The sequence below is a fragment of the Dreissena polymorpha genome, chromosome 1 (assembly GCF_020536995.1).
Source record: "Dreissena polymorpha isolate Duluth1 chromosome 1, UMN_Dpol_1.0, whole genome shotgun sequence".
NCBI classification, from domain to species: domain Eukaryota; kingdom Metazoa; phylum Mollusca; class Bivalvia; order Myida; family Dreissenidae; genus Dreissena; species Dreissena polymorpha.
In genome coordinates this window covers 195,226,961-195,299,049 of record NC_068355.1, presented here as the reverse complement: position 1 = coordinate 195,299,049, position 72,089 = coordinate 195,226,961, and the positions used below count along the sequence as shown (strand labels likewise).

The following is a 72,089-nucleotide window of genomic DNA, read 5'->3' as shown; positions in this document are numbered from 1 at the left end:
AGTATAAGGTGAATAGTAGTAGCTGGGCAGCTAATTTTGCTGTTGTAGTATTGTTAATCTTAATTGTGTAGTTGTTGATTTAGTACTGGTTTTTATAGTTACTTGTATAAATTGTTCCTTCGTAAAATGTGAGTAATATTCGGAATAGTCTTGTTCTCGCAAAATTACATGGCGCAAAAAGCTTAGATGGTAATGATATGGATCAATTTTAAATTAACATTCAATTTGTCTTTCAAAGTTTTTGTAACGCTAAATATTACGGTTAACTATTGAAACGGTATCGATTTTATTTCGTTAATCGATACGAATGGTATCTGTATGACACTTTGAATCCATTCGTCATAGCTTCCGATGCCAGTCCTTTCCCTATTGAAACGTTTAAATCTTTGCTCAACTCACTGTCTAATCAATTTTTTGTAAGTGACATGAATGTCGTCGTGACAAAAACTAAATGAAATCATATCAACAAACATTAACTGTCAGTAAATTGTTTTTGCATCATTCTTTTCCTTATCTTTTGCAGAGGATCTAGTTGTTTTCTAGAAAAAAACGAAAATGGTTATTCTTAAAGACCTATTAAATACTATTATTTCCAATGCAGGAGATTTTCATTAAACACTGTGGTCCTTCGTTATTTTTACCTCGAAATAAAGACAAACATGTGACGTTACATGGTATTTTTTTGATACTATGGGATTAATGCGTACACTTATTATAATTGTAGTTTTTGGATAAAGTGTATGCATTATCTACGCTCAATATATACAACCACGTAAAACGACACATTTTCACATCACTAGGCCCTATATGTAGCTCCGGATATATTTTTCATCGTCGAACTAAGAAGAGCGTCAATTAAACATATGATAAGACACCGTATCCGCAAAACCGTTAACATATTGCATAAAGATTGTTACTGGTTAAATAAAAAAGAGTAACCAGACGTCATTTGAGACAAACACGATACTTACATTTGCAATATCTTTTTTCTTTAAACGCACTCATAATATTTTACAGTCTGACTTTTCGCGAAACAGTGTGTGTGATGGTTTCCTAGTGTAATACCGTGAATACGTCTAGTTAATAAAATGCATATAGTTGAATTTCATTTTCAATCCCTTGTTTAACAAAGAAAAGAGTGCCATGGTATCTTAAAATAGTGACATAGTATTTAGAGAAATTCACATTCAGAATTAAGAAATACGTTCACAACACAATTAACAAGCAGCCATCATATTCAAGGCCTTCATGTGCCAGTTACCAACCCGTTGTCATAATAAATACACGCACACGTTGATTAGTTATGAACTAAAAGCTTTTTCCAGTGTATAAACTATTTTATGTAAACAAAAAATGAATTATAATGGTTTAAATATAATTATCGATATCACTCCCATTATATTGTATTACAATAGAAATTGACGTTTCGTCTTAAACTCTCCCCATTCCGAACAAAATCATAAATTATCATAGATACAAGTTTATGAACCTGTATACAGACGTGAAACTCCATGAGCTGGAGCAGTATTGCATTCTTATTATATCCAAGTTCGTGGTCCTTTATTTAAGGCACGTGACCAATTGCCCAAATAGTACGACTCAGCACATTATGAAACAACATACACCGCCTTGTAACGGTCAATGCAAGGCACTGGGGGTTTAAACCAGTTTAAGAGCGTTCAACCTCACACTTGGCCCAGCAATATTCATGATACATATTCGTGTAAATATAATTTAGGATTGCAATTCAAATTGAACAATAATAAAAGGGAATTAAAACGCATTCCATTTAATAACGAGTTAATTACGCAATAATAGGCAGAAGACCAGAGCAACAGATATACAACTTTTTGAGGAACGAAATTAGGAACAAATTGTCAACTACATCCCTTTTTTGCATAAATATTTAAAAACATAGCATAATATAGATAATATATCAGATCATCATCGTGCAAATACAGGAAGAAACAGCAATATTGGTTGTACAAGATCCATATTACATCGTTTTTTTGTTTATGTGACTGCTTAAAAATAAATCAATCGAAAAATACCTGTCAGAGAGAAAAAATTAATAAAGTTGAACGATATAAACCCGATAACCTATGCATATAGCTGAGATAGCGACGGTATATCGATGATACGATTGTTAATAGCTAATAGTTCTTTTTTTCTAATTTATTTTTCCATGTTTGATATATATATTGACACCAGTAACATTTGCAAATATAAAAACATGGATTTTATAAAATAAAAGTCACATTCATTCAAATTATTTTGAGCTGTACATAAGTATATAGAAATATAGAAATATGCTACAGTGTAAACATTCATAAAAGTCTTTACACAAACAACATATATTGTTACACAAAACACGCACACAGACATACACACACACACACACACACATAAGCACACACACGCATTCACACACAACAAACAATGTGTTTAGACAGTTCTTGAAAAAACAAATATAATCATAATATTTTCAAACATGTTCAAATCATAATAAAAAAGCTCTCAATTCTAGCTTGGGTTAAAGTTATACGTTAGGTTGACGTTTAATAAAAACATAAAACATACTAGTGTTAAGATTATGGGCACATATGTATTCAAAGAAGTTATCTAAGTAGTATTGGTTGAAAAATATCTAATAAAGTGGATCCATTTTTGATTATGTTTTTCATGTGTGTTTTTAATGAGGGCAAGTTCTGCTTCTGTCTGTATTTTTAGCTTAAGATAATTCTTAAAAATATTGAAGTTTGGGATGCATTTTTTAATTTTCATGTTAAATATAAATGTTTTTATTAAAATTAATATAAAATTCATAACATCGCTGTAAACGTTTTTGTCGATAATGCCAAAAAAAGGCCATTTCTCTGTTTAATTTTACTTCAATATTCACTTGTTTTAGAAAGTACTGCAGTTTTGTCCATAATTCTTGAATGTGAGCGCATTCCCAAAATAAGTGGTCAATTGTTTCAATGTCTGATTGGCAAAACTCGCACTCTTTCAGTCCGCATTTTGTTAAAAATGTATGTGTTGGTATTATTCGAGATAAGAATTTATATTGGAAGTTACGCAGATATGTATCAATTGTTGACTTAAAAGGAATTATATATATAATTCTCCAGTCGGTATTTTCGTTTAGATTCAATTGTTTTTTTTTCCATTTCATTTCAGTACTGTTGTCGTTTGTAATTTGTAATTTTTGTTGTATACTATAAAGTGTTTTGTTTGTTTGTTTGGTATACTCTATTACATTACGAAAAGTATGTTCTGGCAATGTTAATGTGTTCATCCCTTGTGTATGTAATGTGTTTAATATTCGTTTGAAATCGCGGATAATAGTGAATAATAATTTAAACATTATTGTGTATTCATGTTATGTAAGTATTGAATTTCATTAAATGTATAATATGTATTTCTTCGATAATTGTATATCTGTCCAATTGTTTTTACACCCTTATTATACCAGTTAACTAGAAAGATGGATTTGTTATTGATTTTTATATCTTTGTTATTCCATAACACATGATGATATACAGGGATACTTGTTTGTAAACTATTATATTGGTTTTTGATGCCTTGGCATGCGGTTATATCTTGGCATATCTTTCAAGAATACATTTTCTTTACTTACGTTTTTTTATTATAGCTTCATCTAGGTTACATTCAAATATAAGACTTGTTGCAAAGTTTTTCGTGCAACAGTAGTTTCCATGTGCCATGATTATTTGTATCGAAAAATCTTTTTACCCAGCCCGCTTTTATAACGTTCAAAAAATAGTGAATGTCTGTAAGCTTTAGGCCTCCACTTTCATAAGGTTTAGTCAATCGGTTTCTTTTAATTGTATCGGGCTTATCAACCCAAATAAATTTAAACATAGTTGTTGTTAATCCATCTAATACTTCCTTTGTTGATAAGTTGAGGATTAGCCCTGATATTTTGCTAAAGTTGTGAAGGGTTTCCACTAGTGCTTCAAATGACTTTTCTGATCCATCAGTGAAAAAGGATGCATCGTCCGCAAAAAAAGTTTGCTTAATTTCCTCGTCGTTAATTTTTATTCCTTTGATAATTTTATTGGCATTTATATAATTTGATAGTATTTCAATACATAAAATAAACAAGGATTATGATAGTGGACAACCATGCCGAACGCCTTTTTCTATCTGAACACTTTTAGAAAGGTGACCATTGTTTATAATGATGCTATTTATATCTTTGTAAAATACCTTTATCCACTGAATAAGCTGTGGTCCAAACTTGAGGTGTTCAAGACAATGTGTGATAAAAGAGTGATTTAAACTATCAAATGCTTTTTCGAAGTCTGCAAAGAATAAAAGTCCAGGTTTATTGTTAATTTCAAGATATTCAATTACATCGAATATTAGTCTTACATTTTCACCTATTTATCGGTCTTTCATGAAACCAGTTTGGTCATAACTTATAATTTGGTTTAATACTTGTTTCAGGCGGTTAGCTATAGACTTAGTTGCAATTTTGTAATCGATATTTAGAAAACTAATAGGTCGCCAATTTGCTATGTAGTCCAGGTTTTTATCAGGTTTTGGAAGAACTGTTATGATACCTGTTTCTGTAGAGCAGTTAGTTCACCATTTTAAAAAGAATGAATTATTGATCTGGTATAGTATTCTTTTAATGTGGGCCAAAATATTTTATAAATTTCAACAGTTAGTCCGTCGGAGCCAGGACTTTTATTATTCGCCATTCCTAGTAGTGCACACCCACATTCATACTCCGTAGGTTTTCCTTCACATTTTGATTTGTTTTCTTCACTTAGTTTATTAATGGGAACTGCGAAGAAATCCGAAGCATTTTCTTCAATGTGATTTTGTTTATAAAGGGATTCGTAATATTTTACTTCTGCTTCTAATATTATGTCTTTTTCTGTTAATGCTTTGTTATACACAATCAGTTAATGAATAGTTTTCGTTTCGGCTTTTCTTTTTTCTAGGTTGGCAAAGTATGCTGAGTTTTTTTTATTTCCTCCGACTTGAATAGCTTTTGATCTTAAAATATATCCACTAATCTTTTTGTCATATATTTGTTCTAATTCTTGTTGTTTAGTTTTTATTTGCTGTGTTATATTTTTTGTTAAGTTGGCAGGATTACAATTTATTACATTTTGTTCTAGTGTTTTAATTTCTGCAATTAAGATTTCTTCCTCCTTTTTGAGTGTTTCTTTTGTATTGAACAGTATCTAATTGTTTCATTACGGATTGTACTTTTAATTAGTTCCCACATTGTATTTGGATTACATTCTTTTTTTTTTAAATTTGGTATGTCGTTGATACTTTGTTTGATTTTGTTTTGGTATTCGACATCTAGTAAAATAGAGTTGTTAATTTTAAAGTATCCACTTCCTTTTCCTAAGAGTAAATTATCTATATTTAACTGTACATAAGAGTGATCCGATTTATATCCAGGTTAATTTATTGTTTAATCAAATACCCAGTTCAGTTTTTTTCCTCTGAGGAGCGAAGAGCCAGATGTTTTTTTTTGTATTCAAGAAAATTACTATTACGTCGTGTAAAAATAATTGTAAAAACGGTGCGTTGCTATGTGTCGGCTTGTCTGAAATAGGGCTTAATACGTGCCAGTTGACATGCGTCAACAATAAATTGCATTAATCGCATTGAAAGCAAACATGGCTGCATCGAATTCTAACTAATAAATTCGACCTAAAACTGTGTTTACTAATAATTCCATTTGTTTAAAGACATGCTCTCTCAGTGTAATACATTAGTTGCTTAATATAATAATTATGATCACTACAAAATATTATCAGAAATGTGAGATCAATCACATTATTGCCGAACAGAAAAACGAAATTTGTCGCCATATTCAACCAATACATAGTCAGATATACAAAGGAATACCAGAAAAGTTTGCATTTAATACTAAACAATTCAACTTTCGAAAAACTCTTCGGAGCGGATTTTACTGTATAACATACAAAACTACTGCATAAGAGGGAAAACGTCTGATTGTATACCACAACCATATAAATGAAACAAACTTAAATAGTAATATTTACTGTCATTACAATGTAAACATGGTCAATAGCATGTACCTTTCACATTACCGCGTTCCTCAAATCCAAGCCAAATCAATAATATGTCGATAAATAGATTTATAGGATATTCAAGATATTATCCTGAGATAATCAAATTTCTACGAAATAAATAAGATTTCAAAACAAAATTTTCACTTAACGGTACCATACTATTCATTCAGAATGACAGAAATGTTAAAGAAAAAACAAAAAATGTCAAAACAGCCCGTATACACGGATTTCTTGCAACTTATTATTCGACGTTTCGCAGTCATAGCGACGAAATATTGAATGCATGTAAATGGTTCGCAATTCTCAATTGATAGTATGTCCGTCAAGTTTCATGACATGTTGATCATACGTTCAAAGCCATGAGATCTAATGCAGAAACAAACAAAATCTATGCAAGTGTATAATACGTATCAGACTTTTAATATATATTGTGTTCACACTGCATGTGCAAGTAGAAACATGAATTCCGAAATATATCTTATCTTTCCTATCTTTATGGAAATTGGTATTCTGAACCGCTGGTTAACATATTTAAATGAGCTTTAATAAATGTTTTATACAATATTGTTACCAGTTCTATTGGTTATGTCTGAACAAAATAGACAATTACAAAATCATAATTTAATTTAAAGTAAAACATATAGCTGGACATACACCCAGTGTCATGCGGTGTAAAAATCTAGGACGGGGTTGAGAAGGCCAATCTGCGGTGTGCGTAATTCAATATTCAGGAAATTTCTACCCAAACAATTTTGTTTCTTCACAAACTTCAAATTGAGTACACAGAAAACACAAAACCATTTAAATTTATTTAGGAAGAACGAAACAGATGATTATCTTTCGTTATTACCAAACAGTAGAACTAAATGTAAAAATTGTATAACTCAAGCTAAACTCAAATATGATAATACTCATACCAAAAGAATTGTTAGATGCAATGTTTAAAAATGCAAAATTGTATTCGAAAATTGTAAATTGTCTGCTGTCTTACGAAAATCAAACATAACCATGATAGAGTTTGCGAATTACTTCAAAATTGTTAATACTCCGGATAGCTTGTTTTTACTCCTGATGAAGATGTCGTACACTTTGTAGAAAGGTATAAATAAAAGGAGTTTAATATTATGTTTAAAAAATTAACTTCCCATATATCACTTCAGGAAATTAACAAAGCTATAACCAAAAAAAGCCCAAGCAAGAGCACAGGCCATGATTAATATTTAAATTAATTTTTTATACACGGTACAAGTCAAATCACGCCGTATTTGCATGCTCTATTTAATAAAATATTTACGTTAGGGTATTTTCCAATACCATGGTTTGATGGTCTGATAAAAGGCAATAATTAGCGAGGTATTATATTGTTAAGCGCTCTCTTAAAATATTTACCAAAATATTAAACAATATATTGTCTGTTTGAACAAACAATTAGTGTGTATATATAGAGGAACAGGCGGGATTCAGGCCTCACCGGCGCACAGTGGATGCTATTTTTGAATTACATTTTGAATTTTTCGGGATAATTTATTTTATAAATTGATACAATTAGGTATTCGAGGTCACATAGTACAAATTCAAATCCTGTAAGTTAAGTGAAAGCATGCTTGCTTGGAGTGAGGCAGGGTGAATGTTTGTCTTCATTTTATTTTCCATGTATTTATATTAGTCAGCGTTTTATACTAAAGAAATATAAGGTATTGACGTAGTTGATTTTAAAATGATTCTTTTTGCTAATGATATGATTGTTTTCGGCAGCACGGCAGAATAATTATAAAGATGATTACATTGGCTTCAAAACTTATTTTTAATACTGATATAACTAAAATTATGATTTTCAGAAAAGGTTGGCGAACAATTTCTAAACATTTTAATATAGCGGTAAACTGATTGATATCGGACTCGTTTTTACTTCTGGATGTTTCTTTTCGGAAGCACATACTACGCTTTCAGAACAGTCATTAAAAGTCATTTTAAAAACGAATAAATTTACTGTAAATTTACTGATATTTATGTGAGCCACAAATTAACTCTCTTTTATAGACTTATAACTCCAATATTGAATTTTGGCTGTGAAGTTTGGTATGTGTTAATGGTATGTCCGGTGGGCGCGCTCGTATACTATTTTGTAAACAAATCCTCTGCGGATGACTTTGTATGAGGCAATCTTTGTCGTCTTAATTATCAATCTGTCCGATATATTAGCATTATTAAATATTGGATTACATTGATAAGAACATCAGACAACAAATGTACTTAAACATTTTATTTAATGCTGGCTAATGTTTGCCATAACCAGACTTGCTTTGTAACTTAGGGTTTTACGCGTTATGGCTCTTTCAAGATCTCGGAAATAAAAAGGCGTTTATCAGAAATCTTAGACAAAGATCAAATGCCAATGTTATTCAAAATTAGAATAAGAGATTGTGCAACTCAAACACATCACCACTTTAAAATGAAATTCTTATTTAGATGTGTGCACAATCGTATACGTTTTTTCTAAATTAAGATGATCTTCACATAGATTGTATTTAGAAAGTGGGAGATGGACGAAACCGTCTCCCGTTCCTATAAGCGAAACCATGTGCAATGTGTGTAATATAGTCAAAGATGAATTTCACTTTGTCTTAGAGTATAGAATGTTTCCAGAATTAATATCTCAGTAAATATCATATTATTAAAGAAAACGACCTAACATCCACACGTTTATTTAAATTGTAACAACTGAAAATAAAACGTTGCTTCACAAACGATGCTGTAACATATTCAACTCATTTTATTAAGGGATATAAATACATATGTTCCTAGTTGACATATGTATGTGAAGAAAAATCGCTTTTAATTTAAACAATTTTAATTGTTGTTGTTTTTATCAATTGTGTATCAATTATATTTTCAGTAAAGACATTGATATAGGATCGTGCCTGTTCTTAAATACTTCTACGACATTATGGTTGTATTATTACATACTTTAAATTGGATTCAACTATTAGACTCAGAACTGATGTATTTGTATTTATTTATTTTTGATGGCGTATTACATGACGTTTTGACCATGTTGTGTGTTTGTTTATTTATCGACACCGCGTTATATTATCAGTTTTATTACATCTTGTAATTTGACCGAGCCTAATGCTAATGCTAGTGGTACATGCATGAGCTATTTTTGACATCAATTGTAATACAGCTAACTGTAAGATAACTTAATGTACGAATGCAATTGTATTATTGTCATATAACTCTCAACATGTACTATAACATATTAACGAAAGTTGGTTATTGTGGTTAATACACAGGATTACTATATTATTTCGCATGAAGACCTAACATATGTACGTACTTATATATTTCTTATGTGGTTGCAATATATAAGCTGCATTAGAATCTGAAAATATCACATATATCTTATTGCATATATGCCATCGATAGCTGTTAATATAAGAAACTGGTATGAAATTATTCATTAATGTATTGTTTTAATGAAATATATTATTGCTTTTTTATATCATAAACTAGTTTTGCAAACACTGAATGCTTACTATGTCAACTTGGGCTTTTTGCCTCCTGAATACCTTGTTCAATATACGTGTTATAAGTAAAGTGTACTTAATTTCCAGTCTTAAAACGCTTACAGTGCGGTTAGGTTCGGCACTCCTTCTAATACACCGGCGTCCATGGATTCGATACCGTTTGACGATAAACTCCTTAAACAAAAACAACGTTGACTTAAACGATACCTACACTAATAAGAAACACTTAATCAAGTTATTTTAAATAAGCTATGTATTGTTTAAAATGCATTTGTATGCCTTTATATGTGAAAGACTAACAGGTATCTTTATTCAAATATGACAAGTAGCAACATCGCATGATGTTATAGTTTCATGGATAAAAAACATTCTTACCAGAAAGCAATGATATAACAAAGGAACAACAATAAATAAAGGTATATCATTCGTTCAAGCATACATTGGTCTTGCACAGATATACATGGCCAGCTGAGCGGTATGTATTTAATTACAAATCATGCGTCTAGTTAAACTCACAGTTCTTTTAGTTGAGTCAAGCCTCGTAACGCTGCCCGAGGAATATTGCCTAATCTGTTTTCTCCCAGCCACCTGAAGTAAAACCAAACATCGCCATGTGACTTAACATTCAAACAATACAGGCAAATCATTTTAAATGTTTCCGGTGTTGATTTGAATTATACGAAAACTTATGAAATTTACTTATAATACAAACAAAACATAAATACTGTAAGTGGTAAGACATCAGAATTATCTTCAACGAGCCCCTGCTTAATAACAGGTATACCTGCCTGATGTTCGCTATGTGAAAGTACTGCCATTGTGTATTGATCTTTTTAGATGGGATATGTTTATAAATAAAGGAAATGTATTTTGTAAAACAAAATATGTACATGTGACTTTACTTTATTTATTTAAGAAACGTCGGATGAGTGTGTGTGTGTGTTCCCATTTAGTTTAGTTTATTTGCATAAAACACATTCGGATCTTTAGAATTATTGTACTTTATGTAACCATAAATAATCGGTAACTTAAACAAGTGTATTAACATTCGTTAAACCATTTAAACTATTTTTAACTTTTTTCTTTAATTGTCGTGCAAACGGTTTAATATGTATATATGACTACGGTTATCACTGTAGAAAATAAAAGCATGCGTATTGAATATATCAGTACATCATGAATAAACTGTTAAGATTTAAGCACTGTACTAAATCATGTTGTTGTTGTTTGCATATTCGCAATATCTATAGTACTCTTCATCCAAAAAAAATGATGATGTAGGATGTATTGGCGATAATAGTACTGAAGCTGATACAGATAATGGCGATTATTGTTTTAATAGTTGTAGTCATGGTGTGCAATATAACAATGATCACTATGCTGATCAATATGCTCCCAAGCTGAGCGAGATAAGGATGCGGATAATGATCAATGTGATAATGCCAGGTAAAACTCAGATAAATAAAATAGCTGATAAACGAAAGCCTTTGATAAAGTTACAGTATTGATAACCGTGATCAGGCTGAAGGGCTTCTTTTAACACTGATCAGATTGTTGTTACCATAGAAAACAATGGTATATCCGAATATTAATTGAAAACAAAAGGTTGTTGTGTTTTAAATTGTCGATACAATATCTACTCAATAAAGCAATCTTTATTTGTTTAATATGTTGCATCAAAGTAAATCCACACGTTTTAAAGTGATCCCATTCAACCAATTAACTAATAATTCCGTTACTTTCCCGAATCTAGACAATCAACAATTTTAATTTGTAACTGCGATCATAAAATATATAAATCAGTGTTTGAATGCAATTTAAAACGTCATCCATTATGGAAGCTCGTGCAATTGTTATTAATGAACGGTTGATATAAAACATATTAACATACACATTCATATGAATATTAAAATATATATAATGTACGCACTGATAATTATATTTGAATAGAAAATAGCAACAATCATTGTGATTTAGTATTTGATATAGCGATCAAGCTACCCTTATAATCTCTCTCCACAAATAATTTGAGATCAATAAATGTTCATTAGACAACGACACGAAGTGATAGGACCAAAGTGGTTCCATGATGTGCTGTATTGTGAAAGTCCTTTATATGAAGAATAAATTAAAGTCGTTTATACACATTTTCCAGGAACCTGTATTTGTTTACTTTCATTTGCTATTTTCACCCTGAACTAAAACATATAATAGAAGTACACGTACTAATAAAATAAAACATCTAATTTGTACTATTCTTTGCGAAACATTGAACAATATTTTAGCATGTTATTAATATTGCCTTAACCATACCACAACAAAGAGAGACAATTTAATAACTAATCCCACCTTATAACGAATAAGAACGGACTGCTTAAATTTCTCAATAAACATATATGTAGAATAAATAATTCATATTTTTTTTTTGGCGTTCATACTAGCGAGTATCGGTACATCACATGTTGGTCAAAGTACAACCTTGTAGTTACTTTCTGTCAAATAAAATAAGCATTTAAAATTAATTAAAATGCAGTACATACATATATAACTAAAATTTATGCTATACGGCATGGTATTTTACAAGCGCGTGCTATTACCGGTAGTTTTTGATACAATGTACGCTATTTTCTGACACTTCAATTTTCGACTCTAAGTTTTCGGACATCTGTATTTTGTGAATATTTTTTGTTTCTAAGTTTTCGGACAAGAATTTTTTTTATTATTTTTAAGTGGCCGAAAACATAGATTAATTACGGTATGGTATACGTTCTTGTTGTATTTTTTTTTCGAACATAATTGTTTAAGTTATACTCCCGTTCCTGTTCTTCGAATAAATACCAAAATGATTTCCAGCATACTTCGGGTTAAATGTAGTTACACAGTTCCTATTTTCATGACCACATTTCGACATAAAAAATGGAACTGGTTCCGTATTTCATCCTTTAACCGAATAAGCAATAGTAGTACAAAATCCGTTCACATTGACAAAACTGTGCCACATAACTCTGAACACAAATATACGTGTAGATAACCTATACAATATACATTCCAACATATTCCTACGCAAGTCTATATCTCGTCACTTTGCGCGGCTGAATAAAATAATGAACCGGTCACATTCTGTATTGAAGAAAATTTGAACGAAGTTTTATATTTTAAATAATATGTGTAACATAGACCGTTATATATAAGCTAAACAGTGTGTTCACTTTAACTTTGATACTCATGTTGTTTTGAAATTTATTTACCGTAACGGGTAATTAATATACGCCCTGCCCCCCCCCCTGCCAAGCCTCACAATATTTAATTTCCGAGGAACTTTCAATAAATGGAAAACACATTCAGTTTCAATTTGACACGGTTGCATAATGTAATGTACTGTCATAACGAAACCTTGAAAAGCTGTCAATAACAAACATAAAAGAAAACTAACTCTGCTTTGCGTTCATTTTACGGACTCACAATTAGACCGTTGGATATAACACTTCCATTAAAGCTTAAGGGTAAAAGACAATTCGTTCCATTTAATATGGTCAAAACCAGATCACAGTCGGTGTTTTCGGGCCAGACGTTGGAAAAGATAGACTATATGGATGTTTTTAATGGTTTATGTTGTTTACCAGGTTCATGTCACATAAAAAACATACAAAACAGTAAACCCTGTTGTTCAGAAACGATTTCCATGAAAAAAAAAGTCAAAGATGAGCTTTAAAGAATAGAGTCACTAGCCGTTACAACACGACACATTGAACAAACAGAATGCTTGAAAGCGTTCGTAAGAGTGAAATACTACTTTGTTGATGCAAGAATATGCATCAAACCGCGACTTCTGAATGAAGCAATATTAAGAGAACATTCTCCGATGTAAACAGTGTAGGATACAGTTTCAGAGATGCCTTACGCGAAGTTATTTAACACTCCAGATGCAAAACGTGGATTCTGGACTTAAGAAAACTAGATAAAGAAAGTTAAAAACATAAAAGGTTTCAAACACCATTTGGGTGATACACATTTTTAAAAGTGCCGTTTTGAATTAAGTCCATTCAGAAAATGCATCAATGTGTCATGACGCTGATGATATATAATCTGGAAGGAACGAAGGTGATAAAACTTGACATCACAGTCTGGGGAAAAACATCCAAGCCCAGGAAAACATGACAAAAGCAAGCATTATACAGAGTGTAGCAACACAACTTAAAACTGCTTTTAATTAAATACCAGTTCAAGAATGAAGACGTTCATCGTGTGGGTCATACAATCAGCTAATATGGACTTGAGGCCGACTCTGAAAAGGTCAGAAATGTTCAAGGATATACCTCAGAATAGGAAATACGTATCTACATGTCGAAGCATCATCACATACCTGCAGAAATGTTTTCAAAATATGTCAGGAATAAGTGCGCCATTTCGAAAATTGTTGGAAAAGGCAATAAACTGGCAGTGGGAAAATTCAATAAGACAGCTTTAAACAAATTAAGGAAATGACATCGACAACACATTGTTTTATAATCCAAGTTAGGGTCCTACGTTGAATGTAGATGCTAAATTATTCGGACTTGGAACAGCCCTTTTGCAAAACGAAAAACAAATTGCATATGCATCCCGCTCATTGGTTCCAGCACAGCGGAGATGCTCCCAATTTGAAAAAGGGACTCTTGCAATTGTGTTTGGTTGTCAATAATGTTACCATTATTTGTATGGACAGGGGGTTTACAGCAGAGACAGTTAACAAACCTCTTGAGAATATTCCGTGCATCGATAGTGGAGTCTCCATTGCGTATTTCAAGATATATTTTGCAATTACCCAAGTATAACTTCAAGGTGAACTATAAAGCTGGTAAAACTATGAATGTTGCAAGAAAGAACGTAATACCATATATTGATATCAATCAAATACAGTTGAATGCTCATTTACCAATGTCTGAGGAGAAATGTAGGTCATTGAAAAAAGCTTTTGAAGAAGATGAGGACATGCAATGTATCAAACAACTTGATTGGGAAAATATGCACAGAAAAGGAGTTTCAAAATCAATTAAACGCTACAGAGAATTGGTCTTTCAGACACAATCTCACATGACTGTGTTGATGGAGTTTTATAAAAAGTGTTAAACGTTATAATCCTAAAACGGCTACAGCGAGCAATGTTGCATATTGTGCATCGATCACGTCAAGGTATAGTAGCACAAAACAAGAGATCACGCGCATTTATGTTCTGGCTCGAAATGATGAAAAACGTACATGTTGAAGTAGAGGAATGTAAAATGTGTGCAATGAACGATATACAAATAAATCATTAAGAGCCAGTGTTGAAAAGTGAAAAGTCTGTTAGGCCGTTATCAAGATAGATACAGATTTGTTTACATATCAAAGCAGACATTATGTGTTGACTGGACTAAAGCTCAAAATGACCAGAAGTTGAAATGCTGGTTTGTTTAAGTTTAGGAAATATAAACTCGTATCTGAAGAAGCGAATTTCTTGATTTGGCTACATTGATGAAAGTGTTACTGATAATTGACCGCGTTCACGTGTTATCAATTTAAGAAAATGGTCGCAAAGCATCATTTCAGACATACATCATTGAGAACGAGTAAAAGGTCAAAGTATGGGACAAACTGAAATATATGTTCAAACAATCAATCAAATGCTTTAGACAAGTGAAGATCCCAACAAGGCGTTACGAGAATACATGAATACCCCATTGGATGGAAGAAATAAGTCACCAGCTCAGCTGCACATAGGTTTAAATATAGTATACCGGTAAGAGCAGAACTGTTAAAAGTCCAAAAACAATCCTTTGCATTAATCAGACGAAAATAAGACGAAAATATGATTTCAAGGCCAAACAAAATTGTACTACAATAAGAATAGTGGAAGGCCTTACAAAGAGCTGAATGGGAAAAACATGATGATCGATCATGGAAATGACTTTATTGCTGGAAAAGTGGTGAAAAAACACCAACAACCGAAATCATATGTTGTCGAAACTGAGAAAGCGCAGAAGTTGCAAAGAAACCGTCGCCGATTAAAAGCAACTTAGGCTATTTTTTAGCCAAATATATCAACAGATTGCAGAATCAGATCCAATCAGACCAAACATGACTTATCTAAGTCTGAACCAGAGATATATAATCCGACATCCGGCCAGGAAGATCGTATACCAGATATGCAGACAACTACGTAAACGTCACAGTGTTAAACTCGTTCTGGTAGACATGTGAAGATGCCTGCAAAGTTCAACCTTTATAAGTGTATTTCAATCACAGAAGTGTATGCGCAAATACAATCAAAAGTCAATACAAACCAGTGCATTCAGTGAGTTAAAATAGTTAAATCAAAGTCAGTTACATAAGTGTATTTTAATTCAGTTAACCAAATTATTGAAAATCAGTGTTATGCCAGTAAATTGTTTAAAGTACGTGATAGTGCTAACTGAAGAGTTATGAAAAAGAGTTTTATTCAGGAATGAGAAGAAGAAAGGAAATAAGACAGTGCAATGAACAGACGAAAACGTTGAAACATGTTTCAATCTTTTTGTCATAATATGTTTTAATTGGCACACACTTAGTGTTAGATTTTATTTAGTTACTTATTCAAGTTATAAGTTAAAATGAGCAAATGTATACATAGATTGTGAGATTGACTTTAAAATATTTAGTCAAAAGTAAAAGTGAACGTATAAAAGGTTGTTCGTTTTAGTAAGAAAAGTCGTATGGCTATGTACTATACTATCCAAACATTTGGAAACATTGTATCATTTCTTGAATCTCTGAAATAAAGGGAATGTTAAATTGAGATTTATCTGGTAACCAGTCTATATAGTGTTGTTCAAAATTTATTTCCCTTGGCTACTCTTCTGAATAAAGATATTATTAGCTTAACATGTCATTGTTCTATACGTTACAGACCATTATCAAAGTTGTTTCATTTTGAGTTTGTTTGTTTCGTTTAACAGTGTAGTTCAGCAGAAAGTTCGTATTTTATTAAAATGTAACGTCATCATTATATAACACAATAACACAAACTAAATTATCATCACCACCATCATCATCTATGATTTGTCCGCAGCTTGTGTACTCACTAAAGACAAATGTCAAAAATGCACTCAAATACCCAGGTGCATAACTTAACTTGATTATTCATTTGAGTAAATAATGTGCATGACTTGAGCGGACATACGTTAAAGTTAATTGCGTAGCAAGTTCAAAATTGTGTTTTTACTTAAAAGGCTCCAAATCTCCGAGTATTTGAAAACATTATTAACTATATCCAGGTACACAGTTTCACTTGCTAAAAATTAGTTTCACCACGCATAATCAGTATGATTGTTTACTGTTTAATAATAATAATATCAGTTAATATGAACTGTAAATTGTTATACATTGAATAATACGTATACAACTTAATTAAGTTAACTTCGGGATACAATAAAACTTTTTCCAATTAGGAAATGTATCCTTATTCAAAACTGAATATCCGTCAATATCTTTCAAAGGATACAACAAGTACATCAATACTTCTTAAAATGGACAACACTAAACAAAAACGAGTACTAAAATCAAATAACCATATTTAAATATTAGTTCAGCGCATTAAATGGCTAAATATACAATAGGTAATTCATACACTCACATTGGAAAATGAAAATCCCATTAGAAAAGGTAACAATCTAATGGAAAGGCTATTTTGCACACAACTTCCATTATTAAGAAAAACTTTTAAAGCGACGATAATCAGTTATTGATTACAAAAAGCATATATCCACTAATTGTTCCGTATAAAGGCCATATAAACAGATACAGGATACTTAATTTGGCAAAATTATGGTTTCGCAAAGTTTTCCTGGTGACCGTTTTTATAAAATGAAATTTTATTAGATGTAAAAACGTGTTACTTTTCTAATCAAGTTTTATCAAATAACACCTAAAAATTTCTTCAAATACTGTATGTTAAATTTGAGAACGATATACAGTGATGTATATGTCTGAAGCAACTAGAGACATATACCAAGTTATAATTTCTCATGCATAATATGTACTGCGTTTAAATTCTAAAAACAACTAACAGTCTCTGTAAGTTTGGCAGTCCAATAAAGGCATGTTCGGGAAGGGATGCGAGCCTGTTTTCGGATAAAATACTGGAATTAAAACAAAATAAACTGAATAAATTAAATAACACTATTCTGCAACGAAACAAATACTCATATATTTTGAATAAGCTAAGAACTGGTTAATGTGCATCTTATTATGCCTATAAGCTGGGAAGAATATATTCAAAATGCACGTACCAACAACAATAACATTGCATAGTTTCATTATTAATCATCACACCTTCAAGAAATGACACACATAAGACAAAAACACACATCAGAGACGAATCAACCCCAAAGTAGCATTATCATCATCATCATCATCATCATCATTAAAACATTTCGCGATAATTTGATTATTTCACATTCTACTCACAATTTTCTAAGCAACAATGTATAATTACTAACATTTCTTCAACAACCAATTTAGCATCCGTCCTACTGTTATTTACCATATTAACAGATTAACCTTCAGTCTTTTACAAATTACATTTTTGAAAAGAATCACCATTTAAGTTGAATATCGTTTGGTGCTTTGTAATAAATTATCAATGGCAACCACATCAATCAAACAAAAATATTTGAATGACGGTATGTGAACATTCAAATTAAATGATTTCGATTCACATGAACTGAATGAAATTTCATCACGATAATACAGTTTAAACGAATTACACGGAGAAAATAATCTTATTATTTTATATAAAGTATTAAAGGAAAGTAATTTCATTTATACAAATTATTGATCTGTATACCACTCGTTTATTTCAACACAAAATGTAACACAGACTGTTTTTAGATTTAAGCCCACTGTTTTTCAGAAAAATATTGAAAACATTTTTTCTATTATACAGACTGATTTTATACGATGACTTGTGTCCCACACATACTCTTATTCTACTTTTTTATTAATGATCACTAATTGTATCGTTAAAATACTTTCTTAACCAAAATAAGAACATTTTGTCCTTTAAAGATGGCTTTGCAGCGCGTCGTAATGACAAGTAAGCGTTTATGTAATGTGTTTTTAACACAATGCTCAAACATTTATATTTACCTACCGACCTTCTTAAGTTTTTATTAATGGTTTAAAACAATATTTTTATTATTTTTGTTATGTTGACAATTGTATTACTCAACAGCAAACGATATTGAAACTATTCGCTTTTTTTCAAAAAATGAAATACAACAATACTTTAGGTTAAATCTGAATTAACAGTAACGCTTTTTTTATTAAGTATTAGGTGAATAGTAGTAGCTGGGCAGCTGATTTTGCTGTTGTAGTATTGTTAAACTTAATTGTGTAGTTGTTGATTCAGTACTGGTATTTATATTTACTTGTATAAATTTATCCTTCGTAAAATGTGAGTGATATGCGGAATACTCTTGTTCTCGCAAAATTACATTGCGTAAAAAGCTTACATGGTAATGATATGGACCAATTTTAAATTAACATTCAATTTGTCTTTCAAAGTATTTGTAACGCTAAATATTACGGTAAAATATTGATACGGTATTGATTTTATTTCGTAAATCGATACGAATGGTATCTTTTTGACACTTTGAATCCATTCGTAACTTACGATGCCAGTCCTTTCACTATAGAAACGTTTGAATCTTTGCTCAACTCACTGTCTAATCCAAATTTTGTTAGCGACATGAATGTCATCGTGACAAAAACTAAATTAAATCATATCAACAAACATTTACTGTCAGTTAATTGTTTTTGCATCATTATTTTCTTTATCTTTTGCAGAGGATCTAGTTGTTTTCTAGAAAAAAAACAATAAGGGTTATTATTAAAGACCTATTAAGTACTATTATTACCAATGCAGGAGATTTTCATTAAACACTGTGGGCCTTCGTTATTTTTACTTCGAAATAAAGACAAACATGTGCCGTTACATGGTATTTTTTGATACTAGGGGATTAATGCGTACACTTATTATAATTGTAGTTTTTGGATAAAGTGTATGCATTATCTACGCTCAATATATACAACCACGTAAAACGACACATTTTCACATCACTAGGCCCTATATGTAGCTACGGATATATTTTTGTATCGTTGATCTAAGAAGAGCGTCAATTAAACATATGTTAAGACACCGTATCCACAGTACCGTTAACATATTGCCAAAATATTATTTCTGGTTAAATTAACAAGAGTAACCAGACGTCATTTGAGACAAACACGATACTTACTTTTGGCATAATGTTTTTCTTTAAACGCACTCATCATATTTTACCGTCTGCCTTTCGCGAAACAGTGCGTGTGATGGTTTCCTAGTGTAATACCGTGAATATATCTAGTTAATAAAAACATATAGTTGGATTTCATTTTCAATCATGTTTTAACAAAGAAAAAAGTGTCATTGTATCTTGAAATAGTCTCATAGTATTTAGAGAAATTCACATTCAGAAGTAAGAAATACATTCAGAACACAATTAACAAGCAGCCATCATATTCAAGGCATACATGTGCCAGTTACCATAACATACACCGCCTTGTAACGGTCAATGCAAGGCACTGGGAGTTTAAACCGGTTTAAGAGCGTTCAACCTCACAGTTGGCCCAGCAATATTCATGATACATATACATGTAAATATAATTTAACCTCTTAGCATTGCAATTCAAATTGAACAATAATAAAAGGGAATAAAAGCGCATTATATTTAATTACGAGTTATTTACTCAATGGTAGGCAGAAGACTAGAGCAACTGAGTTACAACTTTTTGACGAACAAAATTATGAATAAATTGTCAACTACATCCCTTTTTACAAAAATATTTAAGAGCATAGCATCATATAGATAATATATCAGATCATCATTGTGCACATACAGGAAGAGACAGCAATATTGGTTGTACACGATCCATATTACATCGTTTTTTGTTTATGTGACTGCTTAAAAATAAATCAATCGAGAAATACCTGTCAGAGAGAAAATATTAATAAAGTTGAACGATATAAACCCGATAACCTATGCATATAGCTGAGACAGCGACGGCAGATAGGATGATACAATTGTTAATCGCTTATAGTTATGTTCAATCAGTCGTATCAAAGTTAATCAACACTAACATTTAAAGTCTTGCAGTTCAAATAATATACTGATCATTCCTCATAATTCCAAAATCGAGATAATCAACAGTTAAAATATGTAAATACGATCATACAATATGACAGTATATGTCTGATTGCAATTTGAAAAGTTTCCCAATATGGTTTCTCATGTTATTACTAGTATTGGTATTTTAGGTCAACAATATAATCTACGAACGGACGATATAAAATTAATAAAATACATATTCATATTAACAAGTATCGTTTCTTAAAAAAACACCTCATGGGGTTTCTTTCCTGCCAACCGTTACACCCGATATAGAGGATATAGTGTATACAGTGAGATAAATAATATTATATTAAATTTAAAGAAGTGAAACTCCAGCAGCTGGAGCAGTATTGAATAAATAAATTATCATTATACACAATTGGTTGGTCCTTTATTTAAGGCAAGTGACCAATTGCAAAAACTGCACAATACAAAACAACATAAATAACACGTACATTAATAAAGCTGCGGTCACCGCCTTGGAACGGTCAATGCAAAGCATTGGGGGTTTAAACCGGTTTTAGAGCGCTCAACCTCACACTTGGCCCAGCAATATTGATGATACATTTAAGTGTGAATAAAATTTAACCTCATAGCATTGTAACTCAAATAAAACATTAATAAAAAGGGAATAACAATCCATTCAATTTAATTACCATTGAATTACTCAATGGTAGGAAAGATACCAGAGCAACAGAGCAACAACTTTTTGAGGAACGATGAAATGAAACTACGAACAAGCGTCAACTACATTCCTTCTTTATAGAAAAAAATTAGAAATATAACATCATCAATATTTCAGATCACCATCGTGCAAATACAGGAAGAAGCAGCTAAAATAGGTGTAACAGTTACATATTACATTGCTTGGTTGTCTATGTGACTGCTAAAAAATAAATCAAACAAGAAAATCCTGTCAGAGAAAAAATAAAATGAAAATTGAACGCTTTATTACAACATTTATATTCGTATTTATTGTTTAGTTATTATCTATAATATACGAAAAAAACACCCTGAAAACCCTTTTCCATCAAATTTTACAGAATGATTAATGTAATATATAACCCAATTACTTTAAATCAAAAGAGAAACAAAGTGTTGAGACTAACGTGGTTCCATGATGGGCTGTGTATAACGAAACATCTTAATATTAATAACCAGATCCTCATTATTTATACAAACAAAAATAGGAACAGAGATTTTCTTACATTGTTATAAAATTATGTGAACACATTTGTAACAACTACGCAACGTGTTTCACACACATGTCGTTGTAATACTCATATGGCGCTATTGTATTACAGTTTTGCGCATAGTGCACGTGCTACAGTGTAAAGGAGTCTTAAAGTAGAATGTTCCTTCAATATAGACGAACAACATATTTTAAAATACAGAAGTACCTACCAAGCTAGTAAAGATATGTGACGTCAGGCTTAGCTGTGTTGTTATTTGCAGAGTTGTTCTTGATTAATACTAGACGCGACTATATATTCCAACCCATACATTTTACCGGAGTATGGACTAAATACCGCTTGTTGTTACATTAGATTAATAACTATTTGTAGATGACATTTTACAAACTGAAATAAAAACGTGTCGTCTGAATAATTCACCTGAGCGAGTAATTTAATCAAAAGTTACTGCTGCGACTTTATTTACTTGTAAAATACAGCAGCCATGTTTAAGAATCCAACAGTCAAAATCATTTGGTTTCCAATGATAACAAGTGATTATATTATACATAAGCACCTATCGTGCTGATATAGTCACCCGCCCGCAGCAATTATCAAGTGCGGTTGATTTTTCATCCAATTGTTTGTATAAGCTTTTAAACACTTAGTGACACTATCAGTTGCCAGATACTCAAACAAGAGTTTACCAGGATCTTTGATAAAACGTACGAAAGTGAACATGTTTTAATGTATTGAACGTGCGTCAACACCACTCAACTTATCCATTATTGAAAATGTGTTGGGATCTTTTTCAACATTTTATTTGATATTTATTTGATATTATCAGAAGTAAAACAATTGGTAAAACAGCTTTTCCGAAACATGTAGAAAGCTATTAGATATTAAAGGGATCTTTTCACGGTTTGGTAAATTGACAAAATTGAAAAAAGTTGTTTCAGATTCGCACATTTTCGGTTTAGTTATGATATTTGTGAGGAAACAGTATTACTGAACATTTGTCATGGTCTAATATAGCCATTATATGCATCTTTTGACGATTTAAAAACATAAAAATTATAACGCGTTGCAACGCGAAACGATTGAATAATTTGGAGAGTTCTGTTGTTGTCGTTTAAGTTTGTAAAACTACGAAGATTGCTTATATAACGTATAAAATACGCATCTTATGTATGCTTGGCAGGATAACTCAGTTGGCTAATGCGTTTTTACTTCAGGATTCCGGGGGTAACTGGTTCGAGCCCTGCTGCGGGCTACTTTTTTTCCTTTTTTAAATTTTATTGTTGATTTTTTACTGGAGCTTTTACAATTTAATGTTTACATTTATCAATATAAAGCATTTAATGACAAACTTTAAAACATGCCAAAATCTGTGACAAGGCCCCTTAAAGAGAATTATAAGTAAAGCAATATAAGAAACAAACATAACAGGCAATATATATTTTAAGATTTTAAGTTAGAACGCATTACATCCATTTCTTTATCTATTAAACTGAACAAAAACACACACAAACGCAAACACGTGACACCACGTTACAAAATGTTGCAAAATGAGCGCTTTTCCAGGTTTTCTTGTGTTTAATGATCTAAAGTCATATACGAGAATTAGTAGAATGTATATATAATGCATACTAAACATGAAACGCAATAAATCATGTATTTTTTTCAAACACAGAATACTTTGCTTACAGAAGGGACAGTTTACATTTATTATTCACATATCTGGTTGGACAGTAAAATGTTGTACTAACAAATTGCAAACATTACTCGAATACCTTACAATCAAACAAGAAGATTATGCATGGATTAATCGATTAATAGAAAAAATGTTGTATCATGATAGTGTTATTAAATGCTTAATGTGACGGGTCAGGGCTGAAAGGTACTTGAAGGGCGGTTTAACAGGTCATTTTATAACTTGTTCTGTAGATTTGTTCCATGCTCATCGCATAATTTAAAGGTTTAATCAAAACCCTATTAATGCATGTATATATAAGACAATAAAGTGTAAGATCGTTCCTTTTAATTATTTTACTTTATGTAAACAATTAATGTCTAGAAAACGAATAAACGGTGACGTTGGAATAAATGGTCGGGCAGATCTTCGTCACAGGAACATATGTAAAAATAATTCCAAATAAGTTTATTTAAGTAGGCAAAGTTAAATAAATCAAAAGCAAGAACATCGTTCCATAAGATATGCTTGCTGATTAATTGCTTAACTTACTGCGTTTAATCAATCTTTGAAACTTTATAAACGACCAAACACCATCCCAAGTTTTGAGACATTGCCACTGATCTAAATACTAGAGTTGCATATTGACTTTCGTTAACATAGCTAATAAATAAATATATGCTATCATAAATATGTTTTGTTCAGCCGTACAATTTAAAACAAACTTTTACTTTAAATTAGTGTGGTTGTAAAATAATGATTGTGTATTAAAAAATAAGTTTAAAGCGATTTATTTGTGTTCGATAACATCGAAGCCCAAACATCATTGAAACGCTGTCGAGTCCGTTTTGGTAGAACCAGTAATCAGTGTATTTTTGGGAAGATACAAAGAACGCTCCCGCTCTGGGGATCGAATTGTTGGCCTCCCGGTCGCTAGGCGGACATTATATCCACTACCTATTTTAAATGTTGGGTTAAAGATTCGGCTTTACTGTAAATACTGAATTTGCAGAAACACAGACAAGCGTTATCGTTAGAAAAATATCATAAAAATTTAGAGATCGCCAGAAATAAATTAAGTCACTGGTTTGATGGTCAGTAACGATGATCAGTTAAATTTTACCACAATGATACTAGTAAATATAAACTCTCAGATATTTAGAATATTATTTGTTCCTCTTAATTTTAATTCGTTTCATATAATAATCGAATATTTATATTTAATCATTTACAAAATAAACAATCGTAACTATAAATATGCATACGTTACACGAAGAGGTTATAGTGCATTATTTCCCACTTGTCAACCTGTTAAAATGCAGCATTCAAATTGTGCCGTGTTTGATTGATACAATAGTTATTTCGTTCTGTGAAAGAGACGATCACGACATACACTCAGTAAGCTTATTCTACAAATTATTTCTTAAACAGTTTCGCCGAAAAGGAGTTGACTATAAGCATCAAACAGAAGAACAAGGGAATCGTAAATTACTGTATAATTGTGATAGGTTCTATTGCACGATTTAGTTGCGTGATGTTTTCAAAGAGCACGCGCCGTATCATACGAGTGCGAGATAACCCCTCAACAAAACACATTTATGTAATATTTTATTATGATATGCATACTGTTACACTTAGAAATACTGTATTCCTATCAAGTTTACAAAAGTTAATAGTACAAATGTCAAATTATATTTGCAATAATATGTTAGGGATTATAATACGTATGGATTAATATATTACTTTGATTGTCTGATGGGTTTTATTACGCAATGTAATAATTTGATGTTGAGGCATTCGGAATTTACTTCCAGAATAATGCATATTTAATGAAAGTATTTTTTTTAATTCTCTCTCTCTCTCTCTCCTCTCTCTCTCTCTCTCTCTCTCTCTCTCTCTCTCTCTCTACGCGAGCATCGAGCTCGTCGTGGAGAGAGGCGCTTCTCGCCGGCTCTCTCTTCTAGCTCGCAGCTCTTTATCTCTCTCTCTCGCTCTCTCTCATCTCTCTCTCTCTCTTCTCTCTCTCTCTCTCTCTCTCTCTATCTCTTTCTCTCTCTCTCTCTCTCTCTCTCTCTCTCTCTCTCTCTAGTTGGCTTTCGATTTCCTATTAGATTATCCTCTCAAGAAACCTTTGTAGAGAAATAGACGCGATACACCGAAAAACAATACTTTGTCGTTAAAGAGTGGAAGTGGCGTATGTGTATCGTATTTCATTTCGAAAGGATGAATATATTATGATATGGGAGTTAGAAAGAGAACAAGTATATCATTGACAACGTGCGCATGATGTTTTTCAAAAAGATCAACAATCAACTTTAAACGGCACGTGACTGTATCATAAATAGGTGTCTTGGTACTTATACAACTCTGGAAATCGTGCCCTATATATATATTCTACAACAAACGGTATAATTACGTTGAATTTTATCATAACTCATGGCCACTCGACGCATACACATGCTAAATATTAATCCGCCTGGTATACACAATCGTACACTTAAATAAACGTGTGTTGATGTGTAAAATACACAGGACAATGACACATGAGGACTGAACGTTATTTAGTCATTAACCGCAATATTAACTGTTTGCTTGTGAAGAATTTAGAGACACATGAACGTTTCAGTATTGTAGTTATGCATGTACTCTACTAGAACGTGCAAGTCCGTTGTCCAGAGAAACCTTTCTTTGGGACGTTTGTCACTTAAAACATGCGCAGTTTAGGATAGAAGAAAATGATTGAAACGTTAGATTGCTTGATTTGTCACGTGCACGTAATCAAACACATCTGATTGATGTGCACTTCATTCACCATTAAAATAAGAATAATGAACTGGTTCAAAACTTATCGGAAAAGCATTGTATAATTATGTTAGTGCTTAACCATGTTACACAATGTACCACATAACTTTCTATAACTATCTCTATTTAAGTATTAAATAGCAATATAATCAATATAATTGTTCTAAAATATTTCTGCTTCAAGGTATTGTTGCGGCCGAACTAAACAAAAGTAATTTGATATTTTCATTTGATAAATATGAATAGATACGAAAATGTTCCACATGACATTGGACAATCTTTTTGCATGTTAGTACGCCATAAATATATATATAGAATATTATATGAGTTGCATATAAACATAAAGTTTACCATGAGAGGCTTAGAACCGATGTAGCGCGAGGCTTTCCGCGTGCTAACATGGTTTAAGTCGAGCATGATAAACTTGAACTGTATCCAAAACTCACATAATATTATATTAATCCTATTATTTCCTCCCTATTTTCCATTAATTATTATGCAATATCAAATATATATTTGACGATTTTGTTTTTCCTTATTTGACAAAGACAGATTCTCCAATTTTTGGAAAAATCCCAAATCTGATCTGAAAAAAGTAATAGTTTAAAGCCCAAGTTTATACGATCGTTGTTATACAATCGATTTTCATCTGGTAATAGGATAAATTCAAATATATGTCTACATATACATTAATTCATTTTCTTTTTTGCATTGAATAATTTTCATATTCTTTATTAAAGCCCTATGTAAAACTGATGTTCTAATTTAAACAATGTTGAACATTAATAAAATGTACACGATAACTTTGTGAGCCACAATTAAAATATCTTTGATAGACTTGTATCTCCAATTTGAACTATGTTTGGGGATTTGTTAATGGTATGTCCGCAGAGCGTGTTAACGTGCAATGTTGTAAACAAATCATCGTTGTAAAAAGATGTACACAATGACTTTGTATACGGTGAACTTTGTCGTCTCAATTGTCAATCTGCCAGATAAATTAACCTCATTAAATTTTGAATTGAATTGAAAGACAGAAAACAAGTTTACTTAAAAAGTTACTTATGTTGGTATTGCAATATTCTTCCTAATAGATCATCTGGTGTTCATTACTTATGGACTTGCTTTATAACTTTACTTTAGGGTTTTACGAGGCTCTTTCAAGATGTCGGAAATGATAAGGTATTTATATCAAATGTAAGACAAAGATTAAATGATACTTTTATTTAAAAGTAGAATGAGACATTGTGCAACTCAGGCATATTGCCACTTTAAAATTTAAGCGTTATTCATATATGTGCAACTCAGGCATATTGCCACTTTTAAATTTAAGCGTTATTTAGATATGTGCAACTCAAGCATATTGCCACTTTTAAATTGCAGTGTTATTTAGATATCTGCAACTCAAGCATATTGCCACTTTTAAATTGCAGCGTTATTTAGATATATGCACTATTATGTCACTTTGAAATTGCAGCGTTATTTTTATATGTGTGCTATTAAAATAGTTCGTACATGTTTTTCTAAATTGTGATGCTATTCACATTTTCTGTAGAAAGTGGAAGATAAACCAAACCCTCTCCCGTTCATATAGGAAAAATAAAGTGTAATGTGTGTAATATATTAGAAGATTAATTTCACATTTTCTTAGAGTGCATAATGTTTTCAAAATAAAGATCTCAATATATTCCATTTGATAACATATACTGACCTTACATGCAAAAGTTTATTGAATTAGTAACAAATGAAAATAAAATGTTGCTACACAAACTATTATGTTGACAAATGATGTGTAAAACGGTCGCGTTTAATTTACTGTACAAACTGTATTCGAATATTTGTTTTTTGTAGTGTTTTAGCAATTGCCAGCATTATCATTTTAATAAAGACATTAACACAGGATCGTGCCTGTTCCTAAATAATTCTTAGAAATGATAGTTGTTTAATAAGTATCGGATTGCATTGTATTACAGCTATTGAATAAGATTTAAATATTTAACTCAAATATACTATCATATATACACATGGGCAAGTTTAAGTATATACATATATATATTTAATGATATGGTTTGTGTATAAAAAAGGTGATTCTATAAAACTAAATACGTTAATAGTACCATACATCATTAATTTCTAAAACATCAAATCGGAAGCGTGTTTTCCTTCGAGTTTACACCTTAAAACTAAAACAAGTACACCATGTAATCAAAGTAATAATATATATTGTTTGGACGTTGATGTTGACAATTTAATTAAAGTTCAATTGAACTTCCCCCTTTTCCAAATGGAAATACATTATTCTATAATGCACTCCACTTTGAAGAAAAGCTATTGACTTATTTTGGCGATAAATTTTACTTTTTATTAGAAGAAAAGGAAAAGTCTTTAAATGTCACATTTCATTAGAATTATATTAAAATTTTACATGCTTTGCGTTCATTTTCTTCACAAACAATTTAACCGTTGGATATTATAACACTGCCATTAACGCTTAAAGACAATTCGTTAAATTGTATATGGTCAAAATCAGATCACAGTCGGTGTAAAGTGGTGATATATCGGAAGATTTATAAAGAGATAAAACTCAATATAACAAAACATGGATGCAAAAAAAGGTTTATGTTGTTTTCCCGGCTCATATAACATAATGCTAGACCTAAACGTAAAGCCTTTTGTTCAGCCTCTGCCTAAAGTACCAATTTCCATGAAACAAAAAGTCGAAGATAAGCTTCAGAGAATGGAGTCACTACGCGTTATAATACGACACATTAAACCAACTGAATGCGTGAAAGCGTTCGTAACAGTGACATAAATCCCTTGTGATGTAAGAATATGCATCGACCCGCGAATTCTGAATGAAGCAATACTACGATAATATTATCCGATGAAAACAGTGCAGGATATAGTTTCAGAGATGCCTAACGCACAGGTATTTAGCACTTTAGATGCAACAAGTGGGAGGCTCCGTTTGGAATTAAGTCCATTCAGGAAATGTATCAGCGTTTCATGACAGTGATGATACAGGATCTAGAAGGAACGCAGGTGATAGTACTTGACATCATATTCTTTAGAAAAAACACACAGGAACATAAACAAGAGACTAATGCGAAAATTAGACAAAATGCAGCAAAACAACTTAAAAATGATTTTAATAAAATGCTTGTTCCGGAATAAAGAAGTCCATTATGTGTGTCATAAAATCAGCCAAAAGGGACTTGAGGCAGACCATGAAAAGGTCAAAACTTATCAATACATGGTTAGACCTCAAAATAAGAAAGAAGCACCCGCATGTCTAAGCTTCATTACATACCTGCATAAATATTTGCCAAATATGTCAGAGATAAGTGCGCCAATTAGAAAATTGTTGGAAAAGGACATACAGACTGGCAGTGGGAAACCACAAGAAGAACGCTTTAAAAAAATAAGAAAATGACATCGACAACACATGTTTTAGTTTTTTAGAATCCAAGTTAGAGTCTAACGTTGAACGTAGATTTTAGTTCATTTAGACTTGCAGCAGTCTTTCAGCAAAACGAAAAATTAACTGCATATTCATCCCGCGCATTGAATCCAACACAGTAAAGATCATTTCAAATTGAAAAAGGGACTCTTGCAATTGTGTTTGGTTGAAAAAAATATATCATGATTTGTATGGAGGCCAGTTTACACTAGAGGCGGTTCACAAACCTATTAAGAGTATTTTCAAGGTAAAATCTATATCTGGTAAAACTATGTTTGTGTCAAACAATAAATTACCAGATACTCAGGACAAACTACCGGATATTAATATCAATCAAATACAGTTGCGTACTAATTTACCTATTTCTGAGTTGAAATATAGGGTGTTGAAATGAAGCTTCTGAAGAAGATGAGGACATGCGATATATCAAACCCTTGATTGAGAAAGGATGACCAGAAAATAAGTACCAGACTCCATTAAACGCTTAGACACAACCTCACGAATATGTTGATGGAATTGTAAACAAAGCGTTATAGGTTATAATTCCAAAACGGCTACAACGTGAAATGTTGCACAGTGTGCATCGAACACATCAATGTTAAGTAGCATGACATATGGCAGCATGCGAATTTATTTTCTGGTTTGTATTGATGAGAGACGTAGAGAATAAAGTAGAGAAATCTAAAAATGTGTGCACTGAACACTAGTAAAATGAATCATAAAGAGCCGTTGTAGTCCAGTGAATTTCTGATATGCCGTCATCAAAGATCGGTGAAGATGTGTTTGAATAACAAGGTAGACATTATTCGTACACTGGACTATTTTTCAAAATGAACAGAAGTTGAAAAGCTCGATTGGTTACGTTCAGGAAATGTTATCTAATATCTGAAAAAAAAGCGATTTGGCTACATTGATGAACGTGTTACGGATAATTGATCGCAATTCGCTTGTAGCCAATTTAAGGAATTTGGCGAAGAGTGACAAACATATAACAGCAAGACCGCGTTTTATTCAAAGAATGGGACAAACTGAAAGATATGTTCAAACAATCAAGCACGTGCTTAAGAAAAGTGAAGATCCCATTAAGACATATATTGTGCGATAGACTTTACACTTTGATGTCCAAAGAAAAAAGTGAACATGCGTATTAAAGGTTGAAAAACTGAACATTCAATTAGAAAGTTTATTATTGAATTACTATGCAATATATGTTTTAGTAAGAACAGCCTTATGGCAAAGTACTATGCTTTCAAAACCATTGAAAACATTTTATACTTTCTTGAATCTCACTTAAAGTGGGATGTTACGTTTGTTTTATTGCAGTGTTTATGTTCACCAGTCTTTAACGTGTTTTACTAGATTTAAGTCCCTTGGATACTCTTTGTAATAAAGATATTAATGGTTCAACATATCTTTGTTAAATACGTTACAGACCATTATTAAAGTCATTTAAAAATTATTTGGTTTGTATAGCACTGTAGTTTGGCAGAATGTTCGTATTTTAAAATGTATCGTAATCATAATCTTCATCATAAAACACAACAAAAACTATATCATTATCACCATCGTCATCATCTATGCTTTTACGCAGCATGAGACTATAAAATTTGACGAAAACTTGACTACTTTGAACACTACTAGCATTAATCTAAGCTACACTTTATAAACTATTCATTCAAGTACTATATCAATAACAACACAAGTAAAATACTAGGACGGTTACTAATCTAGCTAAAGTCCTTCTGCTATGAACCTAACAGTATATTGCAAACTGCTAACAGTTTATTCAGATTAACCTTTACACTAAAACAAATTACCTTCATTTAAAAGAAGCGTCATTTAGTTTAAATATTGTTTGATGTTAAGTAATAAATAATCAACGGTAAACACAATCAGACAAAATGTGTTTTACATCATTAAACACATTAGAATGACATACTATGCATATTTAATGATTTTGATGCAATCGTATTACATAAACTGAATATATTTTCATTAGGACTCTTCAAAAATCACTTTTTTTAAATGCATCGACGAAATGTTCTCATTTTGTTAAATACAATATTGCAGGAGAATTTTATTGATACCAATTAATTATTGATATATGTTTAGTTCACATTGTAACACAGTTTGGTTTTTATTTCTCATAAGCCAACTGATTTAAGAGGGAAAACAATGTATTGTTATTTTTTTTAAATACATATATATCTTAAACAATGAATTGAGTTCTTATGTCACACATACACTCCATTCCATTGTTGTACTCACTAAACATGTTTCCAAATATTCAGGTGCGAAAGTATAAGTGATATGAGTAGATAATGTGCAGGGATCTAGCAGGCATACGTTTAAGTTTATTGTGGCGCAATTGTAAAAAAAACTTACTTAAAGGCTTAAAATCTACGAGCATGTGAACAAATTATTCAAACTATCAGGGTTCACAGGTTAACTTGCTCATAATTCATTTCACGACTCTATAGGATTGTTAACTGGTTTCAAAGGCGGGTTACTTCACCATCCTGTGTATTCCCCATTTGTAAGGGCACAAATAATATCTTGAAATATGTTATTTCAATAGTTATAAAAATATAATTAAAAAACAACTATTGAGCAATACTATGTATAATATTTATCAAACTAAATCAAGTTAATTGCTGCATGTATGCAATAAAATAAAACTGTTTCTCATTAAAATGTTTTTACCCATTACAAAATACATTTTTATTAATATATTTCAAACAAAAATTCTCACATGTGTAACAATACTGATTAAATTAACTTACTAATAACTATAAATAAAAAAAATTCTTAAATCAAGTTAACATATATCGAGATTTTTTCCATGCATACAGTGGTTAAATTTACCATAGGACAATAATACAATCACAATGAACAAAGAAAGCCGATGATAAAAGGTAACAATCTAATGGCTAATCGAAAGGCTATGTGTTTACCTTCAACGTCCATAATGAAACAATACAGATATTTTAACGCGATGATAATCAGTTATTGATCACAAAAAGCATATATCCGATAATTGTTTCGTATATAGGCATATTGAAATGATAAACAATACTTAATTTTGCAAAATTTCGGATTAGCAAAGGTTTCCGTTGATCGGTTTAAAAATGAAATTTTAATCAAAATGATTTAATTACACCTAAACATTTCTTTAAATACTGTATTTTTTTTAGAACGATCTGAAGTGATGCATCAATCTGCAGCAACTAGAAAACAATAAGGAAATTATAATTTCACATACATTATATGTACAGCGTTTGAATTTTGAAAACAACTTACAGGTTCTGAAGGTTTGGTAGTCCTTGAAATGTATTCGCAGGAAGGGATGATATCAAGTTGTTTTCTAAATCCCTGGAATAAAGACAATGTAAACTGAAGTTATTAAGTGAAAATATTCTACTGCGAAACAAATAATCATTTATTTCAAATAAGCTAAGAAATGGTTAATGTGCATCTGCTTATGCCTCTAAGCAGGAAAGACTATATTCAAATTTACACGTTCCAACATCAAACAGCACACTGAAACAAATGACACACATAAGACAACGGCACACATCAGAGACAGTTATTCCGTACAATACACCCAGATAAATCATCAGCATCATTATCAATATCTTCATCTGAGCAATATACGAAGCACCATTCCATCAACGGCACAAATCAGAGATAGTTCTTCCGTACAATACACCCCAATAAATCAACATCATCATTATCATCATCGTCATCTGAGCAATATGCGAAGCACCATCCCATTAAATTTGGCGAGGACATGATTTGTTCGCATACAAATCACAGTTTGTGAGGAAGTAATGGTGTTTCACAATGCGCACCCGTATAAAGCTTTTGGTAGAACAATTGATTCATAAATTTTCGTCGTTGTTAACGGATGTATGCATCCGCGTTTGAGGCCGGATTCTACTAAGCTGAAGGAAGTTTTGCGCATATTTGAACAAGCTTAATTGGTGGCTTCATTACAGTCGCCATATTTGTCGCTCAGAACAACTAGGTGAACATAAGTAGTCTACTTTGCCTACTACTTTCTTTCCGAGGTGCCATATGCGCGATAGTGATTTGTAGCGGATCGGAGTTTCATTGTAGACAACGACTTTGCATTTAGATGTTGTGTACAGGTACAAAGAAACAACACTGCATTAGTTCATCGAGACCGTATTTTGTCAACGACCTGAGAACCATATCATCAGCTTAAGTGGGGCAAGAAAAGCTAGTGTAATAATATTAAGACCAGACTCCACTCTGTCGAGGCTTTCCAAAATATTATTTATAAATATAATATACATACAAGTTCTGATGACTTGGCCTTGTCTGGCGCTTTGTAATATATTAAACCATTGAGACGTTATTACGTGCGTTTTAACACTACTGTTTCGAATAATTTTAGGTCGATGTCGGTTTTGAAAAGTTTCAAAAGTAGAAAACTATGGGGTACATAGCCAAATGCCATTTTGACGTCTGCATTGCAACTGTCTAGATACGATTTATTATCACGTGCGTAGTTGATACATTCACCTACCATAAACGCCCTCATAAGACAACTTACATTTTTCTGGAAGCCGCATTGTAACGGACTGAACGATTCACATTTACTTTGTTCTGTTAAATCAAGTAGCACCTTTTTGTAGAGTTTGAGAACGGTCGAGCATAATGATATGGCTCTGTAACTACTAGGGTCTTTCCTGTTTTTTATCGCAACCTTTGTAAATAACTGTTATAATGTCTTTTTAAGATCATCTGGACAATATTCGTGTATTGCCATTGCGTTGAAGTGTTGTTATGACCTTTAACAAAAAGTGCCACCGGTTGTAACATTGGGTCAACAATTTATACATAATTATTGGGCTAAAGCCACAACTATACATTGGGTCTGACCCAGTAAGTTGGTGTTGTGAGGTTTAACCTCTTCTGCAAAGATTTACTGATATATATAGGTATACTTGTTCTATCAAAGCAAAAGTAAGTTAGTTGAAATCCTGTAATTCCTCCCAGCACCACTATTTCTGGTAGATCCCAATTGGTGGGTATAAGACTATAGGCCCAATAAGTGGGCAAGTTTAAGTATACATGCATATACATATTTAATAATACGGTTTGTGTATAAATGAAATAAAGTGAGTTTATAAAACTAAATACGTTAATAGTACCATACATTATTAATTTCTATAACATCAAATCAGAAGCGTGTTTTCCTTCGAGTTTACACCTTAAAAATAAAACAAGTACACCATGTAATCAAAGTTATAATATATACTGTTTGGACGTTGATGTTGACAATTTAATTAAAGTTCCAATTGAACTTCCCCCTTTTCCAAGTTGGAAATACATTATTATATAATGCACTCCACTTTTAAGAAAAGCTATTGACTTATTTTGGCGATACATTTTACTATTTATTAGAAGGAAAGGAAAAGTCTTCAAATGTCATATTTCATTGGAATTATATTAAAATATTACATGCTTTGCGTTCATTTCTTCACACAGCATTTAACCGTTGGATATTATAACACTACCATTACCGCTTAAAGACAATTCGTTTAATTGTATATGGTCAAAATCAGAACACAGTCGTTGTAAAGTGGTGAGACATCGGAAGATTTATAAAGAGGTTAAACTCAATATAACAAAACATGGATGAATAAAAAGGTTTATGTTGTTTACCCGGCTCATATAATATAATACTAGACCCAAACGTAAAGCCTGTTGTTCAGCCTGTGCCTTAATTACCAATTTCCTTGAGATAAAAAGTCAAAGATAAGCTTCTTAGAATGGAGTCACTAGGCGTTATAATACGACACAATAAACCAACTGAATGCGTAAAAGCGTTCGTACCAGTGACATAAATCCCTGGTGATGTAAGAATATGCATCGACCCGCGACTTCTGAATGAAGCAATATTACGATGATATTATCCGATGAAAACAGTGCAGGATATAGTTTCAGAAATACCTAACGCACAGGTATTTAGCACTCTAGATGCAACAAGTGGGAAGCTCCGTTTGGAATTAAGTCCATTAAGGAAATGTATCATCGTGTCATGACAGTGATGATACAGGATCTAGAAGGAACGCAGGTGAAAGTATTTGACATCATATTCTTTGGAAAAAACATCCAAGAACATGAACAAAAGACCAATGCAAGTATTAGACAAAATGCAGCAAAACAACTTAAAACTTATTTTAAGAAAATGCTAGTTCCGGAATAAAGAGGTCCATTATGTGAGGATACAGGATCTAGAAGGAACGGAGGTGATAGTACTTGTCATCATATTTTTTTGAAAAAAATACATCTAACAACATGAACAAAAGACTAAAGCGAGTATTAGACAAAAAGCAGCAAAACAACTATAAACTGATTTTAGGAAAATGCTAGTTCCGGAATAAAGAAGTCCATTATGTGGGTCATAAAATCAGCCAAAAGGGACTTGAGGCAGACCATGAAAAGGTCAGAACTGATCAATACATGGTTAGACCTCAAAATAAGAAAGAAGCACCCGCAGGTCTAAGCTTCATCACATACCTGCAGCAATGTTTGCCAAATATGTCAGAGATAAGTGCGCCAATTCGAAAATTGTTGGAAAAGGACATGACGACTGGCAGTGGGAAACCACAAGAAGAAAACTAAAAATAATAAGAAAATGACATCGACAACACATGTTTTTAAGAATCCATGTTAGAGTCTAACGTTGAACGTAGATTCTAGTTCATTTGGACTTGCAGCAGTCTTTCAGCAAAACGAAAAATGAACTGCATATTCATCCCGCGCATTGAATCCAACACAGCAAAGATCATTTCAAATTGAAAAAGTGACTCTTTTAATTGTGTTTGTTTGAAAAAAATATACCATGAGTTGTATGGAGGCGAGTTTACAGTACAGGCGGATCACAGACCTATTAAGAGTATTTTCAAGGTGAAATATAAATCTGGTAAACTATGTTTGCGTCAAGATATAAATTACCAGATACTCAGGACAAAATACCGGCTATTGATATCAATCAAATACAGTTGCGTGCTTATTCGCCTATGTCTGAGTTGAAATATAGGGTGTTGACATAAAGCTTATGAAGAAGATGAGGACATGCGATGTATCAAACCCTTGATTGACAAAGGATGACCAGAAAATAAGTACCAGACTCCATTAAACGCTTAGACACAACCTCACGAATATGCTGATGGAATTGTAAACAAAGCGTTATAGGTTATAATCCCAAAACGGCTACAACGTGAGTTGTTGCACATTGTGCATCAAACACATCAATGTTTAGTAGCATGACACAAGAGAGCATGCGAATTTATGTTCTGGTTCGTATTGATGAGAGAAACGTAGAGCATAAAGTAGAGAAATCTAAAATGTGTGCACTGAACACTAGTAAAATGAATCATAAAGAGCCGTTGTTGCCCAGTAAAATGTCTGATAGGCCGTCATCAAAGATCGGTGAAGATGTGTTTGAATAACAAGGCAGACATTATTCGTTGACTGGACAATTTTTCAAAATGACCAGAAGTTGAAAAGCTCGATTGGTTACGTTCAGGAAATTAATCGCGTATCTGAAAAAAAAAAAAAAATAGGCGATTTGGCTACATTGATGACCGTGTTTCGGATAATTGACCGCAATTCGCTTGTAGTCAATTTAAGGACTTTGGCGCAGAGTGACAAACATACAACATCGAGACCGCGTTATAATCAAAGAATGGGACAAACTGAAAGATATGTTCAAACAATCAAGCACATGCTTAAGAAAAGTGAAGATCCCAACAAGACACATATTGTGCGATAGACTTTACAATTTGATGTCCAAAGAAAAATTGAACATGCGTTTTAAAGGTTGAAAAACTGAACATTCAATTAGAAAGTTTATTATTGAATTACTATGCAATATATGTTTTAGTAAGAACAGCCTTATGGCTAAGTACTATGCTTTCAAAACCATTGAAAACCATTGAAAACATTGTATACTTTCTTGAATCTCAGAAAAAGGGGGATGTTAAATATGTAATATTGCAATGTTTATGTTTTCCAGTCTATAACGTGTTTTACAAGATTTAAGTCCATTGGATACTCTTTTTAATAAAGATATTAATGGTTCAACATATTTTTGTTAAATACGTTACAGACCATTATTAAAGTTATTTAAAAAATATTTGGTTTTTATAGCACTGTAGTTTGGCAGAACGTTCTTATTTTATTAAAATGTATCGTAATCATAATCTTCATTATTAAACACAACAACAACTATATCATCATCATCACCATCGTCATCATCTATGCTTTTACACAGCATCACACTATCAAATTTTACGAGATCTTGATTATTTTGCACACTATTAGCATTAAACTAAGCTACACTTTATAAACTATACATTCAAGTACTATATCAATTACAACACAAGTATACTACTAGGACGGTTACTAATCTATCTGAAGTCCTTGTGCTATTAACCTAACAGTATATTGCAAAACTGCTTACAGTTTATTCAGATTAACCTTTACACTAAAACAAATGACCTTCATTAAAAAGAGGCGCCATTTAGTTCAAATATTGTTTGATGTTAAGTTATAAATAATCAACGGTAAACACAATCAGACAAAATGTGTTTTACATCATTAAACACATTATAATAACATAATATACATATGTAATGATTTTGGTGCAATCGTATTACATAAACTAAATGGATTTTCATCAGGAAGCTTCACAAATCACTTTTTGTATAATGCATGGACGACATGTTCTTATTTTGTTAAATAAAATATTGCATGAGAGTATTTTATTGATACCAATTTATTATTGAGTTATTTTTATTTCACACTGTAACACAGTTTGGTTGTTATTTCTCATAAGCCTACTGATTTAAGAGGGAAAACAATGTATTGTAATAATTAAATACATATATATCTTAAACAATTAATTGAGTTCTTATGTCACACATACACACCATATCACTGTTGTACTCACTAAACATGTTCCAAAATATTCAGGTGCGAAAGTATAAGTGATATGAGTAGATAATGTGCAGGGCTTTAGCGAGCATACGTTTAAGTTAATTGCGGCGCAAGTGTAAAATAAAAAACTTACTTAAAGGCTTAAAATCTCCGAGTATGTGAAAAAATTATTCAATCTATCAATGTTCACAGGTTCACTTTCTCATAATTCGTTTCACGACTCTAAATTATAGGATTGTTAACTGTTTTAAAAGGCGGGTTACTTTACTATCCTGTGTATTCCCCATTTGTAAGGGGAAAATAATATCTTGAAATATGTTATTTCAATAGTTATGAAAATATATTTAAAAAACAACTATTGAGCACTAATATGTATAATATGTATAAAACTAAATCAAGTTAATTGCTGCATGTATGCAATAATATAAAACTGATTCTCATTATAATGTTTTTACCCATTACAAAAATACATTTTTTATTAATATATTGCAAACAAAAATTGACACATGTGTAACAATACTGATTAAATTAACTAACTTATTACTATAAATACAAAGAATTCTTTAATCAAGTAAACATATATCGAGATTTGTTCCATGCATACAGTGGATAAATTTACCATAGGACAATAATACAATCATAATGAACAAAGACATCCGATGATAAAAGGTAACACTCTAATAACTAATCGAAAGGCTATTTGTTTGCCTACAACGTCCATAATGAAACAATACAGATATTTTAACGCGATGATAATCAGTTCGTGATCACATACAGCATATATCCAAAGATTGTTTCGTATATAGGCATATTAAAATGATAAAGAGTACCTAATTTTTAAAAAAATCGGTTAAGCAAAGTTTTCCGGTAACCGGGTGAAAAATGAAATTGTATTCAAAATAATTAAATAACACCTAAATATTTCTTTAAATACCTTATTTTTTATTTGAGAACGATCTGAAGTGAAGCAAATCTGAAGCAACTAGGAAACAAAAAGAAATTATAATTTTACATACATTATATGTACTGCGTTTGAATTCTGAAAACAACTTACAGTGTCCGTAGGCTCGACAGTCCTATAAATGCATCCGCATGAAGGGATGCGATCCTGTTGACTTGTAAATCCCTGGAATAAAAACAAAGTTAACTGAAGTAATCAAATAATAATATTCTAATGCGAAACAAATAATCATATTTCAAATAAGCTAAGAAATGGTTAATGTGCATCAGCTTATGCCTCTAAGCAGGTAAGACTATATTCAAATTACACGTTCCAACATCAAACAGCACACTTAAACAAATAGCACACATAAGACAACGGCACAAATCAGAGATAGTTCTTCCGTACAATACACCCCGATAAATCAACATCATCATTATCATCATCATCATCTGAGCAATATACGAAGCACCATTCTATCAAATTTGGCGAGGAAATGATTTGTTCGCATACAAATCACATTTAATCATATTTAACTAAGCACCAATTTATAAAATTAACTATAAATATTAGTACTGTATCAACGACAAAACAATTGCGTTAAACGCTGCAACAACTAAATAGCTGCCCATACTACTACTCACCTAACAGTACATATTCAAACCGTTTACAATTAATTCAGATTTAACCTTCAGTTTTTCTTATTATATTTCTTAAAAAGAAGCGCTATTTAGTTTGAATATTGTTTGCTGTTTATTATTTAAATTATTAACGACAAAAATACTGATACAAATAGTGCTTTAAACAAATAAAACACATATGCGAAGATAATTAGTTATTGATCACAAAAAGCATATATGATAATGATGATGACGATGATGATGATGACGATGATGATGATGATGATGATGATGACGATGATGATGATGATGATGATGATGATGATGATGATGATGATGATGATGATGATGATGATGGTGATGATGATGATGATGATGATGATGATGATGATGATGATGATGATGATGATGATGATGATGATGATGATGATGATGATGATGATGATGATGATGATGATGATGATGATGATTGTGATGATGATGATGATGATGATGATAATGATGGTGATGATGGTGATGATGAGGAGGATGCTGCTGCTGCTGATGATGATGGTGATAAAGATGATGATGGTGGTGATAATGATGATGATGATGATGATGATGATGATGATGATGATACATGGACAGTATTCCTAGCTGACATAATTCTCTGAGCGCCTACCGAATAATAACGACCTATGCCATTTGATTAACCCTTCAGGCAACACAAGGAAACACATTGCTTAAGTTTTATATGATAATTACGGTGATGAAGAATATGATGATGATGAAGAAGAACATAATGATGATGACAATGATGATGGTGATGATGATGATAATCATGATGAAGTCAATTTGATGATGCTGATGATGATGATGACTATTATGATGATGGTGATGATGATGATGATGATGATGATGATGATGATGATGATGATGATGATGATGATGATGATGATGATGATGATGATGATGATGATGATGATGATGATGATGAGACATTGAAAGTATTCCTAGTTGACATAATAAAAGGCTTAAAATCTCCGAGTATGTGAACAAATTATTCAAACTATCAAGCTTCACAGGTTCACTTGCTCATAATTAGTTTCACGACCCTTAAGTATAGGATTGTTAACTTTTTTAAAGGGCGGGTTATTTTACCATCATGTGTATTCCCCATTTGTAAGGGGGAAAATAATGTCTTGAAATATGTTATTTTAATAGTTATAAACATACATTTAAAAAACAACTATTGAGCAATAATATGTATAATATGTATACAACTAAATCAAGTTAATCGCTGCATGTATGCAATAAAATAAAACTGTTTCTCATTAGAATGTTTTACCCATTTAAAAAATACATTTTTATTAATATATTTCAAACGATAATTGACACAGGTGTATCACTACTGATTAAAATAACTAAATAATACCAATTATTCTTAAATCAAGTAAACATATATTTAGATTTGTTCCATGCATACAGTGGTTAAATATATTAAAAGGGCAATAATTAAATCACAATGAACAAAGAAATCCCATGATAAAAGGTAACAATCTAATGGCTAAGGGCAAGACTATTTGTTTGCATACAACGTCCATAATGAAACAATGTAGTTATTTTAACGCGATGATAATCAGTTATTGATCACAAAAAGCGTTTATTAAATAATTGTTTCGTATATAGGCATATTAAAATGATAAACAGTACTTAATTTTGCAAAATTTCGGTTAAGCAAAGTTTTTCCGGTGATCGGTTTAAAAATAATATTGTATTCAAAATAATTAAATAACACTCAAATATTTCTTTAAATACTGTATTTTTTTATTTGAGAACGATCTGAAGTGATGCATCAATCTGAAGAAACTAGGAAATAATTAGGAAATTATAATTTCACATACATTATATGTACTGCGTTTGAATTCTGAAAACAACTTACAGTGTCTGTAGGTACGTCAGTCCTTGAAATCCATCCGCAGGAAGGGATGCGATAGAGTTGTTGTATAAATGCCTGGAATAAAAACAAAGTTAACTGAAGTGATCAAATAATAATATTCTAATGCGAAACAAATAATCATATATTTTAAATAAGCTAAGAAATGGTTAATGTGCATCTGCTTATGCCTCTAAGCAGGAAAGACTACATTCAAATTAACGTTCCAACATCAAACAGAACACTTAATCAAATGACATGCATAAGACAACGACACACATCAGAGACAGTTCTTCCGTACAAAACACCCCGATAAATCATCATCATCATTATCATCATCATCATCATCTGAGCAATATACGAAGCACCATCCCGTCAAATTTGGCGAGGACATGGTTTGTTCGCATACAATTAACATTTAACTAAGCACCAATTTATAAAATTAACTATAAATATTAGTACTGTATCAACGACAATACAATTGCGTTGAACGCTACAACAACTAAATAGCTGCCTTTATACTACTACTCAACAGTACATATTCAAACCGTTTACAATAAATTTAGATTTAACCTTAAGTTTTTTTTTTATTGTATTTATTAAAAAGAAGCGCTTTTTAGTTTGAATAGTGTTTGCTGTTAATTAATTAAATTATTAACGGCAAAAATAATGATACAAATAGTGCTTTAAACTAAAAAAACACATAAGCGAATATAATTAGTTATTGATCACAAAAACTATATCTGATGATGATGATGATGATGATGATGATGATGATGATGATGATGATGATGATGATGATGATGATGATGATGATGATGATGATGATGATGATGATGATGGTGGTGGTGACGATGATTATGATGATGATGATGATGATGATGATAATGATGATGATGATGATGATGATGATGATGATGATGATGATGATGATGATGATGATGATGATGATGATGATGATGATGATGATGATGATGATGATGATGATGATGATGATGATGATGATGATGATGATGATGATGATGATGATGATGATGATGATGATGATGCTAATGCTGCTGCTGCTGCTGCTGATGATGATGATGATGATGATACAGACAGACAGACCGACAGACAGGCAGACAGACCGACAGACTGACGGACAGAAAAACAGACAGACAGATAGACCGACAGACAAACAGACAGACAGACAGACAGACAGACAGACAGACATGAAGTTAGACGGATAGACAGCCATTCAGTCAAACAGACAGACAAACAAAAAGACTTATAACACAGACAACAGCTGATACATTGTTCCGGTACTTACAAGGTAGTGGTAGCGTCCGGTAGGGAAAGGGGTATGGTCAACAGCTGTTGTCCATTGCATATTACGTCAGTTCCGTCGCAATGGCACGTCGCTGGACACTGGCACCTCGAGATACCCGTGCACAGCGCAAGAATCACCGCCAACACGACCGCTTTGCACGTGGACATTGTAGTATGTGGTGTTTTCTAAAAAATATGAGCACCCGATTGTATAAACAATTACACCATCACCCGATTTTATAAACGCTGGTTTAAGTTACCGCTCGTTAACATTCAAACCTTGGTAACTTTGCGGATATTCAGGTATAGTAACCTTCAAGGTAACTCGATTGTATAACACGATATACCGCAAAGTAACCTAACCGCGCATAGTGGAATTTAACAACCGGTAACTTTAAGCAAAACATTCCCACAATGCATTTTCTAATGACGTAATTTTCGCGCAAAGTGTCACGCTTATAAACAACGACATGTATTTTTTTATCAAATTCATTTACCAATGAATTCACAATAAAATAAAGTATACACTTTAACAATGAATTCATCAAAATGACCAGGGAGAAATTGATAATGATGTCGGGATTTGCATCATTTAGCGTAATCCCTGGTGCTTCCAAACTGCAAGAGAGTGCTTACAAAAACGTCTATTCTTCTAGTTGTTCTAGATGTAACATAACAATTATACATGGTCGTCGTAACATGCTAGACTATTCCTCTAATTTGGCTTATGTTTACAATAAACTTACTTACTTTCTTGTACAATAAGGGAATTCGCCATAGACAAATAAAACATTGTTCAAGTTTAAATGTATCTTTGTATGCAGAAATCTACAAATGCAACCGAGTTCACCAACGGCTATTATTTGTGTCGTGTTCTGAGAAAAATGGGCATAATGCATGTGCGTAAAGTGTCGTCCCAGATTAGCTTGTAAAGTTTGCACAGGCTAATCAGGGACGACACTTTCCGCAAAAAGTTGATTTTTGCTAAGAAGGGACTTCATTTTAACAAAAAATGTCAAGAGGAAAGTGTCGTCCCTAATTAGCCTGTGCGAACTGCACAGGCTAATGTGGGACGATACTTTAAGCACATGCATTATGCCCATTTTTCTCAGAACACGACATATTTGATAAACTGATCCGGTTCATTTTGACAGCAGTAATGTACATTGAGTACATGACGTAGCGTGCGACAAAGAAGAAAGTTTATTGAGTTCTCATTTGAATAAAATGATATGATGGCATAAGGGTCTTTATTTAACTATGCTAAAATAATTATCAAAGACCCTAAATGCAAACTCGTCAATTAATGAATTAAATGGATTATTTATGGATTATATAGGATTATAAAAGGTAAGATACTAGTTCGAACGTGTTTTGTTTTTTGTGTGTACTTTTGTTGTTCCCTGTTCTCGGAGAAACGATTTTAACATGGGCGCCATTGATGAATCGGGTCACACACGGCATACTCATAACATAATATAAGAAACACGTTCTGTGCGACCTTAAATCCGTCGTCCGAAGTCGGAAATCGGTATGACCCCGTAAATTAAGTCAATTAAAGTGTCAGGCGCTACAATTTGTTGTTTACTCGTCGATATTGTGAAGGTCGTTGATGGTTAGCTTTTATAATGTCGCGCGTCGCGGCCATTTTGTGTAAGTTACCTCTCGGTTACTTGTACTTACCCACCTAGGGAAGCAGGGTATGTTTTAAATGGGTTTTAACCGATCGGTATAACTAACAAATTTTATACAAACGCTTACCAACCAGTAACCAACATGTTACCGACTTTTAACCGCCGGTATGTGGTTAACCGCCGGTTTAACTGTTTATACAATCGGGTGCAGCGGTTAACCACATACCGGCGGTTAAACGTCAGTAACTTGTTGGTTACTGGTCGATAAGCGTTTGTATAAAATTGGGTAAGTTATACCGATTGGTTAAAACCCAGTTAAAACATACCCTGCTTCTATAGGTGGGTATGTTCAAGTAACAGAGAGGTTACTTACACAAAATGGCCGAGTCGCGCGAATTTATAAAAGCTAACCATCGACGACCTTGACAATTTCGACCAGTAAAGAGACAATTGAAGCGACTGACACTTTATTTGACTTAATTTACAGGACAATACGTTTTCCGACTTTGGACGACCAATTTATGGACACAAAGAACGTGTTTGCTTCTATAGGTGGGTAAGTTCAAGTAACAGAGAGGTAATTTACACAAAATGGCCGAGTCGCGCGACATTATAAAAGCTAACCATCGACGACCTTGACAATTTCGACCAGTAAAGAGACAATTGAAGCGACTGACTGACTTATCTGACTTAATTTACAGGACAATACGTTTTCCGACTTCGGACGACCAATTTAAGGACGCACAAAACGTGTTTTTTATATTCTGTTATGAGTGTGCCGTGTGTGATCCGATTCATCAATGGCGCCCATGTTAAAATCATTTCTCCGAGAACAGGGAACGACCAAAGTACAAACAAAAACTAAAACACGTTCGAACCTACCTTTAATCATCATTTTAATCCATACACCCATTCAACTCAATAATTGACGATTTTGCTTATAGGGTCTTTAATAAGTATTTAAGCATAGTTAAATAAAGACCCTTATGCCAACTTTTCGCTAGATATATATTCAAATGAATTTATGAACTCGATAAACTTTCTTCTTCGTCACACGCTACGTCATGCACTCTACGGTACTGATGTTCAAATGAACCGGATCAGTTTATCAAATAATAGCCGTTGGTACACTCGGATATATTTGAAGATTTCTGCAAAAAACATATGTTTAAACTTGCACAAGTTGTATTTGTCTATGGTAATTGCCCTTTTTGTACAAGAACATAATTTAATATATAGCCTACATACACAAAGAATGGAAAACATTGCATTACTCAACAGATAAATGAGAGGATAATACCCCCCTGTACAAAATGGGACATTCCGAATGCAAGTATGGTGCTATTTTTACCATCTTATACTTTACACATCTCTATGCCTTAAGTGAATTAAATCGGAAAGCAAATATTGCAGATTATTTATGAATTGTGCGATATTTGTATGGCTTGTTGTTCATTCTAAAATGTCAAAAGTATATGCATGGATTATAAACAATGCACATTGTACGAAATAAGTAAATTGTGATAAAATGACAATGCAAATATGTCGAAATACAGTACATGTACATGTGAAATAAGTCGTTTTTTAATAAATCGACAAAAAAGACTCGCACTTTTATCAATTGCAATATGCAAGATTGGACTACAAACAGAGTGATTTTCGGATGTAAAATTTTAAGTTAATGATATACTCAGCGTTGTGCTTTGTATGTGTAAAAATCGTTATTTGGCGAAAGATATTATTTTATAACGCAGTCATACAAAAAGAGCTATAAGCCAAATGAGAAGAATAGGCTAGCATGTAACGACGACCATGTATATGTTACATCACTTTAAACAACAAGAAAAGTATGCGTCTTTGCAAGCACTTTCTCGCAGTTGGAAGCACCAGGAATTCCACTAAATGATGCAAATCCCGACAACAATATAATTTTTTCCCTGGTCATATGTTCGTAAACACTTTACATAATTTGATGAACTCATAGTTAAAATGTATACTTTATTTTATTGTAAATGAATTTGTAAATGAATTTGATTAAAAAAATACGTCAAAGATATGTCGCTGTTTATTTTGTGTGTTAACGAAATCGAAGCGTGACACTTTGCGCGAAAATTACGTCATTAGAAAATGCAGTGTGGGAATGTTTTGGTTAAACATACCGGTGGTTAAATTCAACTTTGCGCGGTTAGGTTACTTTGCGGTATATCGTCTTTATACAATCGAGTTACCTTGAACGTTACTAAACCTTAATAACTGCAAACTTACCAAGGTTTGAAAGTTACCGAGCGGTAACTGTAACCAGCGTTTATTCAATCTTCAGGCCCGTAGCCAGAGTTTGAAAAGGGGGGTGCGACATCCCCCCTCCTAAATTTGAGAACTTTGGAGGTCCTCCCCCTAGAAAATTTCAATAATGAAACATCATTTTATATGGTGTTGAACCCGTCACTGGTATGCGCGCACACATTTTGTTTACATATGCAACAACAAATTTATAGAATGTTAAATCAACAATAAGAACGGTATAAAATATCATTATTTATTGGAATCTTGGAATCTAAGATAAAATTGGTGTGTTTTACCATTCCAACATTCTACCATTTTAAATCGAGCAAATCCAATGAAAATGTTTGCTTATTTTACAAAACAATTGTTTGTCTGCTACTGTGGATAGTACCAGAGGCATAGCTTTGCTCTAAACGTGCTAATAGTGTATTGTACAACAAACACTGATTAACAAAACTGGGTATTCTTTAATCTGCATCAATACTTAAAATAAATCAAAATGGTACAACTGGTTACTTTAATTTGTTTTTAACTATTTTTAACAAATTAGTTATCTTTTTTCTAAACGTATTTCAGAAACATATAACACTTAAGGCTTCAGTAAGACCCAATAACCACAAACTACTGGTCTTATGGTCTCAAAGTCCTTAACAATGTATACCAGGACGTTGAAGAAAAAAGATGTACTTATTTGCCCATTATATGCTCAAGATCCGTCACAGTTGATGAACATTTAACGTTGACGTCCACCTGATCATATGTCATAACGTTTTAAATTCATTATAACAACTGTTTAAGGGTAGAACATGCCTTGTGTCAAGTTTGACATTAAGTGTTGGTTAACTACAAAAAAGCTATATTGCTTTGTAGAAATGATTTGTTTTCTTGTCATTCAACAAAAAAATTATCCTGTCTTGACCATAGCTGATATTTTTGTTGCTGGAAACCCCTTTAGGGGATCCGAAAATGGTTGTACGGTGATATAACAAAAAGACAACGCATTTTGTCGGAAATGCTGTGCACCATGTGTAATTGTTATAAATCGTGGTAAAATCAAAGTTATTAACCAGTGACCCATTAGTCTTCGGCAAAAGTCATAGGGTGTCCTTTGATTTCAGTCATTTTCGAAAGCTGACATAACATTCCATTAATAATAAGCTTAAATGTATTTTCATTTTCATAGGATTATTTATTTAAGTAAATCAAATTGTTTTTAGATAATTGTCGAAAAAGGTTATTGGACTGGGATTTCAACCAACAATAAGTAGGCTTCATCATTGTGTTATTATATCTGTCAAAGTTATAGCTTTTATACAGATATTAATAACGATGACAAAAGTTACAAAACAATCATTCAGTATCAAATATCCTTAAATAAATTTCGATTTTATACGGATTAGGGTGCCAGGTTAATATTTTTTCATTATACAGAGAAAAAATATCCATTTATAACAAAGATTCAAATTCCATTTCTCGCGGACCGGCTTCTTAGATCTTCTCAAATTGTACTGTCAAAACTTCTGTTCATTTCAACAATTCTACGTTTAAAAATTGTAAATAAAAATCATGCGCTATATAGGAAATGACTTAATTGAGATATGAATTATATGGTGACCTGTCGGTTGCATAATGAATACATTATTTTAACGCTTAAATACGAAGACTCACTGGGTTCCTGGAAAAATAAATTACCGTTTTTGCGTCAAATAAAATTGTGTGCAACTTAAAGTGCAATTTTTTTTTATTGCCAAAAAAGATTGGGTGCGAACGCACCCAACGCAACCCCCCCCCCTGGCTACGGGTATGATCTTGGTGCTGTTGTGTGGGATTTTAGATAATATTATATTAAACTATCAAAGTAATCAAAATAAAAAGAATGTCAACTGTATAGTGCACACACTTTCTTCTTATTTGACATCAATAACCGTTTAAAGTATTATTGTCAGCGTATTCACATTGCTTCACTCTTGTTGAAACACATTTTATTCTTAGTTAATTTGAACATATATGGCAAATAATTTAACACGTATATGCGTTATTCCCAATTGATTTTCACAGTAGCCTGCAACAGGGTATTCTCGGAATAATCGTTTGCGTGGAAACACCGTATTTATATCAGATACATGATCGTAGTTATATTTATCAGATTTGTTTATGTCGGTATCCAAAGCAGATTAAACGTCAAGGTAATTATTGAGAACTACATTTAACTATTTTGATTATGATGCCACGAGTGCAGTCGGTGTGGAAAATAATTGTCCTCTAAATAGAATAAATAAGTTAATGTAACGTGTCATTAAGGCAGTCGTATTTTAAAGTTTATGTTCACCAATTCTGTATTAAAGAAGCAATTTTACCCGTTCAACCTCGCATTAGGGCTTGCACGGTAAAACATGGACAAGATAATTGATATGTTTATTTAAATGTTCTATGCAGAGATAAGCCTTATAGAAGAAAAAACACTCGTTATAATTATTATGTATGGTGACTAGAAATTGAGGATCATGATTATATTGATAAATGAATAAAAAATTAACAATTGGCTTTTATAAGTATATTGATGGAGAACTGTGATACCTTAAGTACCCCATACATATGGGAATACAAACACAAATGGTGTTTCAAAGTTGCTTTAACATGATGTAAGATTTTTAGTATGCATGTGGGCAATATCGTTTTAAATTTAATATTTTCAAGCATTTTTTTTAATTTCAAGCAAAATCATGTATCATTTATACATCTTACCAATATTTGGCCGTATCAATATGTGGACATCAATAGATACATATCAATAAGATCATATGTATTTGTTTACTTGCAATTAATTATTTAAGCCTCTAACGTTCTCTTAAGAAAACGTCAAATGCTTATTCTTTACATGCGTCTTATAACATCTTTTAAGATACATGTCGTAGCTTACATATTTTTTAGTGTGTTTTATTTTTTCTTTACAACTCCCAGTTTGATACAAAACAGAGGTTAAAAGAAAGTTGAATAATGCGGACTTATAGTTTGCCTCATCGTAATTATATTCGGCGGCATTCAATTTAAATTTTCCCTCAAAATTATGTTTTTTTTAAGAGACCAGTACTGTCGTTTGTATGTGCATTAAACGCGGTTTGTAAATATGTCAAGTAATTATTTCAAAGAATGACAAAAATAAATAATTAAAGAGTATTTTGAAGTGTGTCAGTAATTATATAAGTAGATATTTGGATCATTGGGCAAACGGCTCACGAAACACCGGCTGCCTCCGTTTTAAGCACTGACGATCTACTTTTTATACTACCATCTGATAATTTGCAGCCACGGACATTCGCCCTATACAAAGTCCATTTCAAAACAAAGCCCGTGAACACTTAGTTGCACTTTTTGGACTGATAAGTTTAATTTAGTAATTGGGTTGAAACAAGAAGGCGCTATTTAAGAACCAACTGATTTTTTCAAAGAATACATATACCTATCCGTTTTATATTGTTAAACCACAATTAAACGTACAATTTCTCACAGCATTTCGTCAATTCCTTTAACAAAACTATAACGAAAGTTGGTCAGAATGTACCGAGGAAATTTTGCCATGCATCGCATTCCATCCAAAAATGGGACAACTAGACCAATAATTATAGAACTACTAAACCAGAATGCATAATCGGTGATTCTGAGGTTGCGAAATCCGATGCAGACAAACGGATACAAGTTTGTTGATGTAACGAAGCAAAACCAAGGACTGATCAGAAGGTTATTACTACATCACGGTATCTAAAACGCGTGTGTGTTCAATGGCTCAATTTTCGTACAAACCAACTCAGAAGAAATGATTAAGCTTGACATTTGTGACAACATTAATAACTCAATCAGCGATTATCGGAACCGAGGCAGGCAGTTTCAGACGGGAGCCAGTGTCAAGAGTATTGTCTTGGTTCTAATGGAGTATTCTACAAATTATGGAAATAAACTTTGTATATCTTCTAATCGGAATGTATTGTTCACTTTATATAACGTTGGAACATACTGTCTCGCAAGATGACATTAAACATTGGTTTGTTCCTCATGTAACATAAAAAATGCACCGTCAAAATGTATGTATTAAAACCAAGTTAACGTTGTACACAATTTGTAATGTCATCTCCTCTTTATAAACATAATATTGACAATACAAACATTAATTTGTTCCAAATATTAACTTAAAGTACCACGTGGTTCCCGTGGCTAACTGTACTCAGAACAGTAACAGTACAGTTATGCAATGTTTAAGAGTATAATACTGAACCTTCTTTCACAATCTAAAGATATAAGGTACCAACACGTTTAGAACTTTAAAATATATTATTATTTTAAAGCAAACATTCCGCACACATATAGTTATACAGAATAAAATATATATAAACAAAAAATCGCTTCCTAAACTGTATCTTTCAATTTGTTATAATTGTTTATCTGCAAACAAATTGTACAATTGTATGTGTTGTAGGCGACCCACATAATGGAACTACTCCTGAATGACCGGAATTTAATTTACAATAACGGTACAAACATTATACGTACAATTACGGTACAAACATTATACGGGGGATAACGGTACACACATTATACGGGGAATAACGGTACAAACATTATACGGGGTATAACGGTACACACTTTATACGGGGGATTAGCAGTCTGTGGTTGATCAATAGGTTTATCTGTTTATGTTTGCCACACTGTGTGTTAAGAAAAGTTTTGCGAACTTTTGCATATTTTTATTGCCTTTTTGTTTGTTTTGACAAAGATAAAATGTATTATGTATTGATCGCAATTGTGTATTGTGTACCGACTGCGGTAATTAATAATTGCTTTTGATGTCTATGGTATGCTCATGAAAATGTTATCCTTTGTATTAAGAATGGATAAATTAAAAATTGGATCATGCAACTGTCGTTGTCTTAATGATGTTTCGAAAAGAGCTGATGTTTTTCTTTTATTATTTGAAACGTTTAAATGCCCATATATACTGTTTACATAATTGCTATTTCACTTCTTCAATGATTTTAAAAATAAATATCATGTTTTCAAATTTTGTATGGGATGGGCCAGCAAAAATTAAACACACTATTGCTATTTACTCATATGATATTTGAGAAGTTTCCATGACTGATATATATATATATATATATACATATATATATATATATATATATATATATATATATATATATATATATATATATATATATATATATATATATGCATGCTTAAAAAAAACACGATTAAGGACAATTGTTTCAAGTAACGGACAATTATTCAAGGTGGTATATTATGTGTGTGATGCGAAGAAAATGTTTAATTTAAAAAATGACATAGAACATTTTATGATAAGTTTGAAACAATGTCTTTGGAGAGATGCCCTTATGATATGTTAAATATAGTATATCAATAAACAAAATCTCAGTTAGTGTGAAGATATTTTTGATATTCCTTTATATAGTAAAAATATGTATGATATTGGAAATATATATGTAAGCTATATATTGTGCACTTCTGGAGGCCTTTTAAAAACACTCTGTATTAGAAAATCTCATTGGTGTTAAAATTAACTTCCTTTTTTATGAAGGTTTAATCAGACTTGTGAAGGCATGTATTAGATTATAAGGACCTTTATTTATAAAAAAAGCCAAATTGACAATGTGCATTTATATAATATTACTTGAATAATGCGGTTATAAGGAATACAAACTTGGTTGTTATACATGTTTAAGCTATAATACAGACATACCCACTTGCCACTCAAAATGGAATACCTTAGTAGTAGTTCCTTTTTTTCCAAACAGAATTGAAAATAATGGTTGTTTAAGCATTTACATGATTGATATTAATATTGTAATCCCATAAATTAAAATCTATATATTTGAATGCAAGAGAAAGGGTCTCTTACCTTCAATAAGGGGGTTAAATAATAATTATTGCTTAGCATTTGAAATTCAAGCAAACGCAAAATATCAAGTAACGAACTACTAAACTGGGCAGTTGTAAAACTTGTTGTAGATCAATAGTATTATATCATTGTAAATTGTGTTGTTTGCTCATAATATTTAATGCCATGGTCGTTTGGTTAACGTGTATATTTGTCTGAAGTCAACAAATGTGTTTAAAGTTTAGAATATGCTGAAGTCCAAACATTTTCCTTTTTTTGGATCAAAACATGGCATGTGTGTATGTCTCTGTGTGTTTGAATTGTATGATTGTGTCTATATAATGGAATGCGAGGATTGCATTTACCTCTATTATAGCAAGTTTATATACTAACAAACTAACATGTTAACTAACGATATAATTTGTAACGTATTGAGGTAAAAAACGCTATAAATTGTAACACAAATTAAGGCCTGTATCCCTTTCATCAAAGATTAAGGGTCTCAAGTATTGTTACTGTTCTTTTAATAAAACACAAATCAATCACTTAAACAGCTCATCAAATATTATCTTAATATGTGTTAAATGCATAAACGTGTATGCGTGCAATATGTCTTTCTGGCATATTATCATCTTAAGAAGATTATGTCTATTCGCGAAATGAAAATAACTAAACATGCATCAGATTAAACTTGTTATTCCTCTTTTCCAGTAAAACAATACTACGTTTATGAAAATGTATTAATGTATAGGGTAATGTGAGCATTATACAAGATCTTTCTTTTCTAAAACATAGTTCGAAGGTCTTGTCACGTCGACATAACACATTGTTTTCATCTTCAGTACTCGGACAGAACAAAAAATATTCTCATAAAACTTCGATTATATATTTGGTTACTCATTTTGTTGTAATATGTCAACATTTTCTGTTAACCTGTATATCGTCAAACAAAAGAAACAAGATGGTCTAAAGGCCCTCGGTCGATCACATGAGACATGTCGGTAACCTGTTATGAACAGATCACATGAGACATGTCGGTAACCTGTTATGAACAGATCACATGAGACATGTCGGTAACCTGTTATGAACATACTATCTTACGTGTGTGGTATGACTTTGGTTTTTGTCTCGGTTTTATTCTGTATGACAAATATTTAATAAGATCAGATACATTTAGTGGAACACAAATTTAAGTGGTCACTTTGTTTATATTAAACAAATAATACACCCCTATGGTGAAGTCAATTGTCAACCCAGAAGCATGATTCAGATTACCGTAGATGACCATCAAACAAGAAGGCATATGACATATTACACCCCTTGGGATTTAAGGGTATGTATATGCTCTACTAGATAAATCAGTTAAAATATTTGGCCCCTTGTAATTGCTAAGTTTCGACACCAGGGACATGCTTTAAACAAACTCAGTAGAGGTAAATAATCAATTGTCACACACCACATATTGCCACCCTGACCAATGACGTTTCAGAAGAATATATTACCTGTATAAGTCTCTTTCAATAAATTGACCGGTTTTGATCCCAGGGACATGATTTGAACAAACTTAAACCAGTACCACTATCATATGTTAAATGCCACATACCAAACCTTCATGTCTTGTTGTTTCAGAGAAGCACATTTTGAACTTTTTTACAATATTCACATAAGGCAAAAAGTCACCACAAGGCGGGACTAGTTTTCATAACAATGGCATTATTGGAGCAATTTTTTCTTGAGGTATCAAAGAAGATTGTTTTTATACTATATAAGTATGTATAAATCATGAAACCACTCTGGCATGGCTAGTGTTGATACCGGCGATAAAATAGAAAAGGGAATTCATACAAGATGACACTCCAAATAAAGAAACCTTGACACGAATTGTTCAGAGAAGTCGATTTATTGTACATAGCAAGTGTTGTACACTGAGACTTAAGTTGAACAACGTAAGCATATATGCGTTCGACATGCCAAATACAAAATCTCTGGGCCTATAGCGTCCTAAATAAGTTTTCACCAAATAAGCATATTGAAAATAAAAAATTTCCCGTTCATGGCATACTGTGAACTCAGGAGCATGATTTGAACAAACCTGGATGAGGACTTCAATATAATATTATTGACTATATATTAACAGACTTGTGGTTTCTGATAAGATAATTTTGAAAGTTGTTTACTATATAACTATGTAGCTAACATGTACATGTGTCGTTATTATATGCAACTTGGTCATGTGTTTGTATACAGTTATAAAAAACAAAACAAAAACAAGTTGGCCACAACCCCTACAGTGCTCATATGAGACCCTTTTGCACTTAATTATTGTGCAGTAATGTTAGAAGGTGTAACAAGGACATTTCTGATGAATACAACTAGTATATGAAACAAACCTATTTAATTCATAGCACATTATTATGGCATACTTTTGATAATTGATAACATATCCAACATATATATGAATTAGATTATTGTATGGGAAATAAATCCGTTAGCCAATAGTGTTTGCATTTCCTGCAAAACGACTCTATGTACAGTGTGCAATAGGTCTCTTGTAAATTATTCATTGAACTAATAAGGAGATTTTAATTAAAGCTACCGACACAACATTCGTACTGGAGGAACGGTCAAATGAGTTTCATGTGAAACAGTTTTTCAAGTTTGAGTTTATATTTGTGCAATTTTCTTGAACAAAAATTACCATGTGAAACAATTGCACTTTTTAATCAGACTGTTTCAATACATTTAGAAAAAGGAGTTGTCGTATGTTTCAGAAGACATAAAAAGAATCATCCTCGTTATCATTAACATCATTATCATCATCATCGTAACCCATACAAGTCATAAAAATAAAATTTCAAAATGACACGATTAAAATATTTATTTCATGGTCGTAAATAAGGTAACTTCGACCTACGTTTAAACGTTGCGCTTTAGCCAAACTGCAAGGCTTAACTTAAACATATCGTGGCAGCCAAATTGTTCAACAGACCGGAATCAGTTTCAAAATTAATTTAAATATTATAAGGCCAACATTGTGAGAAAGTTTCATGAATATTACTTTATTTCAAGAGTGTTAACAAGGGAGTTTCATTTAAGCCATATACGTAAAACCGACCCGAACCCTGGCGGCCATGTTTTCTTACAAACTGTGACCATTTATTTTCAATATCGGCCATGGTGATTGAACAAAAATATGACTTATAAACTGTTCACGAGATTTCACTTCATCCATATATGAACATGTTTCCTGTCCGTTGGTAGCTATATTTTTGTCCAACGGTTTTGCAACAATGTCTAACTCGCCCGAGATATAATTAGGACAATTTTTCCGATCAGGAATAATGGAGATTGAACTAAACATGTTACTTATGACGTGTAAACAATGTTTTACAATATATGTATAACGATGTTTTTTAAGGACCGGAACCATTTCCGATATAAACCGGGATATCTTCATAACAATTTTAGTCAAAGTGTCATACATTGTGGTATTGTATCAAATGAGATAATGATTGTGTACACATTAAAATCTGTGATAAAACATAACTACAATATGTTTGTGTAGCACGGCCTGTTTGATAGACGATAACACCAATGTTTTAAAAGCTATGTTTATTGCCAAAACTTATCCGACGCTCAACCTCCATTGTCATTGCTCTGTATGTCATAAATTAGGTAAACTTCAATGAAATACGACAAGATAATTTTATTTTGAAAAACCTAAGAATGATCCAAAACGACGTGTGTAAATGAAACAAAATCACGTCCATTAAAGTTGCCTTAATTAGCTAGTAAACGATCGTTTAGAATATTTTGTCTAATAAAGTAAGAATGTGGATATCAAAGTAAACGCAATTCAGTTACTTAAACTGTAAAACGTCTAATGACAAACTAAATTAATATCATATAAAAAGTCACTAAATCATTTACTTAAAAAACTATAGACAATAATTTCAATTTATTATATGCATAATCAAACCTTTTTAAAATCCGTATAAGTCCGCTAAATAAGTGGTGTAATTGACGCATTATTCTAAATCAGGATTGCTCAGCGAAACATATAGCATTCCAATACATACGCATGTTTAAGTCTAACGGTCAATTTCCTCTTGAATGACACCCATAGTTGTTTACCTAAATACATATGTAAAGGTAGTTTGCATTCGGTTTTTATAACGTACTTGAACAAGTATACCGATTATAGGAGTGGCATGATTTCTAAAGAGCGTCGCCTTATTATCAGAGTAGAGGAGTATGGATCAAACAGGGACTTGCCACTTACATTGAATCCGAAATCAGCAGACACACACGAGTAAGATGATATGATTCAACGCCCAGAGGACCTAGAAAAAAGGAATAATATATAGCTACAGTATAATGCAATTGATTCAAGAAGAAAAAGAGGTGGACTGCGAAAGATGTTAAGAGGTCAAAGTTGTTTAATATATCTTCTGAGAGGCTGTTTCTTAAGTACAAGACGTGTAGACCAATCGGTAGAAAATGCACATGATAACAAAGGATTACAACCTGACACTGGCGATCCAAAATATTCAAACTCGTAAATGTCATAATTAAAGTTATATTATGTGACAATAGTATGAAAGACCCTACGCGAATAACATAGTTTTTTGATAGATTATTTGAATTCTCAAATGATTCTGAACTATATTTAAATGGGATGGATCTAATTGGTATCGGAATCATGGTCACAACAGTAAGCCGGGCGTTCTAAGAAAAGGCGAAATCTTAGACATATAAGAAAACACAACCAACGATAGTTACCCCCCCCCCCCCCCCCTGCTGTTTTTGAAGTCGTTAGAGCATAAAACTTACCCCTCTAAGAGAGCCTAAATTTGCGGAACAACAACCCAAAACCTACTGTATACCATTCACTGTGTGCTTTCTAGAGCGTTTAAATGGACTATAATTGTGGTATGTTTTTTTAAACACCAACATGTTCATTTATGCAACAGCAAGCGCATATTTAAACATAGAACTTGTCATTCCGTTCGTTTCGCTGAACATTTTAAGCAAAAACATACACAGTCACCTTCACCCACAATTGTAATACACAACAGACGTGAACGACGTTTTTATACGAAATGTTATATTGTATAAACCATGGGAATATTCGTTGATAAGCTTAATAGTGTCAAGCGTGCATGACGTTTAGCGATATACTGGGTACCAGGTTTGCAATGTCTTTCGCCTTTGTGAACGTCCGAAATTTAAATTCGGACTGTTTTATTTTGGTTTCTATGTGTTTCATTACAAGCGTTCGCAAATTAAACAGTAAGCGAAATCCAGTCTGCACCAGAGTAAGCGGCCTAGAATGACCTTATCGTTCTAGAAGTTCATAAACTAGCTGGGGCAATCAAAATTGAGCGTGCTTCCATGCTATTGAATTTAACAATCGAATGGGGTGAGCTTTCGAGTAAAAAAACAAGCCAAAATAGACACAAATCGAAGCTTTATTGACGGCGGTCCATTTATGCGAAGTATAATTATCTGTATAATTTGAATACATAAATAATGATGTCGTCTGTCTATGAAATATCGTTCGGTTGCAAAAGGCGTTTAAAAATAAACGTGACAATTTAATATTTTTTATACACCTTTCTGTCAATTATCGTACAAAAACCTTATCAAAAGTGAGAGCTGCGTAATTAAATTTAATTAATATGTGCCATGCACCGCGATTCAACTGTTCTCTATAGTTTATAGAGAAAACTAGGTTCGTGTGATTGTGTACTTAAATTTATCCCACGAGTGAAGAAAGGTTAACATGGCGAGCCTTGCCGAGCCTTGTAAGCCTTTCTGAGACGAGTGGGATAAATTTTAGAACACACTAACGCTTACATAGTATTCTATTTATAATACAAAATTAATTAAAACATGTTTTTTCTGTTCAACATACCTTTACGTCCCCAATTTGAGGAAATAATAAAACAAAATCGATAAAAAGCTGCAGTTTTACCGGGAAAGAATACGACTTTTGTCGCTTGACGTGTTAATAATGACGTCATGAGCACGCGCGCTTAATATTTGTAAAACATGTTTTATGCTGTTTGTGTTGCATTTTGTGTTAAAAATATATTACATCTTGGTATCAAATTTTTGTAATTTGATTCGATTTTACTGAAAATTAATAATTTATAGTTGATTCCGAGTAATATGACCTTCCTCCACACATGACTAGGTATGAGATAAACATAGGTGTGGGATAAACTCGATCTTTTCTGTATGGGTCCTACTATGTTCTATAAAATCATTTAGTTGTATGATAAAAGTATTTTCGAATTTGTTAAACACATGAAGAGTGGTTTGTATAGTCTACTATTCCGATTTCACTAACCTACATGTTGTGAAATGGTGGAGCTATCAGGTAATAAGGCGGGATAGACATACTATGTACCAAGCATTATATCTCGTCATTCATGCCACTCACTGAATATGTTGAATACACAGTTAAAACCGTAATTACTATAAGTTTTCTGACGCTTACAAATACACGCAACTAAAAATGTTCATATCTGAACATTAAAATACATAACAAGTTTTCGAACGCTTAAAATAATTAAAATCTGAACATTTCGATCTACCCCACATACATACATAGCGCATTGAAGTTGTATGATACTAGGATATTCCTGTGTAAAACGGCATTTGTTGAATAAATAGCGTGTGTTAGTAGACGCCATATCGTAAAGTATTAAATAATTCAAGTAATGTTTTCACTTAATTAGAACAAAAATCATATTGTTCATATTGTTTTACTTTGATTTATCATCATTATTCTGTAATTCTGAAGTATGATCTTGTAATTGACACTTTGAGAACACGAAATAGTATTATGGGCGCGTCCTTTGTGTACGTTGGAAGTGTGGTGAAAGTATTTACCTAATTCTTGACATATCAATCTCCCTGAACAGTTGATTTCATATATAATAACGACGTCATGCACGATATAGTCAACGTCTAGGTAAATCATTAAGTGGTATTATATAAAAGAAATCGTCTGAAATAGGGAGAACCGGATAATCGGAGCCTGATCAAGATTTTCAAAACCCCAATAAGAATAGTAAACAGACAATATATTATAAAATGATTTTGAACAAGTTTCTCTTTTTTAATTGATAATTGCATATAGTTAGTATGTTCACAATACTATGCATTGGGTATGCATGCATAATTAATTATAGCCATCATGTCAACAATCGTTCGTTATAATAAAACAAGCATATACATATCTAGTAGTAGAAGTATTAGTTGTAGCAGAAGTAGTGGTAGCACAAGTAGTAATAGTAGTAGTAGTAGGAATAGGAGTAGTAGTAGTAGTAGTAGCAGTAGTAGTAGTAGAAGTAGTAGTTGTAGTAGCAGTAGTGGTAGCACAAGTAGTAATAGTAGTAGTAGTAGGAATAGGAGTAGTAGTAGTAGTAGTAGCAGTAGTAGTAGTAGAAGTAGTAGTAGTATTAGTAGTAGTAGTAGTAGTCGTAGTAGTAGAAGCAGCAGCCGTAGTCGTAGTAGTAGTAGTAGTAGTAGTAGTAGAAGTAGTAGTAGTAGAAGTAGTAGTAGTAGAAGTAGTAGTAGTAGAAGTAGTAGTAGTAGTAGTAGTAGTAGTAGTAGTAGTAGTAGTAGTAGTAGTAGTAGTAGTAGTAGTAGTAGTAATAGTAGTAGTCGTAGTAGTAGTAGTAGTAGTAGTAGTAGTAGTAGTAGTAGTAGTAGTAGTAGTAGTAGTAGTAGTAGTAGTAGTAGTAGTAGTAGTAGTAGTAGTAGTAGTAGAAGTAGTAGTAGTAGTAGTAAGTAGTAGTAGTGTAGAAGTAGTAGTAGTAGTAGTAGTAGTAGTAGTAGTAGTAGTAGTAGTCGTAGTAGTAGTAACATGGTCTCCTTAAAGAGAATGCGTTTGCGCCTCTAGTGCAGATGTGTATTCAAAATGTTTATTGTTGTTCTTATATTATTCATTCGTAATAAGTGAAGGAAAAAATAATATATTATTTTCATTTTTTACAGTTTAATCTTACATTTACACTTTATTTAAAAAATAAAGACATATATCAGTTTAGAAATTAAAGAGAACATCGAAGGAACAGTTTAAAATAAATTCATCAAGTTTAGTTCAGCCTATTTTTATATTAACTTTACAATGATACTTGATTAAGAAACATTATAAAAATAACATTCTTTTTACGAAGGCATGTATGAACTGTTCAATACAAAAGTGTGCCACGGCACGTTTTCAAAGTTTCTCTACTAAATACCTCCTGAACTACTTCATGCAAATTGAGTTTCAATTTAAATGAAGTAGTTCAGATGATAGTCAGTATTGAAACAGTACATTTTCAAGGTTGGCGCTAAGGAAAAATAGGTTGTAGCCAACTTCGGCATTACGATGACAAACCACATCATAGGATTATGACCGCTATATATCAGTGTACCTGTCTCTTTATGTATGTGACATATATCAATAATTATGAAAAATGTATTGTTATCACTGAGCATTGTATTAAATTATCATAAAAAAAAAACATTTATAGGCATTAACGGGTAATTCCTCTAGGCCTTCCCCCGCCTCACCAATATTTTTGTATCAACGTACTTGTCAAAAAACGTAATCTGGTGCTCTTTTGCTTTTTTAAAATACATCTACTGCAATGTGTCAATCGTAATTTGATGTTCGTTTTTATAAGTTTCAATGGTTCTATACTTTTCCATTTTATGTATTAATAAAGATTTAAAATATTAATTATAAAATATTACATGTATTTATTTCCGCGTCGCGTCTATGCGTGGAAACAGACGGCAGTACAATTTCGTGCTCTTATTAAAACACGGGTTTTACATGGCGTACATGTATATTGAATTTTATTTTACTCCACAAATTCAGCTTGCACGAACGTCAATATCTTAGATGCAACATTTATCCGAATACTACGACACTATGTGTCGGCCACAATTTCGGCGATAGAGTACCGAATCTAATTATTCGAAATGATTAAGTATCGAAATAATTGAACAATATTTTGAAAACGAATTCTACTTAAACAAATGCTGACATGACATTGTTTTGACTCCGGTCGTGGCATTCTCACTGACAATGTCTGCGCATGTTTCAATTACATATATATAATTGCTGCAAGTTGTTTAAAAGTATTCTTTATAATGTGGAACGAGTTTTCAACAATATATTTAAGTATTTTATGTTTATATACCAATACCTTACTGAAAGGTTTGAACTTCAACGACGCAATCCCCACACGTGTTCATATGTGTGTTTAACTGTATAATTTCACTACTTCTGACCGTATATTATCTTACCTTAATGCAGGCGGGTGTTGATTACTTTCCTGTTTAGTGTTTTACATAAATATATCATTATATTTTGTTTAAATATTGATTCGCATTTTGTTCACTTGAGCAAATGCTACTATTTTGAGAAATTTGTCGAACGCTGTAAGATTAAATTAATTGTCGACTTCGAATTTGCTATTTGCGAATCAAGATAACGTTTATCATGCGATTCTCAAATGACATTTGTAACGAAATCGTATTTGTCGAGATAATATTTATGTACGTGTAAGGGGACAAATAGTCTTAAACGACTGAACTATAACATAAGTGTATTCATTGGTTTCCAAATACTAATTGGAAACAGACAAAAACAAGTTTATAATTAACGAAGAGAAACATTCCATAATTTCAATGTAACACATATCATATAAAAAGACGATATAATTGAGATAATAAGTAGCCAAAATATTGTCTACAATATACCATAACTTATGTAATCATTATTGCACACCATTAAAAAATAATATGCTTATATTCAAAATAAATTATATTATGTCCGTAACGCCATACGCGTAGATATATTGTATACTCTTTATAATTCATATACAAGCATTTGATTGATTGCTCGACTTTCAGTTAAATTAAAATATAAAAATAATCACAAATATAACCTGAACATGCAGATGAGTGATAGCTTACTGATATCATCATGCGCCAACCTTGTTGTACTTAAACTTTAGAAATACCTTGACCGTTATATTTTGCTTTATAAATAACCTTTATATAAAACGACTGCTCACTAAACAAAATTCAGCCGTTTGAACTGTGTTATTTAATTCAATGATTGGTCGGCTATGCTTGTCTTACCTATTTTAGATTTTGTTTGCGTTCACTCTTAAATTATTTAAGTGTCCAGACCGATATAAAGTTTAGCCACAGAAGCACAATGATAATCTGTGTGCCATGAAATGGTATGATTATCAATCGAAAGTGAACATACACACTATCATATTGCAAATTATTTAAGCGTGCGAACTAGCAAGTAATGAATATTAACTCAATAATTTCACTACCACTCACCGTATAATATCTATTATCTTAACTAAATACCTTAAATATTGATTCACATTTTGTTCACCCGAGCAAATGCTACTGTTTTTATCGATAATGTTTATTGTGCGATTCTCAAGTGATATTTGCAACGATATCGTATCGGTCGATATAAGATTAATGTACCGGTGAGGGGACACATCATCTTTAATGTAATGACTGAACTATGACATAATTGTTGCAATTGGTTTATTAATATTATTGACATACTAGCTGGAAAAAGACACACACTATTTTGTAATTAACGTTGAGAATCATTCCACATTTTGATTACACGCGCATCGTATATATTGACGAGATAATTAAGACCGTTTGTAGAAAATATATTGCACTCGATGTACCATAAACATGTGTTTTCAATATTGTTCACCATTTAAAAAGCATATGCTTTTATTCACAGGAAATTATGTCCATGTCCTTAACACCATATGCATAGCTATATTTCATGTTCTATGTTATTCTAAAGTGTTCATGAATTTGCTTGATTGAACTTTTTGTTAAATCGAAATGCTCTAAAATATAATCACAAAAATAACGCGAACCCATTGAATAGCTACGCAGACGGGTGAAAGCTAACTGATATCATCATGCGCCTACCTTGTGATACTTAAATTGTATTAATACCGTGGACGTTATATTTTCCATTGTAAATAACCTTAATATAAAACGACTATTCGATAAACAAAATGTATCCGTTTTAACTTTGTAATTTAATTTAATTATTAGTCGGTTATACGTTTCTTACCTATTTTAGATTTTGTTTGCGTTCCATTTTTATTTTGTTTAAAGTACCCACATTGATTTAAAGTATAGCCAAATAGGTACAATGATAAAATGTTCCCAATGAAAGGTAATTAGAATCAATCAAAAATGAACATACACTAAATTGCAATTTATTAAAACAATAGTAATAGCAGGTATTACATAGTAAACTATGTGCACAATGACACATGCACATTGGGTAAAATTATGCGCACACTTCTAGTGTCATGACATATCTCGTTTCTTTATGAATCGACACATTTAATCTTTAACCGCATTATTAGAAAATCGCAACAGAGCGTCTAGCCCTTTAGATAGATATAGTAAAGTTTTTTAATAGTGCAACAGAAAACACAAGTCGCTAACACACACACACAATAACGCACACACATAAAATAAACAAACACAAACAAATATATATTGGATCCACAGGTTTGGAGCTGTGCAAATAAAAGGCGTTATTAAATTGTTGTTGAGAAGACCCGCGCCTCAGTCCTGGCGCAGTGTCATTCATAAACCATTATGTGAACATTATAATTCACCTCATATAATCGCAGTTCAAATTAATTAGCAGAATCAGAGCTAATTGATTGAAATTTAATTTCCATATACGCTTACAAGGCATACGTTCTCATAGAGGTCGTATCCTCTCTTAAAGGCTAGAGATTCTCATACAAGAGGGATGTTCTTGGACAGGATAAGTCTCATACGGCGGAAGCAGGAAAGTTGTCATGCAGATGAGAGGTTTTCGGCAAGAAGAGATATTACCATTCAATAGGAAGGTTGTCAGACAGGAGGGAAGATTTGCAGCAATAGTAAGGTTCCCAGACAGAAGGAATCTTTCATGCAGGTGAGTGATTATCAGGCTTGAAAAATGTTCTCAAGCAGGATTACAATCTCTTCCGAATGTTTAGTTATTCGCAGCAAATGCGTTGACTACATGACAATTAAATGCTACACTCATATCCGAGATATACGCCCGGTCCTTATATATACGGTGGTATCACGTACATCTTAAATGTACTAATTACACTTATCTCTATTTAATACATTGATCTTGTAATACACTTTGTGAAAACATTCAGTTAAACGAGTTTCCTTTTTCAAATCATACTGTATGTAGTAATGTGTATATCGTTGTAAGATACGATGACTCGGCGATTTTAAAAATGATGTCTTACTGGCGATGTATATGTGATAATCGTAACGGAATTGTTCAGGTCAAGATAGGATATATATAAAGAAGTGAAAATATAGCTCCTGGAGCAGTGTAGCATTATTATCATTTACAATTTGTTGGTACTATATTTAAGGCAAATGACCACTTGCCTAAACAGTACAAAATAATACAATACAAAACAACATAAACACATAAAAGAATAAAGCTGGGGTCACCGCCTTGGAACGGTCAATGCAAAACACTGGGAGTTTAAACCGATTTAAGAGCGTTCAACCTCACTCTTGGCAATACTCATGAAACATATAGGTGTAAATAAAATGTAAACTCATAGCATTGCAACTCAAATTAATAGTACAAGGGAATTAAAACGCATTCAATTTAATTAAAATTTAATTACTCAATGGTAGGAAGGAGACCAACAACATTTTGGAGGAACGATGAAATGAAATTTCGGAAAAGTGTGAACTACAGCCCTTATTTTTACAAAACGATTTAAGAATAGAGCATCATATAGTTAATATTTCAGATCGGCATCGTTCAAATACAGAAAGAAGCAATATTGGGTGTCGAAGATCCATATTAGAAAGATTGGTTGTTTTTATGAATGCTAAAATAATAATAAAAAAGAAACGCCCGTCAGAGACAAAATATTAATAAAGTTTAACGATATAAACACGATGACCTATGCATAGAGCCAAATCAGTCAAAGTGGATCGGATGACGACATATAGAAGCGATAACATGATGACGTCACCAGTAACAAAATTCAATATATTTGAATGGGCAGTACCATAAAATAAAAATAATATTAGAGGGACATTACTGTAAAATCGAATATATAATAAAACAAATGCTAAGTGCATTGAATATTTTAGAATCAAACATATAAAATGGTCATTCTATAAGTAATTCCAAATTTAAAGAGAATAAAGATATAGTGATTCGAAAACCAACACGGATACATATTTAAGTACTTAAACATCATATCCTTTTGATAAAAATGAGTTAATAATATTGAAATGTGTAATATATACATTTGTTTTAAGATATATTTGATTTAAGATAATTAAATTTGCAAACACGCTTCAACACTTCTCCATACAATGATGGGTAGACAAATCCATAAGTTTAATGACATTTAAAAGAAATAATATATTTTGAAATTATATCACAACACTGAGAGTGAAAGTTACCGAATTGACATGGTAGGTTATGATACAAAAATCATTGATTTAGCAATTTCTTCGTTAATTTACGATTACGATCATAAAAATCTTTAAACCATTAAAATGCTCTGGCGTAACGTACCAACTGCGAAATGTAAATACCATATACTGGACCTTCAGGGATGTTACCATCTAGGAAAAGAACATTCACACATTCAAAGTTAAAGTCGTCCCGATTCTTTTATAAACTGGTCTGTGTCATATTAGTAATATTACTTAGATGTAAGTCTAAATATGCGGCATTTATATTGGATTGACACGATATATTTGAGACTAGTACTTTTGGATAGATTTTGTGAATATATTGTTCAAAATACGGGTTATCTAAATTTATTATCTAATCAATGTACCTACTAGTTAGGTAAAAGCGTTCAATCAAATGTAGTTGCTTAGTTTTCGATTAGTTGAATAATAATCGCCTTGATAATATTATAACACTAGATCAGCTATAAGTTGTGTACAATTAGTACTCATAGGAATACCGATAATTAATTAAATAGTTTACATTCAACAAACAAGTAAACAAGAAGAACAGTGAGTGCTGCACAAAAGTCAAGACAAGTTTGAATTTAGTATGTATCATATATCTGATACGTAAAATAAAGCTGCTTAGTGTTTCAAACAAGATAAGAATACTTCTATATTGCATTTTTTTTAATCAAACAAACGAGTTTGGATTTTTATTAAAGTGTGTATTTAGTGTAGAATAAAACATATATGCCTATTTGTGACACCTTATATTTTTCTATTCAATTTTATTAATAACTTCTCCGTAGTTTATTATTGGTCAAAATAAGTTTATATTACTATTTTCATAAATTTTATTACAATATTTAGCTAGACGATATCAAATAGCACGCAATGCGGATGTTAGATACACTGATAATTGCTTGGTGGTACAAGACGCTGAATTAACGATACAACGACTTTCTTATGGCGTTTTATGCCATTTAAGTATCCAGTAAAGTGATTGCAATTTCTCGTCAGTAATATATACTTTTGCATTTAGACATTGGCACTCGGCGATATTGTCAGAAATACTTTCATTAGGTTGCTTATTGTAATCACTATATAATGTAGTTTGTGAAATATCTTGTAAAATCGTTTGACCACAAAACACTCGTCATATTATTATAACATTATAAGCAGCTTTGTCTGCAGGAACTATGACCAAGCGGCTAATAATGTTATAATAATATAACGAGTGTTTTGTGGAAAAAAAAAAGACTTGGTTTGTTTAATTTAGGTAAATGTCGTAAGGCCAAAGGATTTTTATTATACAAATATATCTTATCCACGACCATAAATAATTCTTTGGTTTTCCATAATTGGCATTCATTGAGTGCAGTAATGTCTGCATTTTCCTTCCTGCAACACTTTGTACAATATTCCCATAAAGATGGTTCGATTTCCTGTATCACAATCGATTGAAATAAAAAGTCAACACTTAGGACCTCTGCATAGTAAATTGCTTACTTTTTTATTTTTAATAAAATTAAGATCGCCAGTAAAACATGACAAACTAGACTATATATATTTTTTGAAATGGGACCAGTCAAATGATGTCAAGTTTATAAGGCATTGATATATGTGACAATAGCATTATAATTAAACACGATACTTCTAATAGGTTTACTATATTTGTAGCAAATAAGTGGCTATTCAGTATCGCGGAAATAAGGGGTTTCAACCGACGCACATTTTTATCAAAGATTATTTTAGGAAGGTCATTTAAATCAAGACCTTTGTTACAAATCCCATTTAATATGATTTCTCGTTCTGTAATGTGAACTTTCAATGACAGTTTTAAGATAAAAGTCAGTTTAATATTCATTGATAAAATCACAGTCATTAAGTGGGGTCAGATTAAAGTAAAATAAGTTTACATTCTTTATCGCTATGCGTCTAAGAAATAACATAACGAGAGCAAAGTGCACGTAGTACTTAATGTTCACCCCCATGTTGTACTAGTGTGTATCAGTCATTTAAAGAAAGCAGTCGTCTAACTTTACATCTTATGTTACCATTTTCTTTTTGCCATGTGAACGTTTATTTCTTTAACGTTTACTGAAAAGAGAAAAGGAATTTATCAATTTGTTTTAAGAAATATGTTAAACATTAAATATATTATCATTTAATATAAGTGGGTAAGCTGATTGTAAACGTTTAATCCATTCAAATTCCGACACGCGCCTTGCTTTTAATTGGTACTGATTTCAAGTACTTTTATCAAAAATAAGTTGTTCAAAATGTTGAATATAAATAGTTGTTACGCAATGAGCAGTTTTTTTTTAAGTGGTGTTAAATTAAGTTGCAAAATGTATTATTATTTTTAGTTTAATATAGATGCTCTCTAAAACGTGTTTTAAGTGATCTTCCAGTCTGCGAAAAGTATTGCGGACAGCAACAGGGTACGTTTTAAATAACGACATACACTACATTCATAGAGTTTCATGAGATATCGGATTTAATGTGATAGCATTTTATTTTTATATTATCAATGATTCATACGAATTTATGTGTGCGTCCAATTAAATTCAGTTTAAATATACATTTATACAAGTGTTTTCATCACTTGAATTCCATAAAAAAATTATGGACACAAGTTTGTTCACAATCATAATATATTTAAGACAAACTAGATAGCTACGCAAATACATAATATATAATTTATAGCATCATGCGCATACCTTGTGATAATATATATGAATTGTCAGCTCGATAAACGGCTTTCAGCCGTTTGGACTTTGTAATTGTATTCACTAATTGAGCGCGCATCCTTTGCTGACCTATTCAATTGACGTGTGTTTATTCTATTCAAACATCCGTTTTATACACATTTGTAGAAGACCTATCAACAGTCAGCCAAATTAATGCACATAAACGCAGTATTAAAATGTGTATACTGCAAAGATGTGAGATTGAAACGAAAATAAGCATATGCTGTATCATATGAATTTATTCGATCAAGGACAAGTACAAGTACTTAATATCAGACTATCGAAGTGCACTATTGCAAATACAAATTGGATACAATTCGCAAAATAATACGCACACTTAATATTGCAATTCATGTGTTGACCAATATAACTCAGCTTAGATAGTGTCAGGTTAATCATATCGCCCAAGTTTAATAAGGATAAGAAGTATTGCCTAAAGCGTGGACACATTTTTTGTAATTTTTGATCTGACGACTTAGTTTAAGGATGCAATTGACTAACATTCAAACTAAGCTTAGATGTGCACAAGATAAACAATCTGACAAATTGTATCTCGATTGAGTAACAAATGTGGCCTATTAAAGTTTACCTCTTGATTTAGTTTTAAGACGCACCTGACACTAGATAAACATACTTACCACTAAATATTCTACACGTTTCATCAATGTTTTTTTATAAATGTACCCGCTAGAATGAAACAATGATTTTTTTTACAATTTGAACTCATACGCCTAGATTTTGGACACATATGAACCATATGACAGCTCTTCTTAGTTGCCAAGATTGTCAAGATAAATGTGGTTACACATTTTTAGCAAGACTAAATTCTAAATATGGCCCCTATATTAAAACTAAGTTTTTTTAATGCAAATATTGACTTGGAAAATTAATTTTTGGAACACATATTACCAAGTAAAAAAATCAGCCAATATATTTTCAAGATATACATTCGTACCAAATTAAAAATGTATTCGATTACAAAATATGGACTCTCATTCTATACCGAGCTAAAAGGTAACAACGCAAGACGCAGGTCGCCGGACACAATGTGATCACAAGACATCACCATGACCACTTCGTGGTCAGGTGAGCTAATACAATACAATATTACACCTGCATGTTTGCTTCAAGTTTTCTGCGGCCGCGTTTGTGTAGTGAACTCAATGCACGCTCTTATGACTAAATAGCAAACGTATGTACTTTTATTAACTATAATATTATAGTATAAGTTGTTGTATATCACGTAAAATGCGATGATATTGTTTTATTGGCATGGGCTTTTTCTTTAAACAAAAAACGTACTAAAACAATGCTGCATACACCATCGTATTATGTCATTTGTAAGCTATACAAACATCTATTTTGTGTTCTTTTTAAGAAATTAACCCCACAAAGTCAGCTTGCACGAACGTCAAGATCTTAGATGCAACGTTGATCATAATCCTTGGACACTATTTGTCGGACACAATTTCGGCAATACAAAGCTGCATCTCATGATTTGAAGTTATTTAGTTTCGAAATCATTGACCAATATTTTTGAAAGTAGATTAATTAATACAACTAATGACATGAACTTATTTTGATTCCGGTCATGGCATTTATAGCGGATTTTGCGAATGTCTGGATGACATATACACTTTACGCACTTTTTATAATAGAATTATTTAAAACGAAATTTTAAACAATATAATAAAATATTTAATGTTTATATACCATGACATGTACTGCAATAGTGTAGCCTTAACAATCCCAATTAAACAATGTGCTAATGGACGATGCCATCCCCACACGTGTTAAAACTTGTTAGCAACCAAATAAAGTCCATACCTCTAACATTATAACAAGAACATTATCTTACCTGAATACATCAATCTGTTCGATAAATGTCCACAGTTACCGCTAATCCAAGCTTATAAACTATGTTTGAATAATATCTCGAGTTTTACCTTCGCCACACGGTGCAGCGATGTGTCTAACGTTATCAATTGATATCACCACGCTCTATGCTTGTGATACTTGAACGTATTCAAGACCTTGACCGTTATCTGTTCCTTTATATAGAGAATAATAGGTTAGTGTTGATTATAGATCAGGTTTATCATGCGAGGCTTAGAAAACAAAAAGCACGAGCTTTGGCGAGTGCTTTTTCGTTTTCGTGCCGAGCATGATAAACCTGATCTATAATCAACACTAACCTATTATTCTATTTATCCCACTTTTTATTCAGTAAACTATTTTTATTTAAACAAAATAAGTTTTCATGAGTGTTTGTCGTACTTTGATAATGACT

The 72,089-nt window shown here is 32.1% G+C and overlaps 1 long non-coding RNA gene across 1 annotated transcript; it reads right to left on the bottom strand.

The window, feature by feature from the left end:
* Window positions 1–43,705: 43,705 nt before the first annotated feature.
* LOC127864464 (uncharacterized) lies at window positions 43,706–71,780 on the bottom strand. Its single transcript, XR_008042047.1, has 3 exons — window positions 71,658–71,780; window positions 57,796–57,856; window positions 43,706–43,892 (listed from the first exon to the last, which is right to left on the bottom strand). It is a non-coding gene; the product is annotated as an uncharacterized LOC127864464 (long non-coding RNA).
* Window positions 71,781–72,089: the final 309 nt, after the last annotated feature.